Source organism: Dipodomys spectabilis, unplaced genomic scaffold, assembly GCF_019054845.1.
Source record: "Dipodomys spectabilis isolate Male_0828 unplaced genomic scaffold, ASM1905484v1 ptg000225l, whole genome shotgun sequence".
NCBI lineage: Eukaryota > Metazoa > Chordata > Mammalia > Rodentia > Heteromyidae > Dipodomys > Dipodomys spectabilis.
The window spans coordinates 1,274,302-1,339,467 of NW_024870902.1; the positions used below are offsets into that span (position 1 = coordinate 1,274,302).

The 65,166-nt window shown below is 38.5% G+C and overlaps 1 protein-coding gene across 2 annotated transcripts; it reads right to left on the reverse strand.

Annotated features, from left to right (window-relative positions):
- Positions 1–215: 215 nt before the first annotated feature.
- Positions 216–60,466, reverse strand: Usp53 (ubiquitin specific peptidase 53). Of its 2 annotated transcripts, XM_042697580.1 has the most exons (17): positions 60,275–60,466; positions 56,360–56,432; positions 44,362–45,033; positions 38,219–38,311; positions 33,887–34,021; positions 30,368–30,481; positions 30,208–30,290; positions 27,101–27,206; positions 25,614–25,760; positions 24,620–24,769; positions 21,725–21,887; positions 21,129–21,281; positions 19,369–19,515; positions 17,038–17,767; positions 15,549–15,625; positions 4,995–5,100; positions 216–4,063 (listed from the first exon to the last, which is right to left on the reverse strand). In XM_042697580.1, exons 3-17 carry the CDS (start codon positions 44,503–44,505, stop codon positions 3,112–3,114), a joined length of 3,300 nt encoding a protein of 1,099 aa, XP_042553514.1. In that variant the 5' UTR covers positions 44,506–45,033; positions 56,360–56,432; positions 60,275–60,466; the 3' UTR covers positions 216–3,111. The 2 variants fall into 2 exon arrangements, with proteins under 2 accessions (XP_042553514.1, XP_042553513.1); XM_042697579.1 differs by lacking the exon at positions 56,360–56,432.
- Positions 60,467–65,166: the final 4,700 nt, after the last annotated feature.

A 65,166-nucleotide genomic window follows, 5' to 3' on the forward strand; every position in this document is an offset into this window, starting at 1 on the left:
CCTCATTCCTTACAAATAATTTCTTTTTGTGTATATATCCTGTTTCTCTGGGGAATCCTCGCACATAAATGGGTGACTGTAAACTGTAATGGTATGACTGTTGGATCTTTTCCTGTGCCACTTTTTAGTGAACTGTTTACATTGACTACACTTTGGAAGGCTTTTAGAAGTAGAATGTGAAAACAAGAAAAGATAAAAACTTGTGACAACAAACATCAAGGGTAATTGAAATGATTTTAATCAGATAGATTCTGATAGAAATTTCACATACTTGATTTCATATAGATGAAATAATATTTTGAAAAGAACTGGCATATTAGCAGTTGTAAGGAACAGTTTTTAGGGGTATATTAACTTGAAAGGTTTAGAGCTCCAATTACTCCTTAAGAGACAACGTGGGACTACATCAAAACCAGATATTTATGTTGTGTGTTTAATGTAAATTGTACTTAAGACAATCAAATCAGGGCCTAGTGGGCTAAATTTGGCTCACTACCTTCACCTTTCTTTTCTTGCACTGGTACTGTGGTTTGAACTCTGAGCCTGGTAATGTCCCTTAGTTTTTCAATCAAGGCTGGCATCTACCACTTGTGACACACTGTTGCTTTGCTTCTAGCTTTTTGGTGGTTTAATTGGATATAACAGTCTCACATACTTTCCTTGCTAGGATTACAAGCATGTGTCACTTGTGCCCAGCATTACCCATCTTTTATAAGGCAGGACTTTGAAAAAGAATGGTTTGTGTGTTTTGAAATGATTGGGGGGGAAAAAAAAAATCAAGGCTTTCAGAATATGTCAAAATTATATGCAATCCAGATTTCAATATTGATAGTTCTACTAGAAAATATACAGGCTCAGTTACTTACATATCCTGTAAGGCTGTTTTAAAACAGCAGAAAGGTAGACATGAGGAATGCTAAATATTATAGGGCCTATCTGTCTCTAAAAAGTGTCAATTTCTTTAGGAGCTACAGTTTAGACTCAGAAGGGGCTTAACTCTTAATACCCCATGACAATGTTCTATGATCAGTGAAAGTTCAAGTAGGGGTGGGTCACAGTTTATGAACAGAAAGAAAAGTCCAACTATAATTCACTTTAATTATCTTAACTGATCCAGAAGAAACTCATTTCACAGGAATATATTCTGAAGTATTTGGAACAAAACAACTGTTGGTTGCATTATTTAAAAGGCTGAAGTTTGTAACAGATGGCAATAATAAATAAGCACCCTAGAAGTACAAAAATGCAGTTTACATATAAATGACAATCTACTGAAACTGTATTTGGAGTGTTGAAGCAACATTAAAAAAGTCAGTTTCTACTTTGTGTATGCATTAAATTGCATAATTCATGAGGCTTTGACCTGGAAAGGCAAAATCAGACATTTCTACTTTATGTGGAGTTGAAGTGATAAATTTATGAAACAGCTGTTAAATATATAATTTGTTGAAGTGTTTCAAATAATGCATTTCCAACTGGACATAGTGACCAAAAAGAAATGGGAAAACAAAAATGTACACAGAAAGTTTCTGAAAGCTAATAAAAATACCTGATGCCTATATTTTCTAGTATTTTACATTATGAAAGTAACAAAAACCCAGACATTTCAAATAAAATTTTACAGACTTTATAGTATTTACAAACTGTACTAAAAACTGAAAAATACTCTTAAAAGATAAAATTTAGTTGATGCTCAAATACTTCTAAATTAAGAGAATAAAAACATAATCACCAAGTGTTAAGAATTAGAAAAGGCTAGCAAAAAGTTAAAGGTTAAAGGTGGTTAAACATAGAATTTGGCAAGGATCTGATAGCTGGTGGAGGTTTATAAACACATTTTGGGACATTTGATCACCGTTTGTGGAATTGAAGATACTAAATTTATTAGTTTATTGATTACAAAGTTATACTTATGAAATTTATCCACATTGGAATGTAAAGAAAGCATTTATCCTGTAGCTTAATTCTCTGGAGAGACACTATAAAACTATTGTAAATCACAATTTATCAGTCTATTACAAAATAAAATGAGTGTTATTGAATTAAGGCCATTTAAATGACATTTTCACTGGTAAATTCTCTCTGTGAAGGTAGTTGGAATAAAATGGTGATTTGTTTGAAGGAAAAAAATGTGAAAGAAGCTTAAATGAATTAAGTGTTTAAATAAAGCTTTCTATAAAATTTAACGTAGAAAATCAAATAGTAAATTTAATTGACAACCTTTAAGCAAGTAAGACTAGAGCAGAGAAAACTCAGGCAATTTCTGAGTCAATCCCTCAGAGGACCCAAGATTGATTCCTAACACTGGTAAATATTAGCAGCCCAAAGTAAACCAAACCAAAATAAAAACTTTTACATTTCATATAAAATTAGAAAAATAATGTAACAAGATAAATAAATACGTTAAAAATATTTTGACCTTTTAGCTTACATGGCTGAAGTTATATTTGTAAATACATATTGTCAAAGGCCTAATTTATGTTAACTAGATATTCTAAAGAAGAAAGTAGGAGCAAACACAAGTTCTGTCTAACGTGGTAGTGTTGTTAATTTAGAAATTGTTCATCATTAAGGCATTCCCTTCCAAAAGCTATAGATTCCATGGGTCCACTATTTTTTAAGACACTTGAAGGGGTCATGTGATAGACTCTCACAGAAGTCAAAAATAAATGGGTACAGCCCTCTTCTGGTTACCCATTAGAAAGTGCTCTGCAAAAAAGCAAATACTGCTTTGACTAGATAGACAAACCAGGTACCACCTGGCACTTTTCAATTAGTGTCATTTGCCAACCTACATATGGGTACTGGCTAAATATTTATAGATCTCTTAGCCACATGACAGGGGGGACAAATGTCATTTTTACTCGGCTATTCCATACAGCAAACAAATTACAATATACTCCCTGATTTCCTATTTTGTTTTGTTTTTTTCAAAGCATGCCAAGATACTCAGAAAAAGTTTCTAAAACATCCCATAAATGGATCATCAACTATCTGTATATAAAGTGATCAAGGATTTTTTAAATGCCATGGATTTGATTTTGTAAATTACTAGATTTGGTCAGTTGGTACAATGGCCTTGGAGCAGCAGATGCTGGCCGATTTGATCATTTATCTATTACAATGTATGCTAGGTGTACAGCTTTGCTCAGAAGGACAGCTTGAACCAAGACTATTACGCAACACAGGTCCTTCCCTGGAAGGAAGTTCTGGAAAACAGAGCTTAGGTCTTTGATGGTATTTCAGTCTGTATGTATCAGTCATGCAGCTATCGACGGAAAAATAGGTGGTTAATGATATTGTCTCATTTGGGCATGCAGCTCTAGAGTCTAGTTCTGGTTGGCAAAAGGCATCAACGGCTGCACCCAAGTTTGCCTGAAAGTCACTAGCTGAAGAGGCAGAGGGGTGGTTGGTTGTGTTGCTGCCACCCTGTTTGGATTGGATTGTTTCTTGACATCTTTCATTGTTCTTCTGTGAACTCACTTCAAAGCTGGTTTCTGAAGCTGTATTTAAACTGTGCATTGAAAGATGAGAGGAATTTGCTTTCAACCCCTCTGTATGCTTCACATCAGGTAGAGACTCGTTTTTGTTTGACTGTGGCACAATGGGTATAGTGTATTTTTTTGGTGGCAAAGGGGGTGGTTGATTCTGGCAAAATTTTGGCATCTGACCAGCCTCAGACCTGCAGGTTGAATGAGTTGTGTGTTCCTTGGAGACAGAGTTCTCAGCAGAACATGGTTCTATTGTGTTTTGTTGTAGGACGAGGGGAGCAGTATCTGGCTTTAGCCCTACAGTTCTCAAGTGTGCAGAACACAATGAAGATGGAGACACTCTTTCACTGCTGTTCACTCTCTTTGCAGGCACAGAACCATCACCAACCTGGAATGGCAAACTCGTTCTCTCAGAGTTTTCTGTAGGAAGCCATTCAGAAAATCTGCTTCCATTTAGTTTTTCCAATTTCTGTTCCTCTGGCTGGTGGACATGTTCTCTCACAGTAGGGTCCTTGAGAATGTGTGGACTGTATGAAGGAGGTAACTTCTCACTGGTTTCACTGGTGGGTGGCCTGGTATGTAAAAATAAAATAAAGCTAAATACCAGATGCAAAGAGGCAAAACTGGGGAAAGCAAACACTTGACTTGTACTCTGATTTTCCCAATATGTGGTTTATATTATTTCTTCATCATAAACAGAAATGGGAGGTATTTTATAATGATTAACATGTTCAGCTTTCTCTCAACCAAACATGGCTTCCAGGATACACAAATGTATCATACCAGAAACATTATTATTAGAATCATAGTTCATCATTTTTGTGTGTGTGTGTGTGTGTGTGTGTGTAGTGCTGGGCAGTGAGTCTGTGGCCTTGTGTCTGCTAAGCATGTGCTCTACCACAACCAGAGCCTTCCACATTTCAAATCCAGTAATTGCAAATGTAATTTAAAAACTTATCTCAGATGAAAAATAAAACCCTGAAATTATACCTCTTTGTGGTAAAATATGGCATAGAATGTAAGGGAAATGGTACAAGCAAACAAATTAATCTCCTAAAACATCTCCTTACCCACATTACAGTGTTAGAAGGCAATGAAATAGAGTTTGGTGTCACATCTCTAATTATAAAAGTTGTGGCCACAGAGAATAATAAGTGCTGGATGGAGAAAACATCAAATTAGTGTACGTAGAGATGATGGGAAAACTCCATATAGGGCTTAATACACTGTGCCTTCAGGCATCGATTGGATAGTTGGAACACAGTCCCTCCTGTTGGAACACAGTGGAGAGACCCCTTCACTACTACTACATTGTTGTATTACAACAGTGAGTTACTGATGTGGCCCTTTGTAGATTCTCTACCCTAGGGGCCAGGTCCTATTAATGACTGACAACAACACAGACTTGATGAGACCATTGCTTTCAGGGTAGTAATTTATGCCCTTCTGATCAACAGAGTTCCTATAACACCAGAGTATTATGAGTATTATGTCTATGGTTACCTTTTTGTCAAATGATTTGTTTGTAGATGTGATTCTGGGTGGAGCTCATGAGATTTATAGCTAGTCTCCAAGTCTTTCAGTTCTTTTCTAAAGCCTGGGGTAGACACTGGGAAAGGAGAGGAAGAAAACAAAATCATTTCAATTATCTTGTAGCACTTATTCCCTCCCTCCTTCCTTCCTTCCTTCCTTCCTTCCTTCTTTCCTTTCTCTTTTTTTTTTTGTCGGTCATGGGACTTAAACTCTGGGCCTGGGCACTATCACTCAGCTCTTCAGCTCAAGGCGAGTGCTCTACCACTTGAGCCACAGCACCACTTCCGGTTTTCTGAGTGGTTTATTGGAGATATGAGTCTCATGGACTTTCGTGCTCGAGCTGGCTTTGAACCGCAATCCTCAGGTCTCAGTCTCCTGACTACAGGATTACAGGCGTGAACCACCAACATCTGGCTCCATTTCTATTTATAGCTACACAGTTTCCTGCAAAAAGGTGATTCTCTTCCAACTGAAAAATAAAATTTTAATTTTTCAATATGTAATTGACAATAACAGCCTTTAAAAACTTTTTTTGAACCAAAGCCTTTATGCAAGATGAATGGCTCTCCATTTTCTCATTTTTGTGAGGCTGTCAGCCTTGCCAGGATGTGAGCATATTCTTGCAGAACTTTACAAAACATGCAGGAGGTAAACATACATGGGAAGGTAGAAGGGCAATATAGAATATATACACTATTGATTAAATTATAGTTACTAATCACTCAACTTATAAAAGGTTGTATTATTGCATTTAATATTCACAACAAGCTTACACAGAAATTACTATCACCTGTATGTTTTAGGTGAGCCAACAGAGGTTTAAGAATAACTTCTCGCAATGAGAGCTAGCAGAACGTGGTCTGCATGATTCACATGTCCTTGATCTTTGTTTGGGGAGATAGAACCCAGTGCCTCAAGTCTTGTGTCCTTTCTTTATTATTTAGCTTATCCTTAACAATAAGCACCAGTGAATTTATTTTTACTAAAAGAATTTTGAGAAAATTATGCTAATTTATAGTCTGTCCCTTGTTACTTCCAGGTCTAGTAGATTGTAAAATCACAGATTCTCCTTTCCACTCTTGCCCACTTCCTTCCTTCTAGGATTAGAGCCTGAGGCCAGTATGGTTCCACATAAAGGACAGTCTGCTTCTATTTTCTCTGGAGACTAGTTCTTGGACAGTTCATTGGAAGATCCTCAACAATATAAATGTTCGGAGTAAAACTTCTGCAATATGGACATTTCCCTAAAAATGTTACTTTAAAGTAACTCTACTAGAGGGGGTAACAATGTTTGAAAAGAAATGTACTCATTACCTTACTTATGTAACTGTAACCCCTATGACATCCTTACAATAAAGTTAAATTTCAAAAAAAATAGCTCTAATAAAAATGACTATCCCCCTCCAACTTTTAAAACCTCTTAAGGAGAATAATTTTCTGATTATAACTGAAATAGGCCCAACTTAAAAAGAAAAACCATAAAAGTTAAAAATTAGTTCACAGGATAAAAACTAAGGGGAATCAAGATGTATGCATTTTTCTCTTTCTCTCCTTCCTTCTCTCCTTCCTTCCTTCTTTCCTTCCTTCCTTCCTTTTTTGGTTGGTCATAGGGTTTGAACTCTGGGCCTGTCCCTCAGCATTTTAGCTCAAGGCTAGCGCTCTACCACTTGAACCACAGTGCCACGTCTGGTTTTCTGGTGGTTTATTGGACATAAGAGTTTCACAGCCTTTCCTGCCCAGGCTGGCTTTGAACTGCCATCCTCAGATCTCAGCCTCCTGAGTAGCTAGGATTTCAAGCATGAGCCACCAGAGCCTGGCAAGACATATGTATTTTTACAGCAACATATCTAACATCATCCCAGTTTTTCATAGTTCCTCAAGGGAAAGCAAATGCTTTCTATATCTGAGAATCTGAAATCTACAGGAAACTTTCTCCTTTGCTAAGCAAAAGGGACCTGAGCCTCCACTACACTGATCTCTCTCAAGCACTAAGGTACTGACAGAATACAGAAGCAACTTTGGAGTTGGCAAATCAGCCTCTGAACAGCGTACTACCCACCCATTTTTTTTTTCAGTCATGGCTCTACAACAACAAAACTACAATTTTCAGAATGTCCATGTGTTATTGTTCTACTTAAGTAGTTTTATGTTAAGGAAGTTCTGGAGGTCTCTTGAGACCTTTCCAGAGGGTCTATGAAGTCAAACTATTTCATAACAGTACTAGGACATAATTGATCATTTTCAGTACGTTGACATTTACATTAATGACATATAAAAGTGTTGGCATAAATCAAAGCTGTGACCCCAAGTGTGTGTGTGTGTGTGTGTGTACTAGTCCCGGGGCTTGAACTCAGGACCTTGGTACTATCCCTGAGCTGTTTTCACTCAAGTCTAGTGCTTTACTACTTGAGCCACAGTTCCAGCTCCACTTTGGGATTTTTGTTGTTGTTGTTTGCTTGGTTGGTTTTTGGTGCTTAATTGGAGATAAGAGTTTCATGGGCTTTCCTGCCCTGGCTGGCTTTGAACTGCAGTCCTTAGATCTTCTGAGGACCTCCTGAGAAGCTAAGATTATAGGCATGAGCCACCAGCACCAGGCTAGGACTTGTATTCTTGATTGACATAAAATCAAAGTTAAAAAATAAAGACTCAGGGCAGGTGAAGCCGAGTGACCATGGGGGCCTGAATGTGGTTACTGATGAGGTTTCCCATCAAAGGCAGTGAGGCTGGGGATGCCATCTACCTAGTCTATGACCATGACCTTCTGGGACCCAGTGACTAAAGCAAGGCCATACTGAGGAGGGCTGAGGAGGTGGGTGGTGCCTCCAGCCATGTACCAGTTCAGCTAGTATGTGTGCCAGCAGACCGGCCTGCAGTTACCGCAGCTCCCAGAACCTCCAAGGATTAACTTTCCCATTGGAGAGTCCTGGAATTCAGGCATTGTCAAGGTGATGTCTGCCCTGTCGGGGCCCCCAGCAAGGCTGCGAGTATGTGAAGGTGTGCACCATGTAGCTGGTCAGCAGACACTGTCCACCTCAGCTGAACAAGGACACAAACACCTCGGGCTCAAGACCCCACAACCGGGACCTCACTCACAGCAGCTTCCAACTTTGCTGGCCCAATAAAGGACTTTGGAAGTAGGAAAAAAGACTCTAAGTATTTGATGAGGCAGTAAAAATGATTTATTTTAGGAATTTACTGAACTTACATATCTTTTTATTATTTGGTATGAGGAAATAAGAAATAGGCCTCTGCTGACTGACATTGATCAAGATGTATTCATAAACTGATTTGTTGAGTGGTAAATCCTTTGTCTAGCTACTTTCATCCTAGCTACTTAGGAGGCTGAGATCTGAGAAACATGATTTGAAGCCCTCCAGAGCAGAGAAGTCTGTGAGACTCTCCAATCAACCAACACAAAAACCGTAAGTGGAACTATGGCTCAGGTGGTACAGTGTTAGCCTTAAGCAACAGAAGCTGAGGGACACTGCCCAGGCCCGAAGTTCAAACTGCTAGACCAGCACCAAATAAACAAATAAATGAAAAATGTAACAATAAAAAATAAATCTTTCTTTATTACTCAGGCATGCTCCTGACGGGCAGCAGGCGGCAGCAGAGGTTGGATGGATCTGCGTTTAGCAGGCACTTAGCCAAAGGCTTTGACTTCAGAATTCCAACTTGCTTAAAAATAGATGTGTTATTTTCTCTGCTGCTGACACAGACATTCATGTTCTTTACCCGGCCTTTTGGTTCCAAGTTCTTTGCAAATCTAACACAGTCCAATGTTAACAATTCTCACACAAGAAAACTCACTGTGCAAAGCAAGGAACTTGAATGCTAATTCTGATACTGTATTTTTAAAAAATCCATAGGATAGTATTTGAGAAACTGAAGTATTTCATTTGAAAAGATGACCTAAGTTTAAAACTCTCAGAGCACAATAAAACCCACTTGTGGGCCTAGACAATGCAATCTTCACTCAATTTCAAAATTATAGTGACAACCATTACAATTTTTATTCATATAATGATCAATCCTAATTATTCAATAGCAGTAATCACAGACCTTGTTTATAAATACAATACATACAAGTAAAATTTACCTCAGAGAAGTCATGAAACTTGGCTAAAAATAAATATTTCTAGATACATTGACCATATTCCACAAAGAACGGAGAGAGAATTGAACATATGATAATCTAAAATGTCTGATACCTCAAGTTGGGGATGTCACAAAATAAAAATGCCACAAATCGTAACTGCTTGCCCTTGGTTGGTTTGGGAAGAAATGTGGTCTAAAAACTAGCTATAGCAGAAGGGCAGGGGGCACGGCTGAGGGAGTAGGGTGCCTACTTAACAAGGCCATGTTCAAATACCAGTAGCACCCCCTAAGGGTCCATTTTTCTTTTCTTGTTTTTCTTTTTTTTTGGGGGGGTGGTGGGGGTCCGGTCATGGGGCCTGAACTCTGGGCCTGGGCGCTGTCTCTCAGCTCTTCAGCTCAAGGCTAGCACTCTACCACTTGAGCCACAGCACCACTTCCGGCTATTTTCTTTTCGCTTATGTGGTGCTAAGAATAGAACCCAGGGCCTCATGCATGCAAGGCAAGCGCTCTACCACTGAGCCACCTTCCCAGCCCCAAGTGTCCATTTTTCAAAAGGTTCAGTAACGTTTAAAAGCTAAAGAAAAAAAAAATACCAAGAATACTTAAAGGTCTTTTGTCCAGAATAACCTAGTTTAACATTCTCCTCTTCTTTTCCTAAACTTTTTAAGAGTTAAATTTCATGCAATTTGGCCTTTTACTTCTAAATACTTCAACTCTACCTCAATTTTGTTTCCATTTCTAATATTCTTGGAATGCTGGTTTTACTAGATCACTGCTGACTTACTTTTTTTATGACTTAATGTGAAATCAAACTGATTGATGCTTTATAAAAATTGGATAAGAATTTAAAATGATTATTTACTTGTGAGTTATAAAGGTGACTGCAGAGGGGTTACAATTACATGAGTCAAGTAATGAATACATTTCCTTTGTAGAGTGTCCTCTTGTACAGTAATGGCTTTTACTATGTTATTTCCACACATATACATAATGTATTTTGATCATATTCGCCACCTCTTTTAACTCCTTTTTCTAGTTCACCTTTGGTCATTCTTTAGCTTAAACCTCTCCATTTCTGGTTTATCTGTGTAACTTCCTCTCCTGTATTTTTATACCTTCCTGGCTACTCATATCTTTCTGTAGTTGCGTCTTCTTTCTAGCTTTGGCTCACCACCCTTCCTCAGCCCAGTTTCCCCATTTTGTCTTTTTTTGTTCAGTGACTTCCATGGGCGATCTTGTCTATGTCCGTGCATTCAATACCCCTAGGTGTTCATGGTTACCAAACCCATAATCGTTCTTATCTTCACGACTTACGTTCCTGACCACCCAATAAAATCTACTCACCTAGATGATGAATTTAACGAATTTAACAAACATAGCACCTATTCCTATTTTGGTAACTGGAGTATCTAGCTATGGAAGGCCTAATTATGGCCGTCCCTGTTTCCTTCCTTTTCCTTATTCCTAAGTCTGACACAAAAACCAACTGATTCTCAACGGGTTCTCTTTCCCTTATATCTCTTTCCTTTGTGTTGCCTTAGTCCATGCCCTCATCCTTTCTCTTCTAGGTTTTAATAGTCATCTAACTCAGTATTTTCCTACTACTCAAAATGTATCCTCTAATACTGTCATTGTCTTTTCTAAGTTGTAGAGTACGCCTCTCTCCTGGTTCTTTGATGCCTCTCTACTTCCTGTAGGACTAAAAAACAGCACAAAGTTTCACTGTCATTAGGCTTCTATATTCCTCTTGGCATCACTTCTTGACACCCAAGTTTCCATGCCAGCTGACACCTGCCAGACTACCGTGCATCAGAAGGTGCCGCCTGCTCCTCCCCATGTGCTTCTGAGCCTGTCATTTCTTCAGTCACACCGCTTCTAACTTCTTGCAATATAAGGCATTTGCAATTCCTTTCATTAGAAATTCACTAAAAGAAGAGCTCCAACATTTCCAATGGTGTGACGGCAATTTCACAGTATGTCCTCCAAATAGCTCTAGGCAGCGTGAGAGCGGTGCCGCAGGCAGACAAGCATACACAGAAATCTCTATTGTTGATAAAAACAAAACCATTACAATAGCATCATTATAAATTTTGGTTTTTTTTCATCAAATGTACTTGTATAGACTTGTATAATGCTTGTTGTTGATATAGCTCAGCAGTAGCTTAGGCAAGGGTCTATGTTCAATTCCTTAGCACTGCTGCCCCTCCCCTAAAAACCCTGAAGTGTCAAACAGTATATGGAAAGAAAAGAAATCTAAAGTCTTGTAGTTCCTTATAGAAAATGATTCTATGAACGGGTAATGCTAGTGTACACTTGGGTTTGTGAATGAGAAATGGAAGAGAACTGAAAGAAGTACATGCAAGTCAAAAAGGTTAAATTTTGTTTCACAATGGGTGGTAGGGACTAGGAACACAGGGCAATTTCGTAATTTTCTTTAAAAAGTACTGCTTTTCCACATTTTCCCAGTCCTAGACTAAGGAAGAAAAGAGTCTTAAAGGCAAAGAATGGCATAGAAAAGCACAGGAGACTATGTAGTTTATTAAATTAAAAAAAACTTAAAAATAATGTATTTTACATAGTTGGGTTACCCAAAGCCATTATAAAAGACTTGAAACAACCAACCAACCAACCAAACAAACAAACCATAATAGTACTGGTAAAGACAGACAGATGGGGGCTGTTGTTTGGATGCAACAGCATACTGCTGCTGTCAAAAACCATGTGATAGACCGGGCACTGGTGGCTCACGCCTGTAATCCTAGCTACTCAGGAGGCTGAGATCTGAGGATCGCAGTTCAAAGCCAGCCTGGGCAGGAGAGACCGTGAGACTCCTATCTCCAATAAACCACCAGAAAACCGGAAGTGGCGCTGTAGCTCAAGTGGTAGAGCGCTCGCCTTGAGCTGAAGAGATGAGGGACAGCGCCCAGGCCCAGAGTTCAGGCCCCACAACCGACCAAAAAAAAAAACCATGTGATGGTTCCTTAGAACATGAAACAAAGAACAGGCACAGGGTCTGGCAACTGCACAGCTGGGTAAAGGCAAAGATCTGAGCAAAAATTTGCAAGCCAATGTTCACCACAGGCAGAAAGTAGCAACACTCCCGTGTTATCACCAGATGAGGAGATGAATAAGCCAGAGTGAAGCTCTGCAATGTCCTACAACATGGATGGCTTGTGAGGTCAGTATGCCGAGTGGAATAAAGCCAGATACAGACAGGATAACTATTGTATGATCTCACCTACATGAGGCACTAAAGCTCAGGGACAGGAAGAGGACTAGTGACCAGGTTTTGGGCGCAGAGGAGAGTAAGTGGTTTAATAAGTAGTTCTGTCTGAGAAATAAAATAATGCTGAAGTTCGATGATGGCGGTCATACAACAATGAGAAGTCATCAAACTGCAAACTTTAATTAGAATGAGCTGGATGTGACAGCTTTGTAATCCTTGCACTCAGGAGGTGAGACAGGAAGATTGTTAGTTTGAGACAAACCCAGGATACACAGTGAGTTTGAGGCAATTCTGGGTACATAGTAAGACCCTGTTTCAAAAATAATGGTTATGATAATAAGAAAAAGAGGAGAAAGAGATAGAAAAAGGAAGAGGAGGAGAAAGTGATAAATCTGGTTATATATATTTTATCACAAGATAAAAAAAATTAAATGCATTATGTACCTATGTTTTTATACTAAATGCAAACACCCACTGAGAAGCTCTTGATAGCAATGCACTCTTGACCATGAAAGTCTTTATGACCTTGTGTTTTTACAAAGATCAGGAAGCAAGAACCATTTACTTAGCTTGCAGTTATTGTTCAATCTCCTGGGTTTCATCTGTGATTTCTGGCCAAGCCTTTACTCTTTCCTGTAATACTTGGTTACTGACTTTTATCAGATTTTTCAAACAGGCAAGCGATTTTAATATTGGAAAGGAAAGTTACTTCCTTAATCTAAGTGTTTCCTTCTGATATTATACATTTGTTGAGAACAAAATAATAGTCACCCTCAATGTCTGCAACCTGAAAAATAATCTCTTCAAAGATGATAAAGGCTAAAAATCTTCCCTATTCATAAGCTATTTTTTCCTCTGAATTCTAAAACTTGAAAATATTGGGGTTTTTTAATTTGTTTCTTCTTTTTGTTCCTTTTGTTGGTCATAGGACTTGAACTCAGGGCCTGGGCATTGCTCAAAGCTAGCGCTCTACTACTTTGAGCCACAGTGCCACTTCTGGTTTTCTGGTTGTTAATTGGAGATACTTTCCTGCCAAGTTGGCTTTGAACCAAGATCCTCAGATCTCAACCTCCTGAGTAGCTGGTATTACAGGGCATTGGTCATCAGTGCCCAGCTGAAAATATTGTTTTTTGATAACCTCTTTGTTGATTCTCTCCTCCCAAATTTCTCAGTACCTCTTTCCTTTATCTTTTTCTTTTGTTGTTGTCAGAGACTAGAACTTGAACTCTGTATCTGATGCCATGCCTCCAACCCCAACCTCCTTCCAGTCACAATCCTGTACACATTTAAATAAAAAGTCTGCTTTGTTGACAGGCTGTGGTGTGTTGGTAGCTAACCACCTATAATAATGCCACACCCCTACACATGTATTATTCCCAGCTAAACTTTTCTGGGAAGTTGTGTTATCAGTCTCTCTTTAGGTATGTGCTAAACCCTAGGGTAATTACTGGAGTTATTCACACATACTTGGATTCCCTTAGAGGCTTTTGTGAAACTGCAAGTTCCCGCAGTCCTTGAGATTAGTTCTGAGTAAAGACTTGTCATGGACAATGGGGGTGTGAGTAGAAGGGAATGTGTCAGTGATGCTATGAAGCTGTAAGAGCTTTGAACCTATTTTCTATGTTGGATCCTCCATCAAGTCCTTACCACTACCACCCCATTGTAGGCTTTCCCTGACACCTAAAAAGATGCTTCATCCTGACTGCTGCTGGACAGGTACTGTGAACAAGAAAAAAACTTGTGGTAAGACACTGACCTTGGTCAGACACTGGTGGTTCACGCCTATAATCTCAGCCACTCAGGAGGCTGAGATCTGAGGATATGCAGTTCAAAAAGCAAGCTGGGCAGAAAAATTCGTGAGACTCATCTCCAATTAACCATCAAAAAGCCAGAAGTGGAAACTTGGCTCAAATGTAAGAGTGTCAGCCTTAAATAAAAAGCCGAGACAGCCCTAAGTTTAAGCCCAGGATCATTAAAAAAAAACAACCCAAAACAACAACAAAAAAGACACTGATGTTGGAAGTTGTTATGATTCTGTTATTTACCTCAGCTGATACCAATCTTCTCCTCTCACTACCTGAAGTAGCTCTTCCCATCCTTTAAAAACTTTTTGAGCATGAACCCAACTTCCTTTCCTCAAGTATGAATTACTCGTGAACTATCAGTAAAAGGACCATTCTTATCTACTTTCTTCTTACTTCAGAAAAAAAACAACCCACATTTTCTGTGCCTATTTCACAGCTCTGTTATTTTTTTTAAATGGGGGAGGAGGGACAATTCCAGAAAAGCCAATAATCTACAGAGCAGGTTAGGAACTATGAGAATATGACCTTTTTCTTTGCAAATATAGAAATGTACCACCTCTTAAGTTAAAGTAAGTGTGAGCAAGATGCCACAGGTAGATATTCCTGCCTAGTTTGGTCCCAATTCACTGTTGTTAGGGTTAGTATAAAAACCATTGTGATTGCCCAAGGGTCTCTCAAGTAGAAACGCAAGCTGCTACTGGGGAAAAAAGATTCAGAGTTCAACAACTGAAAAAAGTAAGCATTATAAAGCTATTAGTAACATTATATTATGTATATATAATTATATAGATATGCCTTATATACATATATATGTGCTTTGCATGTATATGTACATATGTATCTATATATGCAAAGCACACTTTATGTATATGCTGTATAATAAAAGGTTACAAACTTAAAAAAACACATTTCATGAAAGTGAAATACAAAACTAATGATAATTTTGTGAAGTAGACATGAAAAGTATAACTAATATACATATCAAAATGGCTGATCACTTGCTATACTTTACTACAAGATGTACATATTAACGTAAAAAGAAAATTCAGTTACTGATATTTTAAAGTTATTTTCACATTCACAGGGTGTCTTATGAACAACATAATACGAAACAAGAAATTACTGTAATTCTTTTTTTTTTTTTTTTTTTTGGTCAATTGTGGGGCATGAACTCTGGGCCTGGGCGCTGTCCCTCAGCTCTTCAGCTCAAGGCTAGCAATCTACTACTTGAGCCACAGCGCCACTTCTGGCTTTTTCTGCTTATGTGGTGCTGAGAACTTGAACCCAGGGCCTCATGCATGCAAGGCAAGCGCTCTACCACTGAGCCACCTTCCAGCCCCTGTAATTCATTTCTTACTAGCGACTATTATAGCATATTTAGAATAGAATATTTACCTTCTGAGTGGTTTTTGCTGGGATGGGAGGTACAGTCCCCAAGTCCTGTACTCAAGTTATTCATCCTAACTCGATCACTAGAAATTAAAAGAAAACACATAGAAACACATTAGCTATTATGGACTGTCTTATTCTAAGTAAAGGGAAATATCTGTTTACAGCTTACTGTATCTACATTCATATCTCACAATACTTAAAAGTAGATTTGATCCTCACCTCACAATACGAGAGTAAAACTTTGAAAGCCAAATTTATTTGCCCAATAATTAAAATTCAAATCTATTTGTTTACAAAGTCCTGTTCTTTCTATAACTGCAGGCTACTTGCTTTTAAGAAGTGTGATGAGATTACACTGCCAAAAAAAAGCTTCTTTAATTCTTTATGGAAACTAATTTGAATAAAATATGACCAGCTCTCTTTTGCAAATCTAGCCTTTTAAAAATGAATGGGGTCAAGAATCAACTAATATCAAGTTAAAATATTTTAGGAGGACTATGAGTTAAAAAAGTGGTAAGATTGACTGAGGAAATTAGCTAGTATGCTGTGCACATATTTTAGAGATCACACAGAAGTCAAAAATTATTGCAAACAGTAATATGAGTTCACATATTCGGAATTAACTGAATACAAACTTAGTCATTTGAATTCTTCTGTTTTTACTAAATATTTAGAACACTATCTCTTCCACAGAACTGGATGGTGACCATAGGTAATAAACTTAATATTAAGATACAAAATAGGACACAAATCTAAGATCATGAATCACACAGATTGCAGAAAACTGATATGAGATATATATGTCTACACTTTCAAACCTGGAATAGAAATCAGTGGCTGATACTTATGGAAACCATGGCAATATGCCCCTGTTCTTTTCAAATTTCTGAAGAAATTAAACCAGTTGCTACTGTTAAGAGTCAAGGAACAGGACAGGTGCTGGTGGCTCACACTTGTAATTCTAACTATTCAGGAGGCTGAGACCTGTGAATTGCATTTCAAAGTCATCTTGGGCAGGAAACTCCATGAGACTCATCTCCACATAACCACAAGAAAACCAAAAGGGGAGCTGCGGCTCAAAGTGGTAGAGCATTAACTTGAGCAAAAACACCCAAGGATTTTTTTTTTTTTGGTCTGCTGTGGGGCCTGAACTCTGGGCCTGGGCACTGTCCCTCAGCTCTTCAGCTCAAGGCTAGTGCTCTACCACTTGAGCCACAGTGTCACTTAGGCTTTTTCTGCTTATATGGTGCTGAGGAATCGAATCCAGGGCCTCATGCATGCAAGGCAAGCACTCTACCACTGAGACACCTTCCCAGCGCCAGCCAGAACTGATTTAAAAACAACAACAACAAAAACAGGATATCTGAAATATTGAATAAACTACAACCTCCATGTTTCTTTACTCTAAGCTCATGATGTTTCCATTATACATAAAGGAGCCCAAAGTTAAAAGATTACTTCAGTTAGGCAGAGGATGCTGAGTATGGATTACCTGGAGGATGCCAATTCTTTACTACTGCTCGTATCCATTCCTGTACCACTTCCCTCGATGACGGGTGAGTCCAAGTTCGCAGACCCGTTACTGATATGGTCACTGCTTTCATACCCAGACTCCGTCCTTTGCATCTGCCAATTGTCACCAGGACCTTTACCCTCCACGAGGCCTTTTGCCTTCTGTGCTTTCCCATTTGACTCCGGGGAAGTTCTGCTTCCTATTTCTTGCTTTATTTCATCTTCATATATGGTCATTAAGCTTTTCTGCTTCGGATTTTCTTTGGGCCAGTTATTCAAACTCTGATCTTTGCCACATTTAGGTTTGTTGGTGAGACATGCCTTGTGTCTTGGGCTATGCTGCCTCTTCTCACTCTCACTAAAAACACTATCGACATTTAACGTTTCCCTCATAGGTTTCCAACCTCGGTTCCGGCTTTTACTGCTACTGAAGCTGCTTCCTTTCTCCCTGGAATCTTGGCTGCTGTCTGTGTCATATCCAGTGGCACTGTCACTCTTAACACGGCCTAGTATTTTCTCTCCTGGATTAAGAATGTGGGATTTGCCTGAACTTGTTTGTCCAGAAGCTCGACTTTGATGTGCAACCCGGTCATGTTTGATGGGTCCTTTTCCTTGACTATGATAAAGATGTGGATTCCCACATTGCCTGAAACCATTTGGGGCAGAAGGTGATCCAGACTTCAAGTGTGAGAGGTCTTCATCCATCAAATCTTAAAAACAGTAATAATAATAATTAAAGATACAATAGAACCACTCCTCAGAGCAACCTGGTAGTCATAAGTTGAACAACTTGTGTAAGAAGAAATGCTAAGTAGCATAGGTAAACAATAATAACAAAAAAAAAAAAAAAACAACTAAATTTGTTGGGTGCTGGTAGCTCAGATCTGTTATCCTACTTACTCAGAAGGCTGCGATCTGGGGACCAAGGCTCAAAGCCAACCCAGGCAAGAAAGCCTATGAGACTCTTACCTCCAATTAACTACCATAAAATTAGAAGTATAGGTTTGGCTTAAATGGTAGAAGCACTAGCTTTGAGAAAAGAAAGTTAAGGGGCAGGGTAGGGTCCTGAGTTCAAGGCCCAGTACTAGGCTTGAAAAAAATTTTTTTTTTTTTACTGGGCAAAAAAAAAAAAAATTAAATTGTATCAAGTACTGTCTTGATTTTGAAAAGTGTTTTATCTGTCCCTACTTATACTAAATTAGAGGCCTTTATAAATGAAATGGACTTTTAAAAAGCATCTCTAAGTTATAAGTTTATCTCTGAAAGTGTTTTGTTTTGTTTTTTGGGTCCGGTCATGGGGCCTGAACTCTGGGCCTGGGCGCTGTCCCTCAGCTCTTCAGCTCAAGGCTAGCGCTCTACCACTTGAGCCACAGCGCCACTTCTGGCTTTTTTCTTTTTGCTTATGTGGTGCTGAGGAATCGAACCCAGGGCCTCATGCATGCAAGGCAAGCACTCTACCACTGAGCCACCTTCCCAGCCCTGAAAGTGTTTTTTTTTTAAAATAAACATGCTATTTCACTCATAACTAACAAAATCCCTGTACATATCACGTGTTCTTCATGTTTTAGGTTGTTAAAGATTTCAGTTTGCTAAGTCCAGTTAGTGCTGAAGTAGTCCTACGGTCACGGTGGTGGGACAGGCTCATTTAGTCTTTCAGAGCTAAATCAAAAGTAGAAATAAACAAGCCCTGTTCAGTAAGTTCTCTGAAAGAGTTTTATGCTATTCTTGTACATAGAAAAAAAATATTCAGAGGTGTATGTGAAAGGTATCCTTGCAGCAAAAATATTAGGTCAGTGTGTAAAGGCTACGAGATCAGTTACACCATGTCCACAAAAAGGCAGGAAACTATAGAAAGTCATTTTTAGGATACACTGAGAAGCTCCGTGTTAGGGAAACTCAGAAGCTGAATGGAAAGAAGCTCATCACTTCCTTCTATACCCAGGAATGAACCTGGGTAGACCAGATGAACCCACTGTATTAATAAATGAAAGGTAAGTGAAAATATCAAAATGCACACACTAGTATCCCAGGTTAGAATTAAGTGGGAACCTGGCAATTGTTTACATTTATTATATTTATTTTAAACTTATTTTATCTAAAAAACTAAAAATTTAAAACATTTATCTAATTTATCTAATAAAAATCTATTTATCCAACAAATCTAATAAATCTGTATTTTTCGATTTATTGTAAGTGTATTGAAGAAACAACATTGAGAAAGGTGTAAGTACATAAAATATAACATTTAATTACATTAAAGCTATAAAACTCCATGAAAAACATGAATTTCAAGTAAATGCTCTGAACTTACCTCGGTGTCGGCCTACATCTTTCCTTTGTCCCTTTTCTAAATCTTTCCTTTGTGAAGAAAGTAAATTCTTCTGTTCAATGGCTTTCAGAGCACATTCTCTGGAAATGTCCTTTATCTTTTCCCTCTGGTCACTGTGGCTTAATTTAACTGTTAAAAAAAATTATTCATACAAGGGTGTAGAATACCTCTATAATTTTAAAAAGCAACATAAAGTATATAATGAACTTCTTTTAATGTGTACTAGATCGCAATATGGTGTTTTCCTTGCACTGGGAATGTGGTTGTTGTTAATCCCTAAAGCATGTTGGGAACAGAAAGAACCCTGCTGCCAAAGCAGTAAGAGGTAACAGTCACTGCATGGTTGCTATTTACCAACCACTGTTGCCACTGTCTCTAAGATGGGTACAATGATTATTTACACTTCAGGTAAGGAAACTGGGGCTTTAGAAACAAGCTCAAGTATACACTGCTTCTAAATGTAGAACTGGGCAAATGAAGCCAGCTCTCTTGTTCCAAAGCATACATACTGCTTCTGTATTTAAAAGTAAGCATCTCTGACAAATAAAAAATTTCTTAATTGAATGACAATATTAACAGCTCTTATATAAGACAGAAAAAAACAAAATACAGCATTTCATGAATTTTTTTTTCTCTTTCTCTACAGTGCTGGTGACTGAACCTAGAGCTTGTGGATGTTAGATAAGTACTCTTCAATGAGCTACCTGAGCTACAACTCAGCACTAATGTAAATCTTTATTGCAGTTCTTTGTTAATAATTGTTCATTCTGGCTGGCTCTTAATGTTCTTGACTAAGCAGATTACTTTATGGTTAGATATCATCTAAGTACCATTTTAAAAAATTGCTGGTAATATAATACTAAGATATCTCATGTTGTGACTTGTGAACGTTAGAAAGTCATGGGATGACAATAACAGGAGTTGAATAAAAAAATGAGGTTAAGAACAAACTATAGGTAAAGCAATTTTGAACCAATTACTGGTGTACTCATGAAAGATGAATTTTGGCACATAAGCCAAATTTATTAACATGTTTTTCTAAGTTGATTATTAACTTCCCAAAGGAAAATCCATTATAGCTTTCTTTGGCAACAATCAACACATAGCATAAGTCCTATAACAGGTCAGAGTGCACAAGGAAAGTCAACTTGTCAAATCCCATTAGTCAACTCTCACTGAATCACATTCATCAAAAGACTATTTTCTCAGGTACCAGTGGCTCAAGCCTGTAATCCTAGGTACTCAAGGAGGCTGAGGTCTAAGTATCTCAGTTTAAAGCCAATCCAGGCAGGAAAGTTCATGAGACTTTTATCACCAGTTAAACACCAAAAATGAAAGAAAAGAAAAGAAGAAAGAGAAAAGAAGAGAGAGAGAGAGAGAAAGAAAGAAAGGAAAGAAAGAAAGAAAGAGAGAGAGAGAAAGAGCAAAAAAAAGAAAGAGAAGAAAGGAAGGAAGGAAGGAAGGAAAGAAGGAAGGAAGGAAGGAAGGAAGGAAAAAGGAAAAGAAAAGAAGAGCTGACAGTGGAGCCATGGCTTAAGCAAAAAAACTCTGGGACAGCACCCAGGCCCCAAATTCAAGCCCAAGGACTGGCACAAAAAATAGATCATTTTCTTTTCCTGGTATCAAGAAAAGCTAGTTAAACATCCTCCTTTTGTATGGGTCTGACCCATACAAGTTTGGGTTTAGTAACTGCAGAAAAAGCACTGCTTAAGGACAATGTAAATAGTAATTTAAACACAAACCCGGTCCTCTCCCTCCGCTTGTCTGAATGTGGTTCCGACTGAATGATGGAAGGTTATTGGTTTGAAGTTTTTGATTTTCCTTCTGTTTTGCTTGATCATTGAATCCATTTTCTTTGGAATTATCGGCTTTATAAACTGCAGACTTTTCAAATCCTTAAAAAGATGATAAGCAAAACCACATCATCCTCTTCCTTTCTATTAGGTGAGACCTGTGAGTCATCTTTGCAGATGTTTTAAATACATGGACAAATTACTTACAACTTGGGGGTCAGACATCACTTAAAGCTTTCTACATGCTGCTTGTAATGCACCCAGTATTAGCCTGGCTGCTTCAGACTTTTACAGTTTACTAAACCATTTTAAAATCTCAAAGCTTACTGTTGAAAAGAGTTACCAGACAAGCAGCATCTTTGGTGCTATGTGACTATGAAAGGTGCTTCTCAGGTCACCAAACATTACTGCAAAATCTTCCTGAATTCCATTTTGCCAAAATTATTATTTTTTAATTTAAAATTATTCTCAGCATTGACTTTTATATTCAGTTTAACAACTCCCAGTTGATTTTAATAATACGGAAAAAAACACAAAACAATTACCGATATTTTCTGCCACAGATTTGTAATGTGACCAGTGGACAATCTGCCTGAGCGCATCCTCGGTAGAGACAGCTGTGCCATCTGGATTTGCATAAAACAAAAGCAGAGGCTGGAAGTGACATCGGACACACTTTGAGACCACATCTTTCCATTTAGTTCCCACCTTAAAACAAACAAAAAATCACAATGAATAAAAACAAGTGAAAATCTGGTAATCAATGCATTATACAGACCAAATTAACCTGAATTTCAGTATTTTTAAATACCAAGATGCAAGCTGTTCAACTATCATATTACATGGTTACTTTTACTTAATAACTAGTCTAATAACAATCTTATTCACATATTGTTACAACTTTAAAAAGTTATGGGCAAAATGCTAAGTCTTCCTATAAGGAGATTAATTACAGAATTTTTAAAAAAGCGTTCTACATACTTGGTTGACTGACTCTTGACAGAGATTCAAGAACAATTCAGTGAAGAAATATAAGAATCTATAACAATGTTGCTGGAAAAACTGGAGAGCTAAAATAAAAAAATAACTTTTTCCTCATTACCTATAAAACATAAAAATTAACTCAAAATGAGTCTTACATTAAAATCTACAAAAATATAGAAGAAAATCTTTCAACTTTGAAGAAGGCAAAATTTCTAAGGATACCAAACAAACTGTAGAAGAAAAATTAACTTATGAATTTCTTCAAAATTAATCAATAACTTTGCTCAATCAATAACTAAAAGGTGAATTCTAGGTGCATTACAAAGCAGTATATAGAAAGCCTTAAGTGATGTTTGACTCCCTAAGTTTTAAGTAATTTGTCTACAGTATTTAAAACATCTGCAAAGATGATTCACAAGTCTCTCCTAATGGAAAGGAAGAGGATGATGGAGTTTTGCTTATCATCTCATGATAGTTCTAAATAAGCAACACAGATGTGGTAAAGGAATAGTGAACAAAATAAAGAATTGCTACAAGTTATAAATAAGAAGAGAATTCAATTTACAACACTAGATAAACATCTGACTAGATAAACATACACACACAAAACACACACACCAATAATGGCCAACATGCACATTCAAAAAAATGCTTGCAAAAAGTATATGACGTGTAAAGGAAAAGCAAAACCACAGTGAGATATTAGAACACATCCACTACCAGGGGTAGAAGTGAAAAGACTGTAGACATGGAATGCTGCTGAGTATGTGGGATAATAGGAATTCTCACACTCTGATGGTAGGGAGGTAAATGAGTACTACTCTGAAAATGAATTTGAATTTGGCCATTCCCTGCCAAGTTGAACATCCCTTACCACAATCTGAGTACTAGAAGAGCAATAAAAAAAAAATGCTTTTTTTTTACCTCAATAGATGAAGGGATGTTTACTACTATAACGTGAAGTAACAATAAAAATGGATATTGTGTTGAGGAAGCAAAATAGCAGTACCAGTGATTTGCTTGGCTCAGGGTAAGAAGGGAGACCTTATAACACAAGCACAGGAGACAATTTTTCTAAGATTGTAGAATATTCTCTATATAGGACTGGGTGTAGCTTTGTGTTGGAATGTTTGCCTAACATGTGTGCTTTTGAGTTCCATCCCAGCAATGCTAATAAAAAAAGTTCTACATACTAATTATGATAGTTATTTACATGTATATATTCATTAAAACTCAAAATGGTACATTTTAATGTTTCAAAATTATACCTTTTTAAAATTGACTTAAAAATAAAAACAAAACCAACTAGCCAATCAAATAACACATAATCTTCTAATATGGTGATTTCTGCAAGGAAATACCTTTTTTGAAAAACTCCCAAGAATCTTTTCTAAACTACACATATGGGTTATTTACCTTCTTTGCCTAGAACTCTGAAAATATATCAATTGGCAAACAAAAAAAAAATCTCACAGATTAACATGCTTAATTCCTCTTCCAAATTTTGACAATTTAAACGATGTAAATACAAAGTATGAGATCTAAAACCTTGCTGCCTGTGAACTTAAGAAAGGACTTCTCAAAAAATTTCTACACCAGGGGCTGGGAAGGTGGCTCAGTGGTAGAGCGCTTGCCTTGCATGAGTGAGGTAGGTCCTGGGTTCAATTCCTCAGCACCACATAAGCAAAAAGAAAAAAGCTGGAAGTGGCGCTGTGGCTCAAGTGGTAGAGTGCTAGCCTTGAGCTGAAGAGCTGAGGGACAGCGCCTAGGTCCAGAGTTCAGGCCCCACGACCGGACAACCCCCCCCCCCCAAAAAAAAAAATTCCTACACCAAAGCACTAGGTAATTCAAACAAAGTGCAAGACTCCAAGTCTGAATGTCAGTGCCATAAAAAAAAAAAAAATCAATAAATTACTAGTTTTCTTTACAATATAAAAATGTTTGTAAAAAATTTTAAGATAAAACAGGTGTATCTAATTTTTTATAGCACATGTAAGTTTTATTTTTTGAATAAAAAGATACATTTAAAAAAGCATCATCATTGCTTACACAAAGCAACTGCGAATCATCTACAAGGACGTGTAGAGAGCCACAGTGATCAGAACACAGGGAATATCACTGATAGTTATAGTGATGCACTTTTTAGTCATTTTCTTTATTCTAGCTTTGGGATATAGCTCAGAGGTATATGCCTAGCTTATGTGAAGCCCTGGGTTCAATCCCTAGCACTGTTTCCTGCCCCCAAAAAACAATTCTAGAAATGGATTTGCCTTAAAAATGGCTTCAAAAGAAGTCAAATTTCAAAAATAAAACCTGTGATTTAATGAGGCTATTTTATCTTTACATTCATTGCAGCTTTATATAGGTGTATCATTTCATCTATTAGCATATCATTTATTCCTAAAGAACAAAGAAAAGTTACAATGATTGTTTCAGTTAATGGAAGTTTCACTTGCCTCTTTCACATTTGCATCATCAAAAAACACCCACTTGGAACTCTTAGTATGAAAGGCAAAGGCACAATAATGTCGGCTGGTATAGCAGATCACACCAACAAGGTGAAGTTCACTATTTTTGGCATTTTCATCAGTAACCCTGTAAAAAAGCTGTTCAAAAGATTAACAAAGTACATTTAATACTGTATCTTAAAACATGAGGAACAGTGGTATGATGAATCATGTGTCTGACTTATTGAAAACCAGTCAAAAGCACAGTGCTCCCAACCCAGTATCATGGTGCTATTTCTGAAGATTCTGCTGACACTGAACCCTTACCATTTCTACTTTTAATTAGTCCACAAAACTTAAAGACCCGTAAAATGAATAAATTAACTATAAAACAGTAAAGTAGTACAGTGTCTCTAATGGCACATGATTGATACCCTGTAACAAATACTCAAAATGTGACATCAGTTACATATTCCTGATACTCCTCTTTTGAATCATAATGTGAATATACATTAGATTATTATCTAAAGGACAATATCTAAAATCTCCAATGTAATATAAATCAATTCAGAACATTAACAATTCAGTACATCAACAGAACTACAAATTAATGCTAAATCTTAAACACTTATACAGATTAAATATTATATATACTTATGAGAAATGCTATATGTATATATATACATAATACATGTACAATATATATGTATGTATTATATACATAATACATATATACACATGTATAAAAACCACTCTGTCATTATCATCACTGCAGAGTGAGAGATAATGAGATAGTCTCTCACTGACAGATGATGGGAAAAGCATTCCACTTAGCCTGGTCTAATTAAATTCATCTTGTAATACAGAACACTTGAATATTATTATTATTAAATGTAAAAATTAGGCTCTGGAAAAGAAAAGCTACATGTATTATAACATATGAAAGTATCTCAAAGAATTTTTAAATAAAAGGAAAAAAAAAGCATGCAAACAGCTAAGATACCCCAGGAAGATAGAGGTGTGTTGCCAGGTTCCGGACCACATCTTCCGTCAGGTCTGAATGTTCGGAATCCCACACTAAACCAATTGTGACGATCTCTGGGCAATTCATTAAAACACGGCGGATTTTTATTTTTTGACCACAGTTACTCTACAGAAAAGCACAAAAGGCAAGTTTTGAAATTATCCAAACATCTACCACAGGTAAAGCTTTGCACAGTTAAAACAAGTTTAAGATATATTGGGAATGTGTTTCTTCAGTTTATCAGAAATTGACTTCTAACTAGCTACTTGTCTTAAATACTGCTTAAACAGTAAGTAGTCAGTCGCTTAAACAAATTAGTCATTGTTTTTTTTTTTTATTTTTTTTTATTGTGAAAATACTGTACAGAGGGGTTACAATTACATGGGCAAGATTATGTGTACATTTCTTATCAAGCATTGTAACCTCCTCCTTTGTTTCCCCTTCCCATCCCATCCTCTCCCCGCGCCCCCACCCAACCCTCCTCCCCCCCCCCCACCAAAGTTGTAAAGTTCGTTTTCGACATACGACTTGTACGTCTCATTGTTGCAATGGGTCCACCTGTATCCCTATTTAAACGATTTGTTTTTTCCCTTCCCCTCCACAAATTATAACAACATCAAATACAGTGAAACCAGGGATTATACCGTGGGGGAGGGACATACAAAGCAACAAAAAAATAATCTTATGGAGGTTCCTCAAAAGACTCCACATAGAGCTCCACTATGACCCAGCAATCCCACTTTGGGGCATTTACCCAAATGTTCACAAACAAGACCATACTAAAGCTACCAGCACGACTATGTTTATTGCAGCCTTATTTACTGTAGCTAAGATATGGAACCAACCCAGATGCCCCTCAGTAGATGAATGAATCAAGAAAATGTGGTATATATACACAATGGAATTCTATGCCTCCATCAGAAAGAATGACATAGCCCCATTTGTTAGGAAATGGAAAGGCTTGGAAAAAATTATACTAAGTGAAATAAGCCAGGCCCAAAGAAACATAGGTCCCATGGTTTCCCTTATTTGCAATAACTAGTATATGTCTGAGTCAAGCAGAAAAGGTCAGTTAAGTTGATGTTAGGGAAATGAACCCTAAGATATGTATTCAAATGTTTTTTTCTTTCATGCGATTGTTTCTAACATATTTATAAGATTATTTCTTTGTTGCTTTGTATGTCATTGTTATTTTTATAGATCTATTAAAACAAGAATCCATCCTTTAAGAAAGCAGAAAGCACCAGGCACTGGTGGCTCAAGCCTATAATCCTAACTACTCAGGAGGCTGAGATCTGAGGATCTCCATTCAAAGCCAACTATTGCAGGAAAGTCTATGAGACTCTTATCTCCAATTAATTACAGACAAAGCTGAAAGTGGTAGAGTGTTAGCCTTGAGCAAAAGGAGCGTAAGGACAATGCCCAGGCCCAGAGCAAAGCTCAGGAGCAGAACAAAGTATACTTACAGGACATTTCCTGTAGTCATCTGTTGTATTTGCTGCTTGAAGCAGTTCTGCAAACATTTCTGGTTTAAAGCGTTCATGCCTTTCCATCATTCTCTCAACTTCATTGCTACCAAAAAATTTTTAAAAAGCAGTCTCAATATAGGCCACGAACTTAAAAACAAGTCTAATGAATTACACATGAAAACAGTATCAATACATATTAATAGACTGCCTCACTTCTTCTGGTTAAAACATGACTATATCTGAAAAATTAACTATAAATCGACATAAAGTGAAAAATTAAGTTTGGCAGGCATATGATGAAAATGTAGTACAAGTATAGAATAACACTGCAATTGTGCTTTGGTTTGGGACTACCTGAATGAAGGTAATATGTCCTGTCTGAAGCAAAGGCATGAAGCAAATGATTCTTTTATTCAATTACTTAATAATTAGAGACTTGAATGTGAGCTCTCTACTCTGAAAAAAGGAGGAAAAAAATTGTAGGACAGGTTTTTTTCTCTCTGGCTCAAAGTTCTCAGAAGTTTTGATTTCTTCTAGAATTAAGTGCAGAAGTCACAGCCAAAGTTATTCAAGATGGACTTGTGCCTTTGGTCCTATTACGCATGCCAATTATTGTTCTAGAGCAGAGGCTGCATTTTGCATTCATTACTGGGGAACTCTGTCACTCTATTCACTTTCCCAAGAGTCCCACTGGTACACTTCAAGGCATTAGAAACCTTTAAACAATGACTTAAAGATTTTCAAAAGGAAAGCTGAAACACAAATTGCCAGTCTAGAAGTCCTGCTTCTGCTCAACAGTAATGTAACTGTCCTGGATATGTTCAGTAGTGTAATAGTTTATCTATAGAATTCAAAAAGTATAAGCATCCTCTGACACACTTCACACTTCTGTTAGAACACACCAAATCTGATGATCTCAAAAAGCATTTCACAGAATAGTTTTACAAAATGGAGCATGGGAGCACTGGTTAACTAGACCGACAGTGCAGTCAATCCAACTTGGATTGTAATCCTCATCCAGACAAGGTAGGGATATCTGGGCCTTGAAACCATTTGGTACATAACAGAACAGACATGCTTGTGTCTTGTCAGCTGTGCACAGACCATTTAGCTATATTGATAATTTTGCATGGCCTGCAAATGATGTTAGAAATATCCAAAGGGCTCTGAGCCCTGAAATGTCTTCTGAGATCATAAAACCTATTTTCTTTTCTTCTTTGTACTGGTCGTGGTGCTTGAACTTAGGGCCTAGGCACTGTCCTTAAGCTTTTGTCTTCCAGTGCTCTACCACTTGAGCCATAGCTTCACTTCTGGCCTTTGGGTGATCAACTGGAGATAAGAGTCTATGGGCTTTCTGGTATGACAAGGTAACTTTGGAGAAAAAAAATATATGCATATATTTCTCACTCCACATATCTCACAGCGCTATGGGGAGCAGCCATATTGAGAAGGTGCTACTGTTCAAGACTGTAAATCCCTGAGACTTGAAACTTAGGTGTGTTCATGGCTTAGGTAGTTTGGGTGGGAGACAGCCATGAATGGAGACTGTACAGAGAAGAGGGTCTGATGAGGATCCAATGAAAGGTTCAAAAAGTGAAATCGTGGGCAGTACAGGATTCAAGGTTCAGTGACCTCTACCTTCCCAGGCTGATTAAAACTTTGCAGCTGGCTATCCTTTTCAAATATCATCCCGACTGCCATATAAATTGAAAGTAAGAAGTAACAGGTGATTACACTTGACTGAAATTTAGAATAACAATAACTCCACACAATGGTTATTACACAAAAATCTTTACAAATAGGGCTTGGTATGGTGGCTATCACCTTTAATCCTGCAAAGGTAGGAGAATCATAGTCTGAGATCAGCTTACAGTAAAAAAGCATGGGACCCTATCTGAGAAAGAAAGCAAAAAGGGTTGTAGATATGGCTCAAGTAGTAGTGTGATTTCCTAGCAAATGTAAGGGCCTGAATTCAAAACTCAGCACTGAGAAAAATACAATGAAAGGAAGGGAAAAAAGAGAAGGACAGGGGAGGAGAGGGAAGAGGAGAATGGAGAAGGAGAGAGGAAGGCAGGGGAGATAAGGAGAGGGATGGGATGGGAAGAAAGGGCAGAAAAAGGAAGAATGTCTCAAATTTTTTCTTTCTTTTCTGCTTATCCTAGCTTTTATCACTGTGAAGGGACTGAGGGGAGCTAATATGGTGTTACAAACTAACAAGACAAATTTTCCACAGCTCCATTTACATAGTCTCTCATTTCAAGTTCCAAAATTCTATACCTAAGTAGAAAATCTGAAAATTTGCACCATTTTGTACTATTTTGTCCATTTTGCAAATGTACAGGTTAAGCATCCCTAATCTGACATTTTAAAGTTTGGAATGCTCGGAAATGTAAAACTTTTTGAGCACCAAAATAATATCACAAACGGAAAATTCCAAACCTGACTTGATCACATGGGGCACGGTCAAAATTCAGGTGCTTTTAAAACACAACATGAAATCACCTTCAGGCAAAATGTACAAGTTATGTATAGAACACAAACTTTATTTATTTATTTACTTATTTATTTATATTTTTTGGGGGTCCAGTTGTGGGGCCTGAACTCTGGGCCTGGGTGCTGTCCCTCAGCTCTTCAGCTCAAGGCGAGCGCTCTACCACTTGAGCCACAGCGCCACTTCCGGCTTTTTTTTTCTTTTTGGTTATGTGGTGCTGAGGAATCGATCCCAGGGCCTCATGCATGCAAGGCAAACACTCCGCCACTGAGCCACCTTCCCAGCCCGGAACACAAACTTTAAACTTGGGTCCCATCCCCTGAAGAGCTCATTATGAATATGCAAATATTCCCAAATCTGAAATTCAAAACACTGTTCCTCCTGAGTGCTTTAGACAAGGAAGGAATGATAACCTATGTTAAATGACACACATACAACCAATTCAGACTACTGAGATAGGTATCTCCTAGGACCCTTTTCAGAAGGGTATTTGCAGGCCTCAAACAGTGAAGGGGAGAAATTCCTACATGTTCTTGTTTTACAGAAAAAAAATGCTCCATGTGCTTAAGTGTGTGAATAACATCTGGGTTAAATACACTTGGCCGATTCTTACCATAGGGCTGTTGTAGAAATGTAGCGTACAAACTCAGTAAAGGGGAGAGGGTCTGATGACGCCCCACAGCTACGACACACACACTGCAGGTAAAAGCAAACATTTAGTCCACTGTCCACCAAGCATGAGCAGCGTCTCAAAAATAAGTAAGCCACTTTACCTGTTCATACAGGGTCATAGCAAACTTCTGGTGAGTGATACAGGATTTAGAGGTACACATGTCTGCATCTCTGCTTGGCACTAGGTGAAAGTGAATCCTTTCCAATATATTTTCCTAATTCAAAAAAAGAAACAAACAAAAGAAGAAATGAATTGCTGATTGTGCAGAAAATACTTCATATCTTTTCTTTACTGAACATTTTGCCACCTGTACATTTAGGAATGTTACATGTACTATTTGCTTTTCAGTTTTCTGCTGTAATCAACACTTAAAATGGTCAACTATTCAGCTTTCTGCAGTGCTAGCTAAAAATACTGTTTAATGCAAGAAACATAATGTAACAGGAGTTACCATAAGCAGAAAAAAAAATCATGATTAGATATTTTAACAACATTAGGAACAATTAATTTTCAGGCACGGTAGAGTTACTGTTTTTAGACCCTGTCTTAGTAGAGGTACTTATCAACTTAGTTGTGGATAAAACTAAATAACCTTAGAGTTGCTTTAAAATCTACTTGTGGGTACAGCAAAATTGGGGAAAGAAAACAGAGATGAACCAAAATTGGTCATACATTCATAACTACTAAAGGTGCATTATAGGATATGGAGGTTCATATTCTATGCCCACCGCTTCAAAATTTTCAAAATAAAGCTTTTTAAAGAGTTTTAAAAATAAAACTATTATACCTAGTTATACCCTTGAAATATCTGAAGGACCATTATGCTTAGATTGGTTAAATACCTATCTTTGTCTTGAGACTTGTTAGTCAGAGCTCAAAGCAATAAATAGTCATTAAAAAGAAGCAGAACTTAGCTTAGGATGCAGACATCTAATGTTACTAGAGCCGCCTGACAATGAGATGGAAACGTGAAGAGAGAATCTGCTGCACTTTGCTACAGGGGTTCAAGCTGAAGTCATATGCTCACTTGAAGATGCAACCGAGGTATCAAAACATTGGATGAAAGCAGGGCTAGGGGACGGACCTGTGATCAGCATTAATTTTACACTATGTTCAAAAAAGTACTTTGCAAGGTAATGAATTCAGAGTATAACAGAGAAAAAATGTTTCTCAAAAAATATATGATTTAAAATGAAGATTTAAAAAATCCTCTCTCAAACCAGTCCTCAGGGGCTCATATCTACAGATTAATATTAGGAAAAATAGTTTCCTATATTCTTATACCAAGAAAAAGACAGTAACTTCTTTAAAATCCTGCTTAAACCAACTAGATTATCTAAACTTAAAATAGCAATGATATCCAAACTTAAATGATAGCTAAACTTAAAATATCTAAACTTACACTATACTCCAAAGAGGGTCCTGCATTATTTAACAAACCTCAGACAATTTCAGATTTGAAATGCAGACCAATAGGGAAAATCAATTTCTGAATAAACCTTTTCTTAGCAGAGTTTAACCAATAAATTCTATTTTATTCTTATTTTTTTAGCAATAAGAGATTGAACTTGGGGCCTTGACACTTGCTAGTCAGGTGCTTTACTACTTGAGCCCAGCCCTTCTCCCTTTAGTTATGTTTTTGCTTTTTGCCCAGGCCAGACTTGAACTATGACCCTACTCCCAGCCTTCTGCTGTAGGTGGAATTATAAATATGCACTATCACACTTAGTTTGCTTAGACAGGGTCTTGCTAATATTTTGTCTGTACTGGCCTCAACTAGCATCTCCAGACCTCTGTCTATTAAGTAGCTTGGGTTACAGATCTGCAACCACTGTGTCAGCCAACCAATGGATTCTTTTTATTAACTTTCCCCTTCTCTGCACCAAGACATTTCAAATCACTGTTATTTAAGTCTGGATGTCAAGGTATTTTATGAAGTATAATTAGCACACATGAATACATTTCATTTAAGTCTAAGTAAAACTATAAACTTCAGAACTGGGAAAAGCACATGTATGTTTTAAGCAAGAGATCAATCATAAAGAGAAAAAATATGAAAACTGAATTGTATGAATGTATGTGCTGCTACTGGCACATTCTAATCTATACAGAAGTATGCCAAGCAATGTACTAGAGTCAAGGAGCTTTCCAAGTTCAGAAGGAAACCATAAAGATACTCATTACATAAAAGATTACTAATAATGCATAATGTCATACAGACAGTGAATTCTACGGAAAGCCAGGGAACGAACTAGGGCAGTTTGGTCATACATTACCTGATGGAAATGACTTAATTTGATCCTTGACAAAAGAGTAGTTTGAAAAGTTTTGAGTATTTCAGAAACTTGAGCAAAGGCTGTTAAGCAGAAATACAAAAGATGTGTGAGAAACAGAATGGCAACTATCTCACGATGAAGGAAAATTCAGGAAGGAAGCAAAGAGATACATTGGAATTTAACTAGAAAAGGGCCTTAGAGGTCAGAATAAAAAGTCTTGATTTGAATCACCACAATATTTGGAAGATCAACCAAACATCAAGAAGAAAATATGTGAATCTGGCAGACAGATTAGAGACCCTAAAGGCACAGGACAGATGGACAATAGTCAGGAGTCTTACAGATGCTGAGAGCAGAGGACTAAAGTAAGAAGAAATGGAGGTAAGGATATAACATGAAAAAGAAAATGTAGGCGGGCACCGGTGGCTCATGCCTATAATCCTAGCTACTCAGGAGGCTGAGATCTGAGCATCATGGTTCAAAGCCAGCCCCGGCAGGAAGAGTCCGTGAAACTCTTATCTCCAATAAAAACCACCAGAAAACTGGAAGTGGCACTGTTGCTCAAGTGGTAGAGTGCTCGCCTTGAGCTGAAGAGCTGAGGTACAGCGCTCAGGCCCAGAATTCAAGCTCCATGACCGACAAAAAAAGACAAAAAAGAAAATGTAAGAGGGTTTGTGACAGAAGAAGTTAATTTGCTAAGTAGAAACAGCAGCAAGAGAAAATAAACAGCTGTTTCTTCAAGTACTAAGACACTGAATAATCAACATACATAGCTAAGCAGGACAAAGTATCAAGGGGATATTCCAAATTGATTTGTATAGCAGTGACACCAGGCCTAGCAACACCAAGCCTTGATTGTCAAGCTGCTGCTCCTGAGTTCTCACCAACCTCTACTCATAACCCCTGACCTGGAGACTGCACGTAAAGAAATGCTACAGCAGGGTCTGGGGTGCACATGGAGGACTTGTGGAAACAGAACCCTGAAATAAGGGATAAAATTTTAAAGTCTTTGGGCCTAACAAATTTTTGTTGTCCAAGATGCCATAAAAACTACACAAATAAGCCAAAGCAAAAATATTACACAAAATAGACTTAAATTGATAGATGGATATGGTAGGGTCCTATTGACCAGTTCTGATACTTTTCCATCTTAAAAAAATTTTTTTTTCATTTGTCTCAGCATCTGCATTATGGAAGGAATAAACACTATTACTGTGGCCTTTTAGGGATCATCTGAAATACAGAGCACTCTGCCTCTTAGGGATCATCAGAGATACTTCTGCCTCAGGAATCATGAAAAATACAGAGCATTGTGCCTCTTAGCAATCATCACAGGTACTTACAAAGCATTCTGCAGCATCATCCATAAGGCCCAGTTGAAATCGCTGTTCATCTTTGAAGCTTTCTGCAAGAGCATGCCTGATGTTATCAGAGGGAAGTGCTTTTTCTCGGCTGTGTTGAAACTGTGCAAATATTGTCTGGAAATCAAAAGTGCATCAGTATGGTTAATGCCAACAACTTCAAATTACTTCAGTAATTTCATTACAAGATAGTCACTCTGAACATTCTACTTAGAAACTAATACAGAAACTAATATTACACTCAATCTATATAAAAATAAACTACTCATGTCAGTGAAATATGGGGTCAGCTGGCCCAGCCTGTAAGTGCATAAAAACTGAAACAAAATCTCTCACATCCACCTTCAATGACTGATTAAAGAACACTCTAACTGTTCCCAGAAGAGTCTCAGAGAGGTTGTTAAAGGAACAGAGGTTTTTGTTTGTTTGTTTGTTGTGTCGGTCACGGGGCCTGATCTCTGGGCCTGGGGACTGCCCTTCAGCTCTTCCGCTAAAGGCAAGTGCTCTAACACTTGAGCTACGCACCACTTCCAATCTTCTGGTGATTAATTGGAGATTAGAGTCTCCCGGACTTTCCTTCCCCCGGCTGGCTTTGTACTGTAATCCTCAGATCTTAGCCTCATAAGTAGTTAGGATTATAGGCATGAGCCACTGACACTAGGCAGGACTAGAGTTTTGATATGTTGCTTTAAATGTAAAAGTATGCTATAGGAAATATTAAATCATTCCAGGCAAGGGTAAGTACAAAAAAATCACATAAAAAGTGGTAGGAATTCACTAGACTATTTTTAAAAGTTAAAGTTGACCAAAAGGAACTTTTAGGATTGTTTTTTTGAGGCCAAGCAAAAGTCAAAAACTAACAAAGTAAAAACAAAAAATAAGCCTTTAATATATTTACTATTTCCTATTACACTAAATTTGCTTTATAAAATGTAAAAGCACATTTTACAAGAAGACCTAATGATTACTTTTAAATTTTAAAGAAAAGCCCATTCCCCCAGTTACCAATTTTCCTCACTCGAATTACTTCTAAGAAATCACTAAATCAACATTTGAGAATGAGATAGTAAGTATGAATCTGCTTTCTATTTTCCCTCTAAATAAAGCAAGGAAAATACTTTCTAGTAAGTTTCAGTTTAAAGACAATCATCTCATGAGAGAGAAAGTAGGGAACAAAGGTTTTCAATGACAACCCACCTCACAGAACCAATAGGATTGACGAGTGTCAGGGGCACACATAATCCTAGCTACTGAAAAGCCTGAGCTCTGAGGAAGCCAGCCCAGCGCAGAGACTCCTAACTCCAAACCAGCAAAAAGTTGGAAGTGGAGCTGTAACTCAAGTGGCAGAGCACCAGTCTTAAGCAAAAAATCCAAGCAAGAGAGGCCCTGAATTCAAGACCCAGTACTGACACAAAAACATAATTTGCAAGATATGTAAGAAACTAAGACACAAAAGTGCCAGTTGATATTATCCAAAATTATAATTATGTTATTCATTGTAATAGCTTAAAATACAAATACTAAAAGATGAATAAGTAATATTCAGATTTCATCTCTTCTTTAGCAAATTAATTTTCCAGGTGAAGCTTAAGCTACTAATAGGACACAAGACTGTTTCTTGTACTTTTTCCTTGAGTAATACTTTCTTTGCTTAATAGTATTCTCTGTCAGGCATTGATTAACTCTAGAAAACACATGCCCCTGACTTTATGAGCCTTACACTATAATCACAGTAACAAGAAGTAAGTAGGTGGCAGAAGGTGTAAAGATATGGGAGAAAAGATCAACATAAAGAATTGCAATCAAAAGAAAAGTAAAGCAGTGCAATGAAGAATGCCACAGAAGTATGATTTTCCTTTTACCTAGAGTAGTGAGGGAAGGCCTGCCTGATGGAAAAAGTAACATGTGAAGGCAAGCAGAAAGGAAATAAGGGTGTCGGCCCAAGGACAGCTGGAAGAAAAGCTTTTCACTCAAAAGGAGCAGTGGAAAGACTTGGAGATGGGAGCCAGCTCTGAGAGAGAAGGCAGGAGAGACTGACGTGGCAATGTATGTTTGCGAAAGGTGGGTTTTGTTTGTTTGTTTTGCTTTTTGGTGGGGAGAAAGCAAAAACAAAGGCAGAGGGGGAAACAGCAGGCAGACAGGCCACTGTGAAGTGTGATGAGAGAGCTGGAATGGAACACGGAGCAATTCTGATTTTTGAAATTGGGCAAAACACTCCCAGTTTCCTGTGTGGTAAATAAAATGTGATACCACAATTTGATCCAGGTTTATTCTTCATCCTCTAACAATAGCACTATTGAACCATGTTTGAAAAGGACGTTACGAAATTTCTTTTGGTGTTTTATGCAAACAACCTTTTCAGGAACATAAAAAAAAATTAAGGCAGATAAATATATTTTGCTATTTTCCTAAATAGGCATGTATATTCATTAAGAATATTCAGGAATATAAAAGAATAAAAATTTTTATATATAAAATATGTGCTGGAGGTGGCTCAAGTAGTAGAGTTCAATTTAAAATGTGTTAATAAAACTTTAAATTCTTGGACAAAAATGAATGGCTAATACATACCAAACTCCCCTTTGGTTTTCGTTTCTCTTTTATCTATGCACATCTCAGTCGTGAAAAGGATCTAGTTCAAACTGATTATGTTACTCCTCTACTTTAAACAAGCTTGAAACTTCCTCAGTTGCTCAGAGAAAAAGCCAAGATTTTTTCATAAAGACATAGAAGGTCTTCAGAGTCTCAACTCCTGTCCCAGTTATTAACTGCCCTGGAACCAATCACCTCAAAACTTGGTCACCATAATTTGCTTATGCATCTGAAATATGGCAGAATGGCTCCTCTGCTCTAACTGTTGCCATTAGGTACTGTCTGATGCTGGGACCTAGAGTTATGTGAAGGTGGCTAGCAGTTGGCTATTGGCTGAGACTTCGTCTGGTGCTGAGTGCAAGATACATGTGGCCTTTCCACATGGCTACTTGGCTTCCTCCAAGCATGCTAGCTGCCTTCCAAGAATAATAACCCCAAGAGATGGCACAAGAGCTCTATCACTTCTGCTAATCAACTAAACTCAGGTATCTTGCAGAATCAGTTCTGTCTGTCAGCAATCAGTGGCTGTGGCTCGCCATGCTCAGGAGTTACTCTGGAGAGGAAAAATGTAAAACACCCTGCAAACATGCTTAAAATCTCCAGCAGGCCCTGCCATACCTCTGAGCTCATCTCTCAGCACTCCCTCCCCTGCTCACAAAGCTGCTGGCTTTGTGACAGCCAGGATTTATTTGGTGTTCCTTGAACATGCTGAGTATACTCCCACCTTAAAGGCAACTGTTGCTGCTGTATCTACCTGGAAGACTTTTTTTTTTTAAAGACAGAGTAACACTAGGCAGCTTAGCTGGCCTAGAACTTGCTGTGTAGACCAGGCTGACCTCCTGCCTTAGCCTTCCAAGTGCTAAGATTACAGTCATGTGCCACCAAGCTCAGATCCTGGAAAACTCTTCTACCACAATGCCTCTTAGCTCATGTTTTCTCACTGAGGATCTTCTGGCCACTCAACACTCCCTGCTCGTTCCCCCTGACTTGCTTTTCACTCCTAGCCACTATCACCTAGCATGAGTAAAAGTCTCCTTACTTTACTGTCTTCTCAGTAAGAATACAAGCTCCTTGAAAATGGGGAGTTCTTCCTTTCTTTGAGACAAGTCTCACCAGGTAGCCCAAGCTGGCCTTGAACTTGAAAGCCACCTGGTTCAGCCTCCTGAGCTTTGAAGGGCAGAGATTTTTATCAAGTCTGCTCATCAGGAAAGACAACAGCACCCAGACCTAGTGGTAGCTAACATTTTGACCATTTGTCAAAATGATAAACAATTACTTTAAAATAAAAAAAGATGCTAATAGTTAAGCTATTTTTTCACTTTTCTTATACCTAAGTGGAAGATAAACACATATATCTGAACATGCATTTAAGAATTTATCTTTAAAGTCAGGCACCAATGGTTCACACCTGTAATCCTAGCACCTGATGAGGCTGGAGGATCTCAGTTTGAAGCCAGCTGAAGTAGAAAAGTCCCTGAGATTCCATCTCTATAATAACCAGAAGAAAAAAAAAAAAAACAGAAAAAACCCCTGTGGCCCAAGTAGAAGAGCACCAACCATGAGTAAGCTAGCTAAGTGAGAATATAATGCCCTGAATTCAAACAAAAATTCATCTTTGAAACAATAAATCACTTGATAATAAATTATAATTACAAAAAATCTGACCAGATACATCAATTGGAAAAATTAAACTTGGGGAAAACGATTGATAATTCAAGTTACCTTCAATGCACAGAAGATGCAGGCATCTCCCTGACACACATGTCCAGTCAGAACTCGCAGGCTTCGTCTGAATATATCCAACTGCCATAAAACCTAAGAAACACGTGTGAAGGAAAAAGAAACAATTAAAATTTCCTCATTGTGCCAAATGGCGACTTAAGACATTTTAAAAACTGCAGAATGTTAGTAACTTTGAAACTTCCTGTACATAATCACATATATATATATGCATATAAAAACTATTACATACATGTTGTATATGTATCAAAGATGGATTCAGAAGACATTTGTATTGATTCACATGAAAAACCAAGCTGGGCTAGAGCAAGAAACAACTAAATCCTCAGTTAAGGATCTATTCTGAACAGGAACCAGGGGATACTAAATGGAAGACTTGGCAGAGACTTGAAAGAGGAAGTGATTGTAATACTTGGAACAAGCTGAAGTCTAGGAAGGAAATATAATTAGACTTTAAAGCTTGGGTATACCAAAGAGAGGTCAACTCATTGTGGCAGGAGGGAAGGGTGGCCAGACATGTGTGTGGTCATAGTATACTGAATGAGAAAACAGAATCTGTGTGGTAAAAGGGGTATGGCATGGTAAGCAGCAGCTAAGGAATAATCTGAATACATTTACTACAATTATCCCTTAACAGTCTGCTACAAAAGAGGACAAGCAACCAAAAAAGTGGCAGTTCCTAAAAATCAACTGTGAAGCCTAAATATACGGCAATAATAGTATCTGCCTCAAGACTTCTGTGAAGAATAATATATAATAATATGTAAAGTGTTTAGAGCAGGGGCTGGCACAAAATTAGTACAAAGCAAACCCAAGCTATGATTACAATAAGCTAGTACTACTGCGAGGTTTCCCTTTTAACTTTTAGTTACTTCCTCAAATAACATCACTTAGGAAATCCATTTAGGACTGCTTACTTCTCCCTAGGTTAATGAAAACAAATTGATTTTCATGTTCCTTACATTTTCAACCACTCAATAGCTAAAGACATTTCAGAACTTCCCTTTGAAAGTTGTTTTTCTTTAAGGCATAGTAAGATCACTTGCTTATCATTAATGACTCAGTGTTTTGCAAAGTATTTGGTAGTGTTTAGTAACTTCCTTGCATATCCTGAAACATTACACTGAGACCTATTTTAAATAAATTCGATGAAGAAGATGAAAATGAAGGACACTGAAAGAACACCATAGTTGGTATTGGCTCTGAAGGTTACCAACATCCAGGGTTCTACCTCTTGCCTCACTTTGTACCAGCTCTCAGACTGATTTCGGCACAATATTCTCTGCAGCTCAGTATCCTTAACAAACTGAGGATGACAATGGTGCCTATCTCTTAGGTTTGTGTAAAGATTAAATTTGACAATCTACATAATGTCCACACAGTACATACTAAGAACCTACTGTTTATTATTAAATACAACTTAATTTCTAACTTAGAGAATTTTTAAACACTATACTCATATGTCAAACCAACTTAACTGAATATATTCTCACCAGATAAAAGTTTAAAAGGAGTTCAGCTAATAAGATATGCCTGCCTCCTATAATCTGTTTATAAGGTTTGTGAAGTTTTTCAAATGCAACTCTTAATTTCTTTTCCTATCAGAAATTTTAAGTTACACTGGATTGAACTATAGAAAATTATTTTGTGATTTTTAGAAAACTTCTCTGTATATCATTGAATAGTGCGAAGCTTTTTCAACATAATAGTACAAATCTCTATCACAAAATAATTCTACTTGTAATTAATACTTAATCTATTTCAGTTTTAAAAGGTTGAGCATATTTCACCACCTACTTAAAAAAACAAACTCCAAGCATTTGTTGGACTAATTCATTTTCAAGAATATTTCCTGATGGGAAGGGGAAACAAAGGAGGAGGCTACAATACTCGATAAGAAATGTACTCATTATCTTGTCCATGTAATTGTAACCCCTCTGTACAGTATTTTCACAATAAAAAAAAAAAGAATATTTCCTTTTCATTATTTGCACATAGCAAATTCAACAAGAATCTAAACAAAATCAATAGGTTCCTCCATTTCTTTGGCTTATTATTTGCTAGACCAAAATGAGCCACATCTCCGGGCCATTTTGGCTTCAGTTATTTTCTGGATGTCTCATATTTCTGCCTGTGGTTGATCTCTACCTCCCTTACCTATGCCTCCTGGGTAACTAGAATCCCAGGCATGCTCTACTACTTCCAGCTCTGTTGATGGGGGTCTGAGTAACTTTCTCCCTAAGCTAGCTTCAAATTACATTTCTCTCTATCTCCCAAATAGCTGGAACTATCCAGGCACAAGCCAATACTGGAGCCTAATGCTTTTTAGTAGTTACACAAAATATTGACTAGTCTAAAACACATGTATTCACGTGCATTAGGTAAAGGAATACAAATCTTTGCTAACATTCCTTGGTTCAGCATAATACAAAAAGGAGCTAAAATTAAGTTATGAGAAATGGCATATAAATTCGTTTTTCTGACTTATTCCTGTACTACTTTAATAATGTCTGCTTCTGAAATTTATAATTTCTTACAAGATGTATTTTGCAATTTATTTCTCAGCATTAAAAAAAATAGCATAAGCTGAGATTTTCACTGCAACATTTCTACTCATGTATACAATGTAATTAATCTCACCTCTTTTATCATTGCCCATCCCCAACTTCCTCTCTTCCTAACATTTCAATTGGTGTTCTTGTTCTATGTTCATAATAGGAACCTCCTGTTTCGACAATACCAACCTATTCCCTGCTCTCCTTAACCTAATCCCCTCCTACCGGTACTTACCCTACCAACAGAGCCCATTTCTCTTTCTCTCACCCCAAACTCCAGACTTAGCAATAGCTTTCACTGAGGTTCTTCACAGTTCTGCTTTTAAAAATAATTAACCAAATTTCATATTAAAATTGATACTGATTTTTTTTTATAATGGTGTCATTTTCTGACAGAAAAGTCTGTTTGAACAGTTTTGTCAGTAAGGCTTGCATCTGAAAATCACCTTAGACATCTTCACATGGAGGGCAGGAGACACCCCAAAGCTGTGGGAGTTGGCAGCTGAGCCCTGCAGAGGCCAGAGCCACACAGAGCCAATGCCATAGACCTGCACAGGGGCCTCTAGTAAGTACTGTGAGGAAATTACCCAAACGGGCAACAAACACCCTAAAGAATGGCAGTATACAATATCCAGAGCTCACAGAGGCCTAGGACAGGGCCTGTGCCCAACAGCCAGCGTAGAAAACTTGAAGGCTCTGAAAAGATAAGCTCATCTTAACAATGTAACTCTTATTACAGCCCAGTAAAGCTGACAAGTAAAATGGCCAAGCTATTTCCAAATAAATTGATCCAGTCCCACAATAAAGTTCCCAATTATTTTTAGGAATACAAAAATATTATGAGTACAAAGGCAAAATTTGATTTCTAACCAAGCATTAAAGAAAAAGAAAATATAGTCTAGGATGCAGAAAATAAAAAAGTCCAAAATGGAAACTCAGTCAACATTTATAGGAGCTAATGGGATCTGAGAACTGGCAACTCATGGCTGTAATCTTAGCTACTCAGGAGGATTCTGATGTGAAGTCAGCCTGGTCAGAGAAGTCCATAAGACTTCATTTCCAAAATAGCCAGTAAAAAGAAGGGCTAGCGGTTGTGACTCCAGTGGGAGAATGGGAGCCGAGCAAGCAAGGGGAACAGATTCAAGCACTGAGCTGAAGAACTGGAAAATACTAGATAAAGGGAAACATAGTATAGAAGTACAAGAAAACAATGATTACAATGGTTATTTCACATACTTTAGAAGCCAGAAGTAAGACTGAACCTATTAAGCAGAGACATGAAAAAGATGTTAAGACTCCTATCAAATTAAAGATGAAAACTACAGTCTAAGATTTTTAAAAAATAGCAGCTTAGACATTACAAAAGAGATCTATAAACCGGAAGATATACTTACAGAAACCACACAAAATGGAATGGAAAAAAAGACCAGGCAAGATGAAGAGAACCATCAGTGAGCCTTGGACAATTGCAAACAAACAACTGTGCATGTAACTGGAGTCCCACAGAGGAAGTGACAGATGATGTAATTACTTTAAGGAATCATAGTCAAGAGTTGACAACTTTGATGAAAATTACCAACTCCCAGATACAACATGCTCATCAAACCCAAAGATGAGAGAAATGAAGAAAAACTGTGTCAAGATAATCATAATTAGATCATTTTAAACCAATGATCAGAAGAAACTCTTGAAAAAACTCCCAGAATTGGAAATGTTACATACAGAAAAACAAAGAATAATGCTTTCATTAGAAATAATGCAAGCTAAAAAAAAAATGTCAGGAGGCCCTTTTATTGTGTGAAAGTATCTTTCAGAAACAATTTTTTTTTCAGACATACAAGAGGTAAAACAGCTCATCAGAAAGAGGCCAATACTAAAAGAATGCTAAAGCAGAGGGCGCTAGAGGGCAACGTGGAGCAAACCTGAGTGATGGGTACCATCTGGGTGAAGCCTATGGAATGAATATATACATAATATATATGAATATAACATATAAATGAATATATAATATAATATATATTATATATGTAATAATATATAATATATATTATATATATTATATATAATATATATTATATATATAATATATAGATATATATACTTCCTAAAGAATACTACAATTGTTTTACTGTGATATCTTCCTTACTCAGGATTATCTTATGTTGTAATATGCTTTTTTCCCCCTCAACTAACTACAGTATTATAAGACCTAAAGAAAAAGAAACAGGGAAAAATGTGAGTGGAAAAGCCCTGATATGAAAAACCCTTTCTGATTGCCTGGTTCACTCAAAAACATTTAAGTCCAGGTTTGGGCATTTGCTGTTTCCTTATATACAGTGTTAATTCAGTAAATATTTTTCTCTGGCATTACATACACTAGTGGGATCTTTAAGCCTGAGCCAAACACTGACTGCCACTCAAGGATGTTATAGTAAACTAGCATCACTGTTTTCCAATACCACTTGTCAAGTCCTACCTGTCTAGGAAAAGGACACCTGAGAACAATGTCTGAATCAGATGTGTGAGCACTTGACATACTCTATATGGGTTTATTTATTAATAAAGTAAGCAATATTTCTACCTACTGTCAGTTTTTAGGAGGATAAAAATTGGAACTGATACAGAAAAGCCATATTATACACAAGGAAGTCTAAGGCAGAAAAGTAGCTTAATATACACTCGTTAACTAAAAGAATTTCAACACAGTTTGAATCCAGTGGATTAATCTTCCATTTATCCTAAATAATAATGGTCAAATGATTATTCCAGAGGTAACCTGAGGGATGTAGTGGAAGGTGAAGGGATAAAGTACTAAGATAAAAATATTCTGGAGAAAAACAAAGGAGGGGGTAATGACGTTCAACAAGAAATGTACTCATTACCTTACTCATGTAACTGTAACCCCCCTGTACAGCATCTTTACAATAATATAAAATTAAAAAATATTCTGCCTGCTTATTTTAATCCAAGTAGTTTCTTTCTTCCTTATCATGCCTAGTGAGATATACACTGGGTTTCAGTGGAGGGACATGGAAACAAATTAAAACACAGACAGTTTACATTTTAAGAAACATATTCTTCATTTAGTAAACATTTTAAATAAGGTTTATTTTTACATTAAGGCAATGAATCATCCTGTTGAAAAACTCCACTTCTAGTTATTATAAAAACCAAAATGTCCAGCCAAAGTGTTTGTCACCATTAAAAGTGATACTAAGAACTCATTTTAGAGCCAGGCACTAATGGTTCATGCCTGAAATCCTAGTTACTTGGGGGGCTGAGATGTGAGGATCATGGTTTGAAGACAGCCTAGGCAGAAAAGTCTGGGAGATTCTTATCTTCAATTAAACACAAAAAGCTGGAAGTGGAGCTGAAGTGGAAGAGCCTTGACATAAAAACTCAGGGACAAGGACAATGCCCAGACCCACAGCTCAAGCCCCAGGACTGGCAGGGGAAAAAAAAAAAGGCTTTTTAGTTAAGATCTTTGTCTTACTTTAAAAGTCAAAGAAACATTATACAATGGATTTCCTAAAATATACTTTGAAATAGCAGAAGTAGTTAGGGTCTCACCTGCACCGCACTATTAAGAAAGCAGCTGTTTTGCCCTGGTTCATTTAACAAGCCTTTGGTAGGGGCCAGCGACAGCATACTTCCAGCTTGATAAGTTTTTCCAAGATTGCCACCAGGTTTCCGTAAGAATTTCACCCAAGCCATTCTCAAGCAACTTTGTTCGCATTAAAACTAAGAATTCTATGCTTATGTGGTATTTTGGACGGTAAAATGAATGATGTTTTGAATTGTCCACTGAAAGTCACTGCAGTCTATTGCAGGAATGTAAGTTTCCAAGTCCATAACTTTCTTAGTGTTAAAATTTTGGAAGACTTTGGCAAGCAGAAAATAGAACAAGTAAATGTTGAAGCTGAACTCTAAAAGCAAGGCCTTGCAAATTTTTATATGTTAAATCTTACACAAGATCTGTACACAATGATCAAGTAGTCTTTTAAAAACTGCTAAAAATAATATTGATGAACCGTTTGTTTTCTTTAACATACAAATCATAGGTCTTGATTGGCTAAAAAATACATATTAATGATACAAAAATATGTAGATTGAGCATTTGGCATGATTCCTCAGGGCATTTGTTTTCTTTATGGTTTTTTAATAAGAAAGAAGTTTGTCTCTTTCCCAGGTGACGTTATCAGGTGACTCCACATTTCATATCAATGTGACCTCAAAGCAAATCTACAAAAAAGAAAAGAAATGTTTAAATAAAAAATCAAAACTGACCAAGAACATTCCTATTTTATTACCTGAACACAAATATTTTAACATAGAATTAAAATGCATTATAAAAGGATTAGAACTAGTAATATCCTGAAATAGGAAAATGGGCATATTACTTCATCATTTAAGCTTTTTAAATGTCAATATGACATTAATTACTATCTAATCAAAGACAGCAATGTTCAAAGAATGGTATCATTAGGAAAATATTGCACAAAACAAACGTAAACTAAGTTACATCTCAAGTGGCATACAATATATGTCAACATTAAATTGTTTTATTAAACCATTGCATACATATACTCTGTATTATTATGTATCCGCTATACAAAATCATTTTTTCCCAAGAAGGTCTGATTTTACATAAACCAACAAGAATAAGAATGGAAAAGAACCATTTGTTAAAAAAATCTTAGTAAACACAATTTCCTTCTTGTTTACAATGCATGCTTGTGATTTAATAAACCTTTAAATGTTAAACTGCTAAATTAAATACTATCAAATATTAACTAATAAAGTTTTGCTAAATGAACTCAATTTTCCTCCTGTATTTTTGTTATTTTATTTTGGAGTACTAAGGTCTGACCTCTAGGCCTCATCAATGCTAGGCACTTGAGCTACATCTCTAACTCTCTGGGTCTGCTTATTTTTGAGACAGGTTTTCAAGTTTTTCCCAGCTGGCCTGAACCTGTCATACAGCTAAGATGACACGCATGTACCACCACATCATGTTGTTGGTTGAGATGAGGTCCCATTAACTTTCTGCCCAAACTGGCCTCAAACCACAATCCTCTAAATCTCAACTTTCTGAGCTACTGAGATTACAGGCATGTGCTAATAGTGCTTGGCTCCTTCCTGCATTTTTTTTTCATTCAACAAACATTTTTTGAGCCATGTACTACCACAGTTTTTAATATAATGAGGAAAACCAGACAATATCACATATGATGACACCATATTAAATTGCAAAGTGTACTACAAGAGTATGCGGTAAAAGCCAGTGAAACCACTAAGGGAAAACGTGGGATGGGAGGCATATATGAAATACAGGACCGCTTGTACTATTACGTAAGATAGTAAAGGTTAAACCTACACAGGATTGGAAGGAGAGAAACAAACAAAAAACACCCAAGGAGAGGAATTCCCGGACAGTGATACTGGACCATACTTGCTATAGTGAAGAAGTGGCAGGAGAAAGGCTGACAAGGAGCAGAGTAGATTAAAGAGACAGAGACACAGGGGCTTGTGAGCCTTCATGAGGATTTTTTTAAGGGTCTTCTTTCAACAAATCAACTCCTACCTTTTAGGAGCTTAGTTGGTGAGGGACATAGACACAAACTGATAATTAAACAATATTGTGTTACTTCCCTCCCGCCCAACCCTGGAGATTATACAAAATAAAAGTATCTATGAAGAAGCAGGGAGGAACTTTGGGGACACTGAAAGTGATGGGCTTCCTGAAGGGAGAAGGAAATAGCATCTGTGGGATGGAGAGACCACGAAACACCTTTCTTGTTGTAGCCTTTTCCACCTCGGAGAATCTGCACCCTACCAGGAGTCCGATCTGGACATCCTGGGGAGTCTGGGAAGTGCTACAGAGAACTGGTGAAGTGTACGGCCCCCTTGGGTCCTGCCCTCACCGCATTACATGGAGAATGACCTGGAGAACATCCCGCCTCTAACTCAAGCAACAGAAAGTGCCACTTCGGAATCAGCTCTTAAATTTCATCACCTCAATTCAAAACCTTCCACCACCACTACACCCCACTTCTTGAGATCAGCTGCTGACTAGTCAGAGTGTGGATTTTAACCCTTCTCCCCAGGTAAATGTGACTAGCCCATAACACAGTCTTCCGGGGAAAGTATAACCAGACATGTAGTAAGCACGACAATAGAGCGTAAGTGACTTGTGTGACACAGGTAACAAGAAGAGTAAAGAAGAGACAAATTTAAATAGCTATCCTATCTTCCAAATGAGCACAGATAGATTTTTTTCAATAACTACTGAAATAAAAAAAATCCAATATTGACTTAACTAGCAAACTGAACAAAGGGGGAGAAAACATCAGTGAGCACTAAGTTCAGTTCAAGAAATTCTCCTATGAAACACTAAAAAAGAAATAGACACAGAAAACACAGCGTGTTTTTAAAAGCTAAGAGGCTTGGATAAAATCTAAAATTAGAAATATCTACCTGATAGTATTCCTGGAAACACAAGAAAAAAATAAAGCCTAACTACGTCCATAAAGGATTGAGAATTTCTCAGAATTAGACTGAAAAACCCAGGGCAAACAAGATACATTTAAAATATCCAAACATAGAGGAAGGCAAGAACAAAAACTGTGGAACTTTGACTGAGACGGAGGGAATAAAACTAAATCTGCCAAAAGCTAATGACAACAGACAAAATCTTCACAAGCTAGATGAAGAAAGAAAGAAAAAAAAAAAGAAATAGAAATAGCGATAATAAAAAAGAAGGGGTCAGATAGAGAGGCAACCACAACTGTTAAAGAATACCACTAAAATCTTACAGAAATAATATCGAAAATCTAAAGAAATCAGTAATTTCCTAGCAAATGAACAACAGTAATCCAAGAAAAAGTATAAAACTGAAAGAAACTGACAAGGTGGGGAGACAAAAAAGGTTTCTCATTGAAAATGGTGTCTGGACCTGGATGACTCAAAGTCCAATTTTATCAAAGAACTGTTCCCTCCAAATGTTGAATTATTATTGCAGGCTGCAAGAGAAAATAAAATACAAAGTAACCTCACATCATCTCAAGAAGCTAATATCAAAAGGTGATAAACTACCAACCAACGTGACGATTATAAATGCAAAATATTACTCACAAAACACCAGCACACAATCTACCAATGTATCAAAAGAATAACATGATGAAAAGACTAATGATGAATAGAATAAAAATACAATCCTATACTTATTCCTTCAATAAATATTTGGGTGGATGTGCACAACACAGCTAACACAGCATTATTTGTAATAGCCAAAAAGTGAAAACAACCCAAATGCCTAGCAACTGATGAATAAAACTCTTATGTGTGTATGTGCGTGTGTATGTTCATATAATAGAGTATTATTCAGCCATAACAAAGAACAAAGTACTGATATATGGCATACCATGCATGAACACTGAAAACATGCAAAGTCAAAGGTAGTCACAAAAGACCACAGATTATATGTCATTTACATGACATATCCAGAGCCAGAGAAATCTACAGACACAGACAGGCAGACAATACATACATCTGTGGCATGGTTATTTAGGAGTAAAGTGGGGACCTTAGGGTTGGGAAGGGGAGCTATAGCTAAATGATACAGGATTTCTTTCTGAGGCGATAAAAAGGTTCTGAAACTGTAGCAATGAAATGTAAGTTTCTGGGAACATTGTAGCCTTCAAATGGGAAAATGCTATGATTTGTGAATTATATTGAAAAGCAAAGCCTAAAGCTAGCAGGCTTATGGGAACTGAAGATTTGGTGAGACTGATTTTTAGCACTGTGATTTATCCCAACACCTGCTTTCCTTCTAGAAGCTTAGAGGCTTGGTACTTTCCCCAGCAAGAGCGTGTGTAGGTGGCCTCTCTGCAGTAAGGTCACAGGGCACTGAGTCTCTGATGAGCTCCCTGGAAGACAGTATCTAACCAATGCTGTCTCATTTGCAGCTGGAAGGACCAGTGTGTCCTGCATGGCTCCACCCACAAAGCTGACCAGAAGCTCATGCTGTGTTTGCCTGCTTTGCTTTCACTGTAATAAATCATATCATGAGCACAACCAGATACTGAGTCCTGAGTGTTCCTAAAGAATCCTCAAACCTGGAAGGTGGAAGGGACTTTAGGGATCTCTAGCCCAGAGGCATTGTGCTGCACTAGTCAGGACCTGCTCTGTTATCTATAGAGCAAGGAATACTGTTGGTGGACAATCAGGGGGAAAAAAAAAAGGTGCTTTCTTTTACTGCTAAAAACAAAACAATCTATACTACTGTGACATTTTCTAGTCATATAAATCTGGCAATAACTGCTCAACTTAAAAGCTAAACATACTGCAACCCTCAAACCTCCAAACTGAGAATCTAATCCTCCAAAATGAAGTGCTATTTATTATTTATTTTTGTCAGTCGTGGGGCTTGAACTCTGGGCCTGGGTGCTATCCGCTGTCCGCTCTTCAGCTCAAGGCGAGCACTCTACCGACCACTTGAGCCACAGTGCCACTTCCAGTTTTCTGCTGGTTAGCTAAAGATCAGAGTCTCATGGACTTTCCTGACCAGGCTGGCTTTGAACCATGATCTCAGCCTCCTGAATAGCTAGGATTACAGGCGTGAGTCACCAGTGCCCGGCATGAAGTGTTATTTTTATTGAGCAACATTAGGTAGTAGCAGTGAATTATAGGAAGCAATGTGAATGTCTATGGGTCATAAACACCTTCACCGTAAGTTGGTTTGTTGCGAAAGTTTTAAATTTCCCGTCACCTCTGCATTCATTTTCAATATAAGTTGGGCATTTCATATTAAAGCAGGGCGTGGTGACTCTGACAGTGTCTGGTTCTTAGTTCTCAATGTGGTTGATTCAGAAAACAATCTTACACAACTGCTTCCCAGTGGCCAGCTCTGCCCCCTCCTTGTGGTGGATGAGTAACTTGATTCACCCTCTAGACCCAACCACGCTGAATGTGCTGTACAGACAGGCTGCAGTGATCCCCACTCAGTCTCAGCACGAGGCTCTAAACCTATCAATCACTGCTCTCTGCAGGGAAGGTTCCTAGGTAACACCCTGGAGCTAAGTAAAAGCTCTGACCTCAGGTCCTTGCTTCCGGTCTTGCTTACCACCTACAGGAGCAAGTGTGCTTGCCTTGCCTGTGGTTCCTGTACCGTCTCACTGTCCTCTCCCCTCCAGGTCTGAAAGTAATAAATGCTTCTGTTTTCATCTCCTTTGACCAACACAGTCAAACCTCTCTTCTTTCTGACAGGGCTTTTAGAGACAATGGCTCTTGGTGTAGGATTAAAGTGGACAGGGATCAGATGAGTGCCACCGGGTATCTGTCAGCATTCGCAAGCTTCCAGTGAGAACACTTGCTCACAGGTCCAGTACACTTAGGCATTAGGTCAGATGTCAGAGGAGAAAGGCACGTGGCAAGCACCCATGACCCAAATTGCCTGCAGCTATGTCAGGGCAGAGGTAGAACTTGCAGTGAATCACCAGAGACCTCAAGATTGCATCAAAAGAAATCACAGCAGTACTTTTGAGTAACAAAGGCAAAACTGTAGAAATTTAATAGCATCCCATTTACATAACATGATAAATGTGTAAAAACATGTTTCATATGGTCACCTGTGAAGCTACAAATGTATCTGAAATGTGGCTGGATAGTCAAGATAGAAGGTAAAAAGCCTGCGCTAACAAAGCAAAGTATCACTATAACATGGGTATGTAACATATAAATAACATATACACACATATACACACACATACACATTCACAAATATAAAAATAAAAGATATATACCAGAGGGTGTGGGGGTATGGGGCATGGCTCAAGTGGTAGAGTGCTTGGAGGACCTGAGTTCCAATCCCAGTAACACACACACACACACACACACACACACACACACACACACACACACACACACACACACACACACACCCCAAAAGGTACACCAGGGAAGTATAAACTTAAAGAAATTTAACAGCAATTTTAAGCAGAATTAAATTGATAAGGTGAATATTAAGCTGTAAGTCTGTAGGAAAATATAATAAATAAAGAGAAATATAACAGAAAATATGAATATATGCATGTATATTTGTATAATTTCAGAACATGCCTAGAAGAAATGCAAAAAAAAAAAAATCAAATGAAAACCATGGTGCAGATCTCAATAAATTCAATAGCATACAGATCATATTATCTATAAATTAGAATTGAACACAAAAATAAGAAAAGTTATTAAATACACAGAATTCAACAGCAAAGCAATACACATTAACACTTATAAGAAGCTTCTAAAATACTACTTGGAGGAAAATTTAAAGTTTTGAAAGTAACACAAAAAAAAGGGACCAAACAAAAAGAAGTACAACTCAACAGGACAAAAAATAAACAAGAAACCTCCTTCTCCCCAACAAAGAAATGAGATGACAGTGATACCTAGCTGCAACCAACTGCTCATGAGAAATACACAGAATATACAGGAAACACTTGAAGATTACGATTTTACAAGAGAAACACAGGCAAAGTCTAACTACCAACCAATGGAGACAATCACATAGCTAATAAACACACATTTGAACCTTGAAAGATTGTAAATTAAAGCATACTAGTACTGGCTATGCATCAACTTGGCAACAATTCCCCCATGATTGTGGGGCTCTCTGAGGAGAGGAAGTGTGCAAGCCAAGGATGTGAAGAGAGGCTCAGGCCTTCCCTACAGGAGAGTAGAATTATAGGACTAGGATGACAGGCCTCTCAGAAATGAAGTCATCAGCCAGAGAAGCAACTTCCCAGTTTTCTGCCTGGACCAGAAGAGGGATGCCTGCACCAACTTAGGCAGCAGAATGAGTTTTGTTTTGGCAAACAGTGGAGCTCCCTCCGGAACAGAATGCCTCAGCTTCTACACAACATCCAAAAGAAGTAGTCTAGTTGACATCCAAATAAACAAGTTCATCTTGACATCTTTTCTAGGATTGTGATTGGGGTTGGACATAATGTTTGCAAATCACGAACACATAGAAGCAAAACCAACCAAAGGACAGATGAAAACAGAAAGAAGGATAAAAGAAAGTCAGTCAAACCAGGCTTATGATAATGACAGTTACATTGGCGTCAAAAGGACAGTATTTTTCTTAGTAGTTATTTTATGTGACAGCACAACAGCTAGTCAGATAAATAAACCCACTGAAGCCACAATCTGCTATGTTTTGTGCAAATGCTACAATATTTAATAAGGCCTGGGGCTGAAGTGGCTCAGAGCATCCAACTTTATGACCTTCAGTTTTATAATCTCCTCGCTGGTAGCAGAAAGGGAAGTACACCAGAGGGAATCTAACCCTAAGAGAAAGTCTAGAAGTAAGAATACCAATTAAATCCTTCCCCCTACCCCCCTCCCTCTCTTTTGTTGGTTGTAGGGCTTGTCCAGGGCCTGGGTGCTGTCCCTGAGACTCTTTGTGCTCAGGGCTAACACTCTACCACTTGAGCCACAGTGCCACTTCTAGTTTTTTTGAATGGTTAATTGGAGACAAGTCTCACAAGGACTTTTCTGCAGGGACTAGCTTGGAACTGCCATCCTTAGATCTCAGCTTCCTGTATAGCTAAGATTACAGGTGTGAGCCACCAGCGCCCAGTCATGTCATTAGTGTTGATTTATTTTCTCAATTGGTATTTTTATATCCAGTTCTTTACAATTAACCAGTTTTGCTGAAGTGTACATTGTGCTCAGCAAAACATCCCAATGCAGAGTTCAATGAGTTCTAACAAAACTACAGTCCTATAATCATGACCACAAGCAATCATTTCCATCACCAAGAAACTTCTAACAATGTCATAAGCAGAATTCTAAAACTATACCCACCCTGAGCCCCAGCTTTCACATTCTACTCCCTAAAACCTGTAAATGTGATGAATAAGTTGACATTTAAGTCCAGTGGTTCATTCCTGAAATCCCAGCTACTCAGGAGGTAGAGATTGGAAGGAATGTGGTTTGAGGCTAGCTTAGACAAAAAGTAGTTGAGAGCAGGGTAGCATATGGTCCCAGAGATGTAAGATGGTCCCAGGGATGTGAGGCATTAGACAGGATGATAATAGTTGAGGCCAGCTCTGGGCAATGAATGTCAAGACCCTACCTGAAAAATAATTAGAGCAAAAAAAGGGCTGAAGATGTGGCGCACGTGGTAGAGTTCCTCTAATAAGTGTAAGGCCCTAAATTCAAATCCCTCCAAAGGATAAAAAAGATCAGTGGATTATTTAGTTGGCTCTACTGAAATCATGTGAGCCATTAAAAAGCAGAGACCTCTTCTCTCAGGCTGGAGCACTTTTGCAAAATGAGAAATACTCGATGTGCTACTACTACTGCTTTAAAGATAGAGAGGGGGCTCTCTGTGAGAAGAAATGTGGGTGGCCTTTTGGATCAGAGAAGAAATCCTGTTTAGCAGATAGCAAAGAAGCAGGGGTCTGAGTCCTATGAAGAAATAAATCTGCCGACAGTGCAAATGAGCATGCAAGCAGGTTCTTCTCTTGGCCACCACCTAGGGTGGAGGTCAGTCCATTTGACCTTGACTTCAGCCTGTGGGAACCAGGTCAGGGAACTACTTGAGCCCATCTGGATTTCTGACCTCCTAAATTTAAAGTAATAGATGGGTGTTCTTTTAGATTGTCAAATTCATAATGATGTTATGAATTGAACTCCCAGAAAATGCTGGTCTGTTTTCTGTCACTATCATTTCAACTCTTCTGGAATTTCAAACAAAATGAAACTCTACAATCTTTCTTGTTTGGCTTATTTAAATTGGGGTAATACTCTTGGGTTTGTATATCACTTGAGATTCTCTCTCTCTCTCTGTATCTATCTGTACCAGCAACTCTTCATTCTGTTTTATTACTAAGTAATATTCTGTGAGTGGTTTTGCCAAAATTGGTTTGTCCATTTACCAGAAGGGCATCTGCATTGCTTCCAATTAGGGGTTATAACTAAAGTAACTATCAATATTCAAGTATGAGTTTTCCTGAGGACATACATTTTCATTTCTTTTGGGTCTTAATCCTACATATTTCCTAGGGTTGTAGGGTTAAGTGTCTTCTAAAATTACATCATAATGTTCCTCTGCTCAAAATTTTGCAATGGATCCTTACAACATTCAGACTTTTTTTTTTTAAAAAAAGAGACTTATAAAGGCTGAAAGACTCTTGTCTTAGATCTATAAGTAAAGGCTATGACAGCTGAAATTTCTTGTAAGTAACAGAAATTTATTGCTCATAGTTCTGGAGTCCAGGAAGCCCTAAATAAAGGTGTCTGGCGAGGGTTCACTTTCTGCATCACAGGTGGTATTTCCTTGAAGCAGCCTCAAATGGCAAGAAGAAATACAGTCTTCCTCTAGCTTCATTGATAAGGGCACCTATTCGTAAGAGCTTTGTCTTTAAGACCTAATCACCAGATACCTCTCCACCTCTCAAGACTAAGGCACTGAGGATTATGAGCACATAAATTTTAGGGAATCACAAACATTCACACTATTGCAGCCTTACTATCTGCCCAGAATTCTCACCCCTAACTTAAATTCTAACTTCCTGACTTCTGGCTTTCTTCATTCCTGCCACCATGGCCCCCTTGTGATTCCTGAATACATACCATACAAGCTCAAGGCCTTTGTACCAGTGTTCTGCCTAAAAATATAACTTCCTGAAACTCACATGGCTTTGCCCTGCCTCCCTTCATGATTACCTTGCTAAAAACTCACCTTCTAAACGTAGCCTATGTTTATCTAAAATGCCAAACCACCATGATCTCCACCCCATTCCATCTCTCCTGACTTCACTCCCCTTTTTCTTTTCTTCTTGTCTCTGTTTATCTTCAAATACACTATATTTCTTATTTAATTTGAGAATATAAAGTAAATCCCAAGCATCTGGAACAGTCCAGAGCCCAAGGTAAGGGTACATATTCAATATTTATTGAACAAAGCTCAGGAAATGAGTTGAAATCTTAAACAAGTCCTCTGAAAGCTCCTAAAAAAAATTAGCAAGGCAGGCACTGCAGGTATAGGACAATTTCCTATAGCCAGCAGCTAGGTTTATGTCAGCACCACATGACAAAAAGGAACTTTATAGCAAGCCTATATGGCAGCAATGTAGATGAAGAAAAGTCTCATAAGGGCTCAAACAACCTGGTCACCTAAGTGTAAAAGGATCATTAGTAAAAGGGCAAAAAGTTTACAATGCAAGCTGAGGAGTTTGAAAAAAGCCAAAGCATAAACTATCTGATGCTCAAAGGATGCCCAGAAGGGTTATTGACAAAGATGGAACCCACATTCTGATACTGACTTCAAGTTTCTATATTAATTCTATTTTGATTCTATTTTCTATATTAATTCCTCCTTTGATCAAGTCCCATCAACACATTAAGTCAACCACTGAGTCAGTAAAAGTATGTCAGCTTTATCACTTGTAATAAAAAAAAAAAATCTACATAAAAAAAGATGCACAGGGCTATGGTCAAAAGAAATACTCCAAATACAGTCAGTATGCAATTAATACAATCTAATTTACAACCATGTAAATTGTTGTAAAATGTAAAATGATTCAAAAAATACAAAGACTTAAAAGTAAAAAGCTGGATGCCAGTGGCTCATAACTATAATCCTAGCTAAGATCCTAGGCTGAGATCTGAGGAATATGGTTCAAAGCCAGCCAGGGCAGGAAAGTCCTTGAGACTCTTATCTACAATTAACCACCAGAAAACTGGAAGTGGTGCTGTGGCTCCAAGTGGTAAAATGCTAGCCTTGAGTGCAAAAGCTTAGAGACAGACCAAGGCCCTGAGTTCACTAATCCTATTTATGAAGTTATCTTGCAGTGTACAGGGAAACCACTGCAAACATCTTTAGTGAAAATTTAATTCATAGAATAACATGATAATCCATCAGCTATAAGAATAACTAGAATCCCAAAATACACCTAAATAGGGCTCATCAATCAGGTTCCTGAAGATGCTGTTTGGCTCACTTTACCATCCTTTGTCTCTTCAATATTCTTCCCAAACAATGTAATAACTCTCATGTTATTACCTTCATATTCCTTTAGTTATTCTGCCTTCCTATTACAGCAACATAGTATAAATCTTTAACCAAGAGATACACAAAGTAACATAAGAATGAAGTAATATACTGTCCTTTGTTGGTGTTGTGTGAGTGACTAGGAACTTGAAAGGGGAATGCGAACAGAAGTAGAAACTTGCAAAGTAGAAGATACAATAAAAAAGTTTTACCTTTGAGAACTCAATGTACTTTGGAATTGGTAGAGCTGATGAGGCTTACAAAAGAACAAATTTTTATTTGTGACTACTTAAACATCATCTTATTAGTTTTAAAATCTAGTGCCTAAGCAATTATGACTAGCCTACAATAGTAGGCCTAGAAATGTTTTTTAAATAAATGTGCTAGCCCAGAAACAAAACTAAACAAAAAAGTAAAAAACTTCCAAATGACTAGTATTTCCTTTTTTTTTTTCAAATCAGTATGATCAAATAAAAGACTAGTGTAATTATCTTTGAAATACTTTAAACATACCTCAGATAACTGATTTTGTTCCTTAAAACAGTCAAGAGTCACGTGAGAACTGTGCTGCACAAATCTTTATTTTCTGAAAAATAAGTATGAATATTTGAAGCTTTTCTACTTCATCCATGTCATGGACATTATTTTGTGGCCTAATAATACTTCTTCTGAGTAGTATTTTTGATGTCCAAAAGTAATAGGATTTTCTTTTTTAATAAGACCCAATAACATACAGAAAACCTATATAATCTCAACACTTGGGAGGCCAAAGCAGAAGTAGTCCAAATTTGAGACCAGCCTGGACTACACAAAGATAGAGGAGATGAATTAAACTTGGGAAGAAAACAGTACAAATGTTTTTGGCTAAATAGTTTATGTTTTTATATATTTATTTTTTGTCGGTTGTGGGGCTTGAACTCTGGGCCTAGGTACTGTCCCTGAGCAATTCAGCTCAAGGCAAGTAGTGCTCTACCACTTCAGCCACAGCGCCACTTCAAGTTTTCTGGTGGTTAATTGGAGATAAGAGTCTCATGAACTTTCCTGCCCTGGCTGGCTTTGAACTGTGATCCTCAGATCTCAGCCTCTTGAGTAGCTAGGATTACAGGCATGAGCCACTGACACCTGGCTTGTATATGTATTATCTATAATGTTCCAACTATTCATTTTAAAAAAAACTCACCATAACTTGCTTCCCAAGGTTAAAATTATTTAATCTTTAAATTACCATTGACTGGTTTTATCTGAAGAAATAAATATCTGTTGCATCCATGTGTTGCTCCTATAATGTGTATAGTAGCATTTTTCTAAAAACATTTCTTCAATATGAAATTTGTAATATACCAATGCTACATTTATATCATCACTAATTTCTACCTAGCTCTTCAAAAATGACATAAACCAGCACGTCTTTCCTTAAAACAAGAACTCATAAGCCAGGTGCTGTGGCTCACAGTTGTAATCCTAGCCAGATTCTAGACCTCAAAAGACTGAGATCTGAGGTTACTAACTCAAAGCCAGCCAGAACTGTCCCTGAGACTCTTATCTCCAATAAATTACTGCAAAGCCAGAGTGGAACTATGGCTCAAGTAGTAGGGTACCCATCTTCAGCAAAAAAGCTCAGGTACAGTGAGTGCCCAAGACCTCAGTTCAAGTCCCACATACACACACATACATACACATTCATATACTCACACTCTCACACACACACAAACACACACATCTAAGAGCTCATGAGCAAGAATTTTACACCTTACCGAATGTACTCAAAATGTTACAGAGGCAATAAATAAGCTTTCAAGCTACTGAAATTTGTCTCTGGAATCTATAATGTTAAAATGCATTACAATTGTCAAATAATAAGAGCTGCTAAGAATTTTAATAACCAAACATCTTTTCAAGTAGCTTAATCTTTTACTTTATAAAGAATATATTTTTTGCAAAGTCGAGCAACATTCCTTCAGCCCAGTACTTTCCCAAAAGGCAACTGATTATGCTTCTTAAACGTGTTTATAAATTTAGCTGGGTACCAGGGGCACATGACTGTAATCCTAGCTACTCAAGAGGCTGAGATCTGAGGATCACAGTTCAAAGCCAGCGCAGGCAGGAAAGCACGGGAGACTCTTATCTCCAATTAACTACCAGAAAACCAGAAGTGGCACTGTGGCTCAAGGGTAGAGCACTTGCCTGAAGCTGAAGAGCTCAGGGACAGTACCCAGGCCCAGAGTTCAAGCCCAACAATCAACAACAACAAAAAAAGTGTGTATAAACTTAAAGTAGGCTAAAATTCTCATTTTTAGTTTTATCTTGCTTAAAAAACTTCTAAAACCTATAGTATGAAAACTAGTTCTTGACAGTATAAAATATTTGACACTGAACAGTATGAAAGATCTTGAATCACAATACATACTGAAATCCTACAAGTGCTGGAAAGAATATTTAGTGTGTCAAAAGTAACAAACTTTTTTAAAAAACTACTTTTTGAGGGCTAAACGCATAACTTTTCCTACCAAATATGAAACCCTGAGTTTCAATCTCCAGTTTCCCTCTCCATAAAATTTTACTTTTGTATCTTTTAGAAAAAATAGTATTAATGAACTGATTATCAGTGTCAAGTTCCATGAATTGTTTGCAATCTACAATTTCACATTTTAGGTGACTGGGAAAAAGCCACTACCAGTTAATTTATGAACAACTTTAAATAAATCACCTTCATAATTTATAACCAGTAATTATAAATCTAAACAAACTCCAAGTGAGCTCTTTTGAAAGTAAAACAGTAAAATACAAATGTAAAACCAAGCGCAGGGAAGGTGGCTCAGTGGTAGAGCGCTTGCCTTGCATGCACGAGGCCCTGGGTTCTATTCTTCAGCACCACATAAGCAGAAAAAGCAGGCAGTGGGGCTGAGACTCATGTGGTAGAGCACTGGTCTACAGCTGAAGAGCTGGGAGACAGTGCCGAGGCCCAGAGTACAGGCCCCACCAGCCACACACACACAAAAAATTAAAACCATACTTATTTTTCATAATGCCTACCTACAGTGAATCTATTTTGAATTCTATGACCGGAGTAAATAAGTCACATGTTACTTTTCGCAGAGTAAGTTTTGCTCATCTTTTCCTTTTTTAAGGTTCTTTTTAACAAGATGGAGGAATCTTTGCATAGGACCATCATCAAGAAAGGAAAAAGGAAAAACTGGGAGAGAATGATGGACGGGGTGACATTTTCCAAAAAGAAATGTACTCAGGACCTGACTTATGCAACTGTAACCCCTGTTTACCTCTTTTATAGTAACACTTTTTAAAAACTTAAAATGTTAAAAAAAAGAAACTAAAAAGTACAGAAAACAAAGCTAACAAATATGTGTCAATTTTACCAAAAGTCCCTTTTACTATTCCTTTTAAAATAGTGAAAATTAGCAAGACTTCACAAAAAGCTAAGGAACTCCACAATTAACTGTCTGCCCAAAAGTAGCCTAGAAAATTCCTTAAAGAGTATATGTATGTATGTTTTTGTTTTCTTCTTAGGCAAGGAAACATTTAGAAAACTTTGCTGCTTAACAGATAAGGGGGTGCAGAACGAACTCACTCAGTGAGCACCAAAGCCCCGCTTCAACAAACCTCAAACCTCAAACAAACCTCGTAGTGGGATAACCTTACACTGCAAGAGTTTACACCTGGGCAAGCACTTCCCGTTCCCCAACACAGTTTAAAAGCAGTTGGTCGCGCTATTTGGACGCTAAACATTAACTTTATACCTGTCCTGCACCACCAAGAACACCACCAACTCCACGATTCTCGGGAATCCAGCCCCTTCTCCCTTCCCAAGAAGGGACCAGAGCGCGGGGAGAGGCCGGGGCGGGCGCCGAGGTAGCGCACCTTCCCGGATCCCCACCCGCCCCGAGGAACCGCAGCTGGATTCCAGAGTCTGCCCCATCCCCGCCCTCGGGCCCCGCGGCCACCACCTGGCCCTCCGGCCGGGCCAGAGGCCTGGGCTCCAGAGCCGCGGGAGGGGGCTGCGGGACTCAGGGATCCCGGCAGCTGGTTTCTGCTTGCGGGGTCAGGTGCAGACAGAGTCGCGGGGCTGCGAAGGGTGCTGAGGGATGGGCTGGGGCGAAGGTGCCCGGGTCAGACCCGGAGGGTGGCAGGTCTTGGGGGTCCCCATCAGGCCCGGAAGGTAAGAGGTCCGGGGCTCCCCATCCAGACACGAGTTCCCGGTCAGGCCCGGAGGGTGAGAGGTCCGGGGTGGGGGGGGGGGGGGGTCCCCTCCAGACACTAGTGCCCAGCCAGGCCCGGAGGGTGGCAGGTCTTGGGGATCCCATCCCGGTCAGGCCCGGAGGGTGGCGGGTCGGGGGTCCCCACCGAGACACTCGTTCCTGGCTAGGCCCGGGCCGGGGGTCCCCACCCACCACTACAGTTTGGGAGACTCACCCGGCGCCGCGAGCGTGCTGTCCAGGTAGCGCACCCGGGCCTTCCACTCCCACAGAGCTACCTCGCGCTGACCCCGCTCCGCCTCACGCCAACACCCGACAGACACCCCAACAGCCGCCACCGCGCCGGGGTGCTCCGGGAACTGGAGCCCGACCCCACAAGGAGCATGCGCACACGGCCCCGCCACCCCGGGGCCAGTCTGGGCACTGACACCTGCGATCAACAGGTCTCCAGAGTCCCGCCTTCCTGAGGCCCCTCCTTCCTGAGGCCCCGCCCCCTCTCCGCTGGGCCCACCCCCATCACGCAATGCTCTATTCCCGCGGGGGTTCGATGAGGGCGCGCGGTTCAATTGGCTTACTCCGGAGGCGCGAAATCCCGCGAGATTTGCGGCGTGCCGGGTTTCCTCGCCCCAGCGGGAGCGGGAGCGAGGCGTGGTTGGGGTTCGTGGTCGGGGAAAGGTGGGTGTGGGCGAGGCCGCCCGGTGTCATGGAGCCGGAAGTCGGTTCTCGAGGAAACGCGGTGATTGCGTGCAGCGCGTGGTGATCGCGCGGGGGCCCGGCGGTGTTGCGGGGGAGGCGCGCGCGCTGCGGGCCTGGGAGCGCGGGTTCCCGGCCTGGGAGCGGCGCGCGGCCCGCCGGAGACGGCGCGGCCTCCGCCGCGGGGCCGATGCACCCCCGGGCGGCGGTTCCGGGACCGTTCATAAAGTGAGAGGTTTCACCGAGACCGGTGACCTGGTGAACGGCTAATTGTCAGGACAAATCGGGTGACCCGTGACGCGGTTTCCAGTTACCAGCTAAGAACTGAGCTGAACCTGTGTGTGTGCGCGCGCGCGCGTGTGCCGCAGTGATTTTGGTTTACTCTGGAGGCTGAGATCTGAGGATCGCTGTTGGAAACCAGCCCAAACAGGAAAGCCCATGAGACAGAAAGCTGTGAGGCCCTGGCTCAAGTGGCACAGTGCCAGCCTTGGGCAGAAAAACTAAGGGACAGTGTCCTGGGTTTAAGTCCCCCCCAGTACTGGCGCGCGCACAGACATACGTTATTAAAAGAGAAAAAAAACCCACAATCGTTGGCGTCAACAGCAATCAAAAGTGCATACTAATGAAAAAAAAGATTTAGGCATAAGTAAGTCTTTTATTTGATGAGCTAGGATGAAGAAATATTGGGGGTTGGTAGTAAACAAATAGGACTTTATAGTCCTTGAGACAATCTCTTACTGAGGGAAATAAAATTAAGCTCTTTTAGACCTTTTGATTTGTATTTCACACAAATAAATAAATATGTCCCAGATGGATATGGGCCTCTCAATGATCACTTTTAAAGTCAGGTCTCGCCCCACCCCTCTGAAATGTACGTCACTTCCGTTTTCTGTTTCAGATAATGGCATTGTCCAGGGCAGAAATCTATAAGTATGCCTATTCTACTGTTGCACTATCCACACCAAACTTCGTTGATTCATTTACTGATACATCCCTTTTTCATCTCCATTCTCACTATCTTAGTCCTTCAAGTAGTCATCATCTCTTCTGACTCATGTCCCTTGGACTATCATAAAAGCCACATAATGTCCTCCAGTTCTTCCTCACTCCCATCTCCATGCTGTTAGTCATTTTTTTAATGTGATCATGATACTCTTCTGCTGAGGATTTTTTTCATGCCCTCCATGATCAGGCCTCATGGGTTAACCTTAACCTGGTGTTTTTTCCTCATTTTCTCCACACTAGCTATCCTAAACTTGCTGTTCTGGGGTCCTACTAGTTTCTTTCAATGTTTCTTGGATCCTTTCACAGTTCTTGAGTCAGACTTGTCCTTCTTTTATCCATTTTGGAGTTATTTCTATTATAAAGTGTATATCATACTATAATTATTTCTCTGTAAATGTAACTGACAAAGCAATCACTTCTAGAAATAACATGAATTGTGGATAATAAAAACTCGTACTACCTCCTCACTCCCCTAGAGGTGATTACAGAATACTCATCCTTTAACTCAAAAATTTGATTCAGTCACTTTTTAAACTATAGTTCTTGGCATATTTAAGTACTGCCCTTTAAATGATAGTGTCATAGTGGGCTCCAGTTTAAACATCAAGGTTGCAGGGTTGTAAGCAAACATAAAAAGAAGGAATTTGGTACCATACTCCCTACCAAGATAGGAATTGCTCCCAGAAAAGTTTGTGGTTAGGAAAGTCACAACACACAGTTTAAATACATTGCTTATCAAAATTACCTTTAGTCCTGGATGAAAAAAATTAAAAGTAAAACATCTGGAAGAAAGAAAGTAAAACAAATGGAAGAAAGAACAAAAACAAGAATAAAAATGCCAGAAAACAAACCCCTAGATTGGTTCTGTTGAGGTCCAGCCAGAGTTCACAGCATCAGCATGCCTATGTGCTTAGCATTATTCTTGATTACCGAGGTTTTTGGGAGCAGTACTACTATGGCTGAATTTCACCTTACCACTGATTACTGGTAGGAACAACTTCTGTCCTGGATTGCTATTATCCAATAGTGACAGGCAGCAATCTGCAGCTTTGGGTGGGGCAAGCCATGACTGAGCTAGGAGGTAGTGCAGTATGGCACCCAGAAGTAGTAGCTAAGAAACTGACTCAGGATTAGATCCTAGACAAAACCTGTTTTCCTAAGAAGCATATTAATGATGACACTATTCTGGCCCTAGAGAGCAGGGAGTATGGGGTTTTATTTTTTCATTGTAGTTCTGGGCACAGTCTGATATCTGAGAGAGGCTTAAAAAAATCCCTATTTCCTGAATGGAGTGAAAAGTTGGAAGTTTTTATTTTTTAGCCATGTATTTTAGAGAATACAGACATTCTATGTGGGTTAAAATGTTGGGAAAGATTTCTGTGGGAGATTAAATGTGAGTTTCAACTTCAAAAATTCACTGGCAGTCATTGATAGGCATTGAGGAAGGGCTATGACTGTGATGAGTACAAAATTCTAGAACATAAAAATGAGCAAGGCCAGTTCAGGGTTGTTGTGATGGTCTTTGTGAGATCTGGAAAAGGATGACTGGTTTGGAAGCAAATACTAAGAATTCTAGAGAAACTAGCTAGACAAGAAGAAAAATCTTTAGGCTGTGACTCAGAAATGAGTTTGCCAGAAAAATCTAGTCACAATCAGCTACTCCCTCTGTGACCTGCTACTGGAGCTGGAATATAGAATATTCTCCTGAGGATCATGTGTTCAGTGCTTGGTCCTCAGCTGGGGGTCTGGAAACTAGTAGATGTGATTGAAGGAAATAGGTCACGGGAGACATGTTCTTTGGTGGTTTGAAGAAAGTACTTTGGTCCCCAGAACCTTCTTACTCTGCTGCCTTCTCTCCAACATGAGGTAAACAACCTTCTCCTCCATACCCTCCTACTGGCTCAGTGCTCTGTTGACTTGCATCCCACCACCAACCATGGACTGAAACAATGAGCCCAAATCAATCATTCCTTCCTTTAAGATGCCTTTCCCAAGTGTTTATCACACAACAGCAAAAAAAAAAAAGAGACAAAAACAACAACAAAAAAACAAGACAGCACATACATCTCATGCTTTCCTCCTAGTTCATTGGCTCCTCTTTCTGTCTACTTTTCTTTTTAACTTTTCATCTTTACTTGCTTGTTTATTTTTGTGGATTCTGGGGCTTGAACTCAAGGCCTGGACCTTGACCCTGAGCTTCTTTTGCTCAATGTTAGAGCTGCACCAATTGAGCTACAGCTCCACTTTTGGCTTCTTTTTCTTTTCCCTCCCCCTTCCCTCCCTCCTTCCCTCCTTCCCTCCCTCCTCCCTCCTTCCTTCCTTCCTTCCTTCCTTCCTTCCTTCCTTCCTTTCCTTCTTTCTTATTGGAAATAAGAGTCTCCCAGACTTTCCTATCTAGACTGGCTTTGAACCGAGATTCTCAGATCTCAGCCTTCTGAGTAGCTAGGATTAGAGGTGTGAGCCACCAATGCCCGGTACTTTTTAATCTATAAATGATGGCACATGATTCTGATATTTCACTTATTGTTATAATTTTAAATCCATTTCCTACAAAGCAAAGAAATTTATTTAAAGTACCGCTATATTAGCCTCCAACTTAAAATTGCTTAATGAAATATATAGAATAAAATGCAAAATTCTTGCCAAGGCAACAGACCCCTAAATGATTTGTCATTACTCCCTTAGCAGTAGGCCATGCTATTTAAAGCTCTCCATTCTTTATTTGCTATGCATAGAAAAGTAGTTCTCATACCAAAGGGGGAAGACAGGAGATTTTTGTCTCCTGTGGGACATTTAGCAACACATAGAATATGTAGTTGTAATAGTTGGTGAGGATGCTCTTAAATGTTCTACAACATATGAGACAGACTTCCACAATAAAGAACTATCAAATTCCTAATGTCAGTAATGCCAACCTTGAGAACTCTGGCCAAGAAACTTTTCCTGGGTCTTTTCAACCTTTGTATTCCAGTTTCAACTTCACCTTCTTATAATGTCCTCCTTGATCTAACATTCCATGCTTATCTCTGTCCTGAGTGTCCTGTTGATGCATCTCAATTGCTTATCATCATCTGAGGTTGATTATTTGACTTGCCAATTTACTTATTTATTGCTGTGAGGGTAGAAAAATGTCATAAAAGCCCTATCTCTCCTGGTCATTCTTTTGTCAGCCATTCTATTAGATACATCATTTTTTTCTGTGAAGTCTACTTGAGCTGGCACACAGTAAGGATAAACACACCACTGTTGCATACCTGAAATAGCATCTACAGCAGTCATTGAGTGGGAATAACAGTAAAACTTTCTCTTATTCTGTTTTCCTATGAAATTAGCATATACAGATGCCAAAAGAACAGAATAAGGACACGTGGAAAAAAGTCACCTTGACCAACATCCCCTGGCAGAGTACCA

Coding starts and splice junctions, on each gene's coding strand:
- Usp53 (XM_042697579.1), bottom strand. CDS start 44,505: ATGGCTTGGGTGAAATTCTTACGGAAACCTGGTGGCAATCTTGGAAAA. Junction 38,312..44,361: donor TTCTTAATAGTGCGGTGCAG/GTGAGACCCTAA, acceptor CGTGTTTCTTAG/GTTTTATGGCAGTTGGATAT. Junction 34,022..38,218: donor GCATCTTCTGTGCATTGAAG/GTAACTTGAATT, acceptor TTTGATTTCCAG/ACAATATTTGCACAGTTTCA.